Source organism: Cyrtonyx montezumae, unplaced genomic scaffold, assembly GCF_038088225.1.
Source record: "Cyrtonyx montezumae isolate F1298 unplaced genomic scaffold, pur_monq_1.0 scaffold_36, whole genome shotgun sequence".
In the NCBI taxonomy this organism is placed as follows: Eukaryota; Metazoa; Chordata; class Aves; order Galliformes; family Odontophoridae; genus Cyrtonyx; species Cyrtonyx montezumae.
In genome coordinates, this window is record NW_027072041.1 from 7,163,981 (window position 1) to 7,236,069 (window position 72,089).

Consider the following 72,089-nt stretch of genomic DNA (forward strand, 5'->3'; position numbering starts at 1 on the left):
CTATCAAATGTCACTGATGAAGATGCTGAAGAATGCAAGACCCAAGACAGAACTATGAGGGACACCACTTGTCACTGGCCTCCACCTGAACATAGTGCCATTCAACACAACCTTCTATCTATGACCTTCCAACCAACTCTTTATTCACACACTAGTGTGGATAAAATCTATCTCTCTCCAATTTAGAGATAAGGATGTTGTGGTGTGCCATGTCCAAGGCCTTGCACAAGTCCAAGTAGATGACACCTTCCCTTTTTCCACCAGTGTCATCACACCATTATAAAAGTCCATCAGATTGATCAAGCATGAACTCTCCTTGGCAAACCTTGGATCACCTGCTCATCTTGCATGTATGTTAACCTATATTCTAGGAGAATCTGTTCCATGATCTTCCCAGGCATGAAGGTGAGGCTTACTGGCCTGTAGTTCCCCAGGTCCTCCTTTCTCCCTTCCTTGTAAATGGGAGTGACATTTATTTTTTCCGGTCCCCAAGGACTTTGCTTGACAGCCACAATTTTTCAAATACAATAGAATGTGTCTCAGAAATCACATGAGCCAGCTTCTTTAGGACCCAGGGATGCATGCCATTCAACTCCATAGACTTGTACACATTTGGTCTCATGAGGTGGTCTTGGACTTGCTCTGCCCTTACTGCAGGAAAGGCTTAACTCCCTCAGTTCCAGCCTAGGAGGTCAGGGATGTGATCTTCAGGAAAGTGAGAAATATGAGAATGCTGGCTCCTGGTGATGGCTGAGGTAAAAATCTCGTTTATACTTCAGCCTTCTCCATATCTACTGTAGCCATTTCTCTTTTCTCATTTACCAGAGATATGGTCTCTTTGGCCTGCCTCTTCTGGTCAATATACGTAATATATATATAAATATATATATAAATATCGTAAGAAACTGTTTCTGCATCTTTGTCTTAAAGCTTTTTGCTGGACAGCTTCAACAGTTGGACAAATCCAGGCATGTCTTGGGCAACTTCATGACAGTCTTGAACACATCCAAGAAAATTTTTGTGTGAAGACTTGCAGGCCAGTGGCAATGAAAGATAAGCAAACACCAGAGACTAGCAGTAGTGATATGGCCAATATGGCTGTTGAGCAGCCTTTTGTGGGCACATCTCATGACAGATAACTACCCGGAGGACCTGCATGCCCACAGGTGCTGCACATTATTCTAAACAAAGAGACCAGGAATGCTGTGCTGAGAGGACAGAAGAGGGCAATTACAACTAAGGAATGGTGTATCTGATACTGGACATCACGTAGTACAATATTTGCCTGCTGCCTGATTCTCCTAAGCCTTCTACCTGAGACCTCTTGGTTTCTCCTGGGCCTGTTGTTGGTTGCTTACTGTTTACCAGCTTGCTGCCTAAGGCCAGGCATTCTGCCATTGCCTCTCCTTGCACCCTCACTCTTGCATTGGCCCTGGACTGTTGGAACACTGGACAATGAGAAACTGCTGCATCTTTTGTGGTGACTATCCCTTCTTTACATAATTCTTGCTCTTTTCCTATCTTTCCTATTGCCCACCTTCCCTTCCCCATTGCCATAATTCATAATAATGGACAGTCTTTCCCTTTCCCATCACTGTAATTGATAATGAAGTGGTTGGAAGACATCTGACCTCGCATGTGTATCAACCTCAGTACAGGTATATGAAAAAATCTCCCCTCTCAGATAATTGGAGACAGGCACCTATATAATCCCTTCTTGTTGTTCTTAACACCTTTGACACTTTCAGTTCCGTCTGCACCTTGGTTTTCCTAATCCCTTTCTGCAAGTCTGGACAGCATCCCTGAATTCTCCCCAGGTGACAAGCCCTTGTTTACACATCTGACACAATCTTTTCTTTTCCCCCAGTCTGTCCAGCAGGTTTTTGGCAAGCTGTGCTGGTTTCCTGCTTCCCCTGCCCAATGTATATTCTAAGGGATTGAGAGATCTTGTACTCTCAGAAAAGCATTCTTAAAGAGTACCCTGCTTAATTCCATTCCTTTGTCTCAGAGGTCAGCTTCCCAGGAGATCTCATCCAACAATTCTTTAAAGAGTCTGAAGTTTGATCTCTCAAAGTACAGGGTCCTGACCCCACTCTTTACCATGCCCATGTTCCTCAAGATCACAAACTCAACCAGGTCAGCCTAGGCTTCCTTCAAGCTTAACACCTTTAATTATCTTTACTGAATAGGTGAGCATCATATCCAGCAGCACTTCACCTACGATTGGTCTATCCAATTTTTGAACCAGAAAGTTATCCTCCCGGCACTGGATGCCTGGATCTCTTGCAGCAAACTGTGTGTTTTATCCAGCAGATATATGGGTGGTTGAAATCCCTTATCAGGACAGGTGACTATGAGTGCAATGTCTCCTACAATTGAAGGAAGCTGACTCCCTTTGATCAGGTGGTCTTTAGTAGACCCCTATCACTGGGTGTCCTTTGTTAGTCCTGTTATTAATTCTAACCTACAGGCTCTCACACTGTTCTCCACCATTTATCAGAGGGTACTTGTCACAGTCTATATACTCTTTAACATAGAGGTCAACTCACCTCAAATTCCTACCTATCCTATCCCTTCTAAAAATGTGGTAGAGTGGCATGCTTCTTTATTCCAAAATTAGACTCGTTCCTTCACTCAAGCTCACATTGCTCTCTTTGGTGCAAAGACACTTAGATTTTTTCCAATAAGTTTTATTTGTTTTATTTCTACTACCGATTACGTTTGCTCAGGACCTTGGTCAGCTCTCTGAAAGCATGAGACTTGTTAGGGATGAAAGGTGGACAAATAGATGTGTACCATATATCATGTTATTATAATTAGGCTCAAAGGTAGGAAAGGGTGTCCTGATTTCATTTGAGACTTTTTTTTTTTTTCCGGAGTGTCTAGTAAGATGCTATGTTTGGGCATTAGAAGAAAAACAATGTTGATAATGTACCAATATTCTAGGTTTGGCTGAGAAAAAACTGCACAGAGCCAAGGACATTTCAGTTCTTCAGCTTCTCGTACCATCCAACAGCATGGGACCTGGGAGAGCACAAGAAGCTGTCAGGGTAAAGAACCAGGACAGGTGACCTAAACTAGTGTAAAGAATGTTTCATAGCAGATCATAAAATGTGGAAAACAAACAAACAAACAAGCAACTATTTAATTGAAAGTTGTTGGCTGGGAAAACAGCCACTGATTGAGGACTGGCTGGTCACTGAACAGTGGGTGGTGAGAATTTGCTTTGTAGATCACTTATTCTGCAAATATATGTATTTTATCATTGCTGTTATTACTGTCTTATGTCTTAGTTTTTGTCTCAACTCATGGGTTTTACAATTTATTTATTTGTTTATTTTTGTTTTTTTTGTTTGTTTTATCTGATTCTCTCCCCCATGTCATTGGGAAGCAGTGGACTGAGTAGAAGACTGCTGGTGCATAGCTGCCTCCCAGGTTAAATGACAACAGAAGACCAGTAGCTTATTGTCTGGTTCAGGCATCTCTTCTTATTTGAAAATCTTTTACAAGGGTCAAATTGCTAATTACTTGGAGATCTAGTGGATGCTAAGTATAGACAAACCAGCTGGGAGACTCTACCTGCCAGAATATATGAAGATTCCTGCTTTTACAGTCCAAGTTGCTTGGACAATAATGACTCGTTTTGTCACATGCAGATAAAAGGCATGAAGAATTGCCAGCAAGGTTAAAATGCAAGTAATGAAGAGATTGATGGCTCCAGCCAAAATGGTCAGAAATTATGCTACTTATGAAATTTGAAATTCAGAAAGATCTAATTAGATATTTTTTGTTTCAGAAACAGATATTCATGCAGGAGTAAGATTTATAGTTATTTATGTTATATTTTAATCATGAATTAATTTATTTAGCATAATTAGTATTTATTCTTCAGCATTTTAATGAACTGCTGAGTGAATTGTTAATTTTTTAAATCATCATAATGTTCACAACATACTTGACAATTCGTACATTTTTGCCTACAGAAGACATCTTTTTGTTCTTTTTAAAATTTAGATTATTTGTATTAGTTGTATTTAATGTTTAATACAGCTTTAAAATTCAAAGACTAATGGAAATATTTTTTATTAAGAAGATACTCTCCCCCTTTTTTTTAATAAATTTTCTCTTATGTAATTTAAATATATTTTTTTTTCAGGAGAGATGAAAAGCAAAAAAAAGAAATTTAAGGTTGCCCAGAGAAGTTATGGATGTCCCGTCCCTTAACAGTTTAAAATGAGGTTGGATGGAGCCCTGGGCACTATTATCTACCACATAATCTGTGGCAGGGGTGTTGGAACTTTGTCATCCTTAAGGTTTCCTTGAACCCAAGACATTCTATGATTCTACACTATGATTCTATGATTATACAATGATAATCTTTTAGAAGTAGTCAGACTAGAGGACGTAACATCACAACTTATGTACACATGAGTTCCAGATTTTTCTTTAAAAATGTTTTCTTTAATTGTTCTATTGAAGTGAGCCAGAGTTTCTTGCAAGACCTAAGCACTTGCTTCTTCTAAATCAGCTGCAAAATCAGTGTCTAGGACTACAATTGTTCATTTACTCCACATTCAAATAGAAGTGTATTTATAAATATGCATGTATAGAGAGAGAAGATTTGAAGAACAAAATGTCTAAAATTTCCAATCTTTTTCACTTACATTTAGAGAAGGTAGTCACTGAACTATTTCTCAACTTCTATGTGCATATAAAACCCATAAGTATGTAAAAGAAAATCTCATTTATGTTCTTACAAGTAAACAAATCTTGACTCATCAGTTAAAAAAACCTCATTGTATCTTATAAGAAAAACTGCATTGTATTAGAATATATAATTTCAAAGAATGAATGCATAGTTCTGTTTTTATTTTACCTTTTCTAAAGTTCTAAAAAATTGATGGTATCTACAGAGATTATTATTTGTGATATATAGCATTTTATCTTATAAACCAAACTGAAACTAACAAACTAACTTCGTATACCTGAAATAGGTATTACCTGAAATTAGCTCTTTGCATAAGAAGATCAGTATAAGATGTGAACTAGACACTAAGAATGCTGTTTCCTAACTAATAGGGAATTTATTCTGGGAAGCATACTCCTTAGAAATGAATATTTCTTTTTATCCCATCTTCCAGAGGACATAGACTCTTCTTTTCTCTCGGAGTTTCAACAAAAGTTCCCGGTTCATCCATACTGGTCTTTTTCCCCTTCGACTCGACTTATGGGACTCCGGGACAGCCTGCTCCTGTGCCTTTAAGATTTCCATCTTGAGGAGCATCCAGGCTTCCTGGACCCCTTTACTCCTCAGGAGAGAGTACCAAGGGACCCTTGCAACAAGTGTCCTGAACAGGTCAAAGTCTGCCCCCCAGAAGTGTGTTCAGAGAAGGGCAACAAAAGTGGTGAGGGGTCTGAGCACAAGTCTTATGAGGAGCGGCTGAGGGAGCTGGGATTGTTTAGTCTGGAGAAGAGGAGGCTCAGAGGAGACCTTATTGCACTCTACCACTTCCTGAAGGGGGGTTGTGGTGAGGAGGGGCTGGGCCTCTTTTCCCTGATAAATAATGACAGGACGAGAGGAAATGGCCACAAGTTGCGGAAGATTTAGATTAGACCTGAGGAAACATTTTTTTTCTGAAAGAGTGGTCAGGCACGGGAATGGCCTGCCTAGGGAGGTGGTTGAGGCACCATCCCTAGTGCTGTTAAAAAGCATTTAGATGAGGTGCTAAGGGATTTGATTTAGTAGTTGGGTAGGGAAAGTGATAGGAGGATGATCTTGTAGATCCTTTCCAACCTAATGTACCTATGAACCTATGATACTGTCAACAGTTTACGGGCAGGTTCAGTGACAATTGGTACGGGTGACCCATGGACCCACGCCCCAGGGAAGGGAAAGGGGGAAAGAGAAAAGGGGAAAAGGGAGATGGGCCTAAAAGCAAAACAACGGCAACAATCTGAGGAGGAAAGCTAATTTACTCTTAAGATATCAGAAAAGAAAAATAACGCAATATGATACAATATAATTGGAATTGAATGAATCAAATAAAATGAACAAGAGAGTGTGTCCAATAAACTGAAGGCCTTACACTAACGCTGAAGGCGGACAGCTGCAACAAACACCCACTGCTGAGCTCCATCCCGAAGGTTAGAGAGTGCCCCGTGACCACAGACAGTTTTTGTCCCTCTGAGCGTAAATACGTAAAATTGCAAAGCATCGCACAGTCCTCTGGGGAATATAGTAACTTTAACTCCCAATACACCACATGATATTATGATGTGGAATATCAATAATACAACAAAAAGCATAAAACCAAAACAGATATTGACATGTATTTTGTATCCATCAAGAGGAAGAACAAAGCATAGTTCATCCATTTAAATGGTTGACTTTAGATGAAAAAACAAACAACAACAACAAAATGGTTCTTCAGAGAAGGGAAAGAACAGGCAGTCACTCAAAAGAAGAAAAGCTGCAGATAGATCAGAGGGGTCATTTAAACAGATTCTACAACCCCGTTACAGGAGATCTGATTGCTTCATTTGCCACAGGACCTCAGTCATCATGTTGATTTTCTTGTATGTTTAAAGAAAGAATAGCTACTAACAACTTCCCCATGCTTTGATGTATTTGTTTCCAAAGTATTTATTTTAAAATGAGTAAGAATTAAACATAATACACAGTTCCATAACAAAATTCCTTTTAATAAGAGCCATCTTTTAATAGGAAGTACTGGCCTAGTAAATTAAAAATGTATGAAGTATAAACCACATATATCAGCATGTTAAAAAAAACAGAAACTTCTTCATTTATTTGTTTCACTAAACAATGTAATGAAGAATGCTAAAATGAAATACGCACACATACAAAAGTTATATTCCCACTAGCATAAAGATATCTTTCTGGAAAAGGAGAAACACTGAACAACCTGTTCCTAGTTAAACATGGCAAACAAAATCAAGGAACAATATTCATCTAGTGCTAATCAGGATCTCTAATGAAAATCATCATAATTTTGTATGCATTTAAATTCCTCTGCAGGGCTGCATAGCATTATTATTTTACTATTATTACTATTGAAATTACTACTATTACTATTAACAGCATCATTCACATTATCATTACTAGACTGTTATTATTTTTCACTATTTAAGTCTCAAACAATTGCAGAGTTTATGCAAAAATAGGGTTAAATATTTTTGTTTCAATTTTTATCAAATATTTAAAAGATTTTTATCAAAGCAAATAATATTTATTTTGAAATTCTAAAAGGATAATATCCTTCCACATTTCTGTTCTAGCAGAGAAATTTGCACAGTAAGAGCAGAAAAAGAAGCTATTCCCATAAGTCAGCTTGGAAATTTACATTTCTTTTAAAATGTTGCAGTTCTAACCAGGACCCATAGAATCATTGAATGGCCTCGTTTGAAAAGGACCTCAAAAATCATCTAGTTTCACCACCCCTCCCATGGACAGGGTCACCAACTGCTAGACCAAGCTGCCCAGAGCCACATCCAGCTTTGCCTTGGATGCCTCCAGGGTTGGGACATTCACAACCTGCCTGGGCAACCTCTTCCAGTGCATCACCACGCTCTGAGTGAAAAACTTCCTCCTAATGTCTAACTTAAATCTCCCCCATCTCAGTTTAAAACTATTCCCCCTTGTCCTATCACTATCCGCCCATGTAAACAGCAATTCCCCCTCATGTTTATATGCTCCCTTCAAGTACTGCAAGGCCATAATAAGGTCTCCCTGGAGCCTTCTCTTCTCCAAGCTAAACAAGCCCAGTTCCCTCAACTTTTTTCATAGGAGAGATGCTCCAGCTCTCTGATCATTGTAGAGGTCCTCCTCTGGACCTGTTCCAAATGCTCTGCATCTTTCTTGTGATGAGGGCACCGGACCTGGATGCAGTACTCCAGATAGGGCCACACATGAGCTGAGTAGAAGGGGAGAATCACCCCCCTCTCCCTGCTGGCTACCCCTTTTTTAATGCAGCCCAAAACACAGTTGGCCTTCTGGGCTGCAAGTGCACTCTTCTGGCTCATGTCCAGCTTCTCATCCACCAGGATCCCCAAGTCCACACGGTTGCTCTCCAGGAGTTCTTCCCCCAGTCTGTATAAATACCTAGAATTGCCCCGTCCCAAGTGCAATACCTTGTACTTGGCCTTGTTGAATCTCATGAGGTTCACACAGGCCAACCTCTCCAGGTCCCACTGGATGAATTTCCTTCCCTCCAGTGTATCAACTGCACCACTCAGCTTGGTGTCCTTAGCAAACTTGCTGAGGGTGCATTAGATTCCATCACCTATGTAATTGATAAAGATGTTGAAGAGCACTGGTACCAAGACTGACCGCTGGGGGATATGACTGACCTCCACCCAGGCAGAACTGTTGATCACAAACATTTGGCTGTGACCAGCCTACCAGTTCTTAATCCATCAAACAGTCCATCTTTCAATTTCATACCTCTTCAATTTAGAGAGAAGGCTTTGCAGAAGTCCAGGTAGATCATTCTTCCCCTGTCCACCTGTGTTCCCCTGTCCACCAGTGCCATCACTCCATCATAGGAGGCCCCCAGATTGGTCAGGCAAGATTCGACATTGATGAAGCCACGTTGGCTGTCTTGAATCACCTCTTCATTTCATATGTGCCTTAACATGGTAACCAGGAAGATCTGCTCCATGATCTTCCCACGCACAGAGGTGAGGCTCACCGGCCAGTAGTTCCCTGGGTCCTTTATCCTTTTCTTAAAAATTGGTAGTGTTCTCCATCTTCATTTATCAGAGGGGGAATACTTTCTTGGGTATGTCTCCTCCTGCCTATGTACCTGTAGAATCCCTTCTTGTTATTTTTCACATCCCTTGCCAAGTTCAGCTCCATCTGTGTCTTGGCCTTCCTGATCTTATCTCTGCACTATCGGAGAACATCCCCGTATACTTCCCAGGCTACACAACCCTGCTTACACTTCTTGTACTTCCCTCTCTTTTCCCTCAATTTAAGCTGAAGGTCCTTTGGGCTAGGATCCATTTCCCTCTTAGAGATAAGTGACACCCATCTGCAGTCATCAGTCAAGATGCTGAGTAAATTGCCCCATGGTAAAAAAAAATCGAAGATCTCTGGTGGTTCCAGCCTCACAGACACTTATATTCATTACCTGGCTTACTCCACCAGCTGTAATCATAAGGAAACAAGATAAGGAAATTCAACATTTCCAATGTAGTATTATGGAAATCAAAGTACCTATGCTCATATAATTTGTTTTATCTGCTTTAACATCTAGTACATTGAAATTTCTAAATATCCCTTGTGCACATACTAGGCAGATAGTTTGTATTACTATATACGTAAGCATCTGGAAGTTGTTGCTACTATCTGGTAGCAAAACATCTTATATACTCAGGTAAGCATATTTAATATTATATATTATTATATAATATTATATATTATTATATAATACTATATATTATTATACATTGCAGTGTTTTAATAACTGTCAGTAATTCAGAGAAATGACTACATACGTTAACAGCTAAACAAAAGAACAAAGAAATAAATTTAGCTCTTACTAAAATACACATTGAACCAATCTGCTTTTAAAGTCACTTAGTCAGTGAATGTCACATAGTTATCGATGACTAGAGCAATATTAGATCCTAAAGACTTCTGCATCTGAAATCACTTTGGAGGTAAGAGACAATCTTTCACTTTTCTTTGTGAGATGAGTGTGTGGCCTAGCAAGCTTTGTAGCAACAATAAAACACAAAATCTGTAAAATTTTTGAAAAAGAAAAATAAATTGTACGACTTCGATAAAATGATCTGACAAAAACTAACACACACACACACACACACACACACATATACACATTGTTTAAAGCAGCAAGCTAGATAAAATTTGGAAATATATTTTAGTAGTATTAAAAGTCTAGATTGATCTAAAGCTTTTGTTTTTACTGCAGACACCTAGATGATTGAATTTAAGTTCTTGTCTAGATTCTGATTTCACAAGAGATTTACACAGCTATTCAGATTAACAAATTTATCTTTCTAGATTATTGTATTTTAAAAGTCATGTTTTGTTTTGTTTTGTTTTGTTTTGTTTCAAAAAAAGACTACAGCAGCATTTAAATATGCAACAAAAAACCTTTTTTATAAATACTGTGTCCTGAATTGCAATGAGAAATGTTCCTCAAGAGTCTATAACGAGGCAATTAAAACTTAATATCTTCCTAACTGATACAGATAATGAGATTAAAATAATATTTAATATCTTCATAAGTGATATAGATAATGGGATTGAGTACAGCTTCAGCGAGTTTGCAGACAACACCAAGATGAATGATGCAGTGAACAAGTTAGAGGAAAGGTATGCCATCTATCTCAGTACCTTGACAAATTTGAAAGATTAGATGATGCAAACCTCATGGCATTCAACAAGGCCAAGTACAAGGTCCTACATCAGGGTCAAGATAATTCCCAGTAATAATACACAGTGATGAATGTATAGCTACAAAGAAGCAATTGGAAATACTGGTGGATGTTCCATAATCTTCCATGGAAAGGAGGATCCTCCTTCCAGATCTTCAGGAAGATGCATATACTTTTTAGCGATCTTTGGATTGAAATCACAGGAGATAGGTGCGCTAATGATGATGTGTTAGAAACCTGTTACAGGATCTTCCAAAAGAAAGGAAATTTTAGAATCATAGAATTATTGAATATCCTGTTAGAAGGAACTTAAAGGTTCAAGAAGTTCAACTCATGACTCAACACAGAACCAACCAAATTAAACCATGTTTATGAGAATATTGTCCAAAGCTTCCTGAATTCCTGAGGGCCTGAAGCTATGACTATTGCCCTGGGAAGCCTGTTCCAGTGCCTGACCACCCTTTTAGTGAGGAGCCTTTTCATAATATTCAAAACCAGCTGTCCCTAATGACAGAATTAGGCTTTCTGAAAACAAATAGTTTCTTTGTAAAATTAGACTAGACAGAAAGTCTTTCTTTATGTTTCCAGGACATCATCTTCTGGGAAGACAGCAGGAACTCCAGCATCCTAAGATTCTATGCTGTGTTTGGAGACTGTTTCCTAAGGCAAACATAGAACTGCCAGCACAGAGAATATTCTATTTGACGTCTAGGAGGGGAACCAGTTTGGTAAAATGTCATGAAAGACAACAGTTGTTTTCACTCATGTCTCAAAACTTGCCTTCTGAGGCATTTTCTTTTTTTTTTTTTTTGTGATAAGACTGACTTATCTGAGAAGTGAGTGGTTGGTGTTGCCATGTGGTGCCAGGCATCACTTTGTGGACAGCTTTAATTTGAAAGTGTTTGCTTGGAGGTATTTGCCTTCAAAAGGGGATGATACCATTGTATCCTGTGAAGGTAAGACACAGTTTGGTATCTTGCTGTTGCTTCTTATCTGCTGGCAAGGCCCAGAAGATGGGAACAAAGAAATTCCTGCTGAGATCCAAAAGTCAGGAACTGTCACTCCAAAAAGAGCTGACTCGACCACTTAGGACTTATAAATAAGTTTGTACCCTCTTTAAATAAATTGAAATAAGTCGTCAACTGAACAACACAACCTCCAAGGACCCATGGCTACTGGAGATCAGCATCTGACAAGCTACACTGGAATCCCAGTGGTGATAATCTCTCCCTTACTTTCTACAAAGACTTTTGGCTTTTATTTCCTGCCTCTTCCCTATCAACTGTCTTCCTTCCTCCATCTCCCTGGGCAAACTAGAATTTATAGCAAACTGGTTGGGATAACATTTGATGTGTTGTGTCTTAATCTTGCTGGTGGTTACACATATATATCAAAATAATTTCTTCTCTCTCCTATTAATCAGAGCATTACAAAGGTTCAGTGGAATAACAGTAACCATAGTAAAAGTTCAGTCTACTAGAGCAAGTCCTAATTCTTTCTGTTGTTTGCAGTAAGGTTTAGGTTGCTACGTGTAGCTAATGAGAGAAGTGAAATCATCTAAGTTTACAGCAATTGCCTTATTTCCATCTTTGTCTTTTCATTTTCTAGCCTACTTTTCTTGCTGCTACTGGGTTCTCATGCATCATACGTATGCCTTTTTCTTTCTTTTCTTACCTCTCTCCTATTCAGATATCTCTTCAATTTTTTTCAGTTATTTAAACAATTTCTTAGCAACAACATTGTGGTGGCTATTAGCCTACTTGACTCTTGCTTTACTTAATCTGCTGAAAGAGTGCTCCATAGAGGACTTCCTTGGGACTCCAGGTGCATCTCATTGGGTTCCATTGACTTGTGTATATTCAGGCTCTTTAGATGGCCTTAAACATGATCTCCTACACTGGGCATTACTTCATTCTCCTAATCTCTGTTTCTGATTCTTTGCACTGGTGTTGTTGCTAGAATGCTTGCCACTGAAGAATGAACAAAGAATTCATTAACTACCTCTGCTTTTTCCATGTTAGTAATAGTCAAGACTACTGTTTCACTGATCACAGAGGACATAGTTTATTTATCTTCTTTTGTTATTGTACGTACTAGAATAATTTTTTCTTGGTACATTTCTAGTCAAGTTCAAATCCAGTTTTTCCACTTTCCTGTTCCCTTCCCTGCACTCCAGGAATGTGTATCCCTGTCTTCACTGCCTGTGAATTTTGCCTTCTATTTTGGTTTAGTTAAAAAGTCTGGATCTAGCCAAGTTAGTCTCCTCCATTACTTTCCTGACTTCTTGCATGTCAACACTGAGGGCTCTTGTGCGCTAGTAAAAATGTATTCAAATAATTTTTTTCATCTGATCCTTTATATCTGAGCATTTGTTTACCAGCTGGTTCAGCCCGGTTCCATGTTGATTGGTGAGGGGGACCTATGGACCCATGCTCTGGGAAAGGGGAAGGGGGAAAGGGAAAAGGGAGATGGGCCTTAAAACAAAACAGCAGTAATGATCTGAGGAGAAAAGCTAATTTAATAAATATAATATCAGAATGGAAAATAACACAATATAATATAATATAATTGGAATTGAAGCTAATAAATCAAATAAAATGAGCAAAAGAGTGTCCAGTAAACCAAAAGACTTAACGCTAAATGCTGAAGGAAAGACAACAGTGAGCACCTACTGCTGGGTCGATCCTCGAAGGAAAGAGAATGTCTCATGACATGTGAACAGTTTTTATCTTTCCCTCTGTGTGGAAAAAATGTAAAAATACAAAGCAACATGGAGTCCCGTGGGGTACGTAGTTCTTCTCTTCTGAGACAGGTATACCTGGAACTATCAATAATCCACAGAACTGGAGCATTAACTCCCACTGCACTACATGATGTTATGATGTGGAATACCAATGACAAAAATCATAAAACCATGACAGCACTTTTCCAAAGGATTCTACACAGTAGTGCCCTAAGCTCCCAAAGTTTTTTTTTTTTTTTTCTAATTTTTAGTTCTTGACTATGTTTTGACTAATCTGAATTCTTTAGGGTATCACTACAGCCCAGAATACTTGTGAACTTGTTGTATCCAATAAATACTTACACACTGACTATAACTAAGCCCATCAGCAGCATAGTTGTAGTTTATTTTCTGCTAGACCACAATCAAAAATCTTATCTTTGAAAACAAACTACTAAGCCAATACAGTTTTATCCAACATGAAAATAAAATTTAATATTTATGTGTGATAAAATATTCTGTAGATGATTATCCAAGGTATTATTATAATGATAAAATTTCCATTGCATTAAGAATTTTGCCCCGCTGAGATGACAAATATTGGATTGTCTGCCATGATTTACTACAAGGATGCTGCTAATTGAATATGGTTATAACAAACATCAACTTTGTTTGAAATCAGGCATCACTATACTTGCTAGAGCAGGCATTATCTGACTATAGACAAAATCTTTATTCAGAAAGAAATCAAAGTATAAGTAGAAAGATATCCAGCAGAACAATGACAAGAACCTTGATGATAGGCTTGTGTTGTCTTTTTGATAACTCTTCAAAATCTGCTGCTTTCAGTTCACTCTATGTTTCACTATTTCATTTTTTCTTCTAAAACCTCTGATTTCTGAATTGAATTTAAATGAATTAAATGAATTCATTAAAATGAATTAAAAAATAAATAAATATAAATAGAGGATATTTTTTGGCAGATATTAGGAAAAAAAATCTGTTCAAATCTCAGAGAAATTGGATACATAACCAAGAGAAGAGAAAGTTAATATATTAAGGTAGTATTTATTAACTTCTGCTGACATCATTTTCTACAGGGCTATTAAAATTAGTAGGTTCATCAGTAGGCTCATAAAAACAGTATGCAGAGTAAAGGCAGAACTTACAATGCTGTGGAATAAGAACCAGCATGTAAAACAGGCAAAATAAGAACTCTAGGACATTTATGAATACCCTGCTCTTTCTCATCCGCAACAAGGATTTAGTCCTAATTCAGCACTAGATTTATTTTGTAGAGTGTGAGGTCCTGAAGTCTTCTTATGTTCCTTGATTTCTGCTAGATGGATACTGTATACTTCAGATTTTGTAAATTAGGAATTACGAAAGTAGACGTTGGTAACTGTGCAAGAACAGATGACAGTAACTTCGGGGACTCGTCAGTATATTTATTTTTAGTCAATTTTATTTTAAGTTATTTGATCTGTAATTTTTCAACCATGATAAAATTCATATACTTCATTCTAGAGGGCTAAAGATACTTTGAAACAATACTATGAATAAATGTTTATCACTTTAATGTGCTTCAAATATTATCACAATAGTTTAAAATTATTCGTACATATGGAAAACTGATCTAAATGTTTTATTCTTGCATGGGATACTGAATATTCTCTCCATTCTATTTTCATAGCTTCCAGATAAGATTCTCAAAGTGGGACTCTTGGATGTTGCATATATGAATAACCCTTGGCAAGCAGCCTTGAAAAAAATATGTAAGATATGTGTACACAATGTTTTTGGTGTACGTTCTACCCAAAAAATGTGCAAAGAAAGAAAAAAAGACTGTCATTTGGACTAAACAATAATCAGGGAATATGAAATCAACTTCTGAATCCAGAGGGGAGTAGTCAAACCTAAAGAAAGAGGTGTGAAAGAAAACTGGAATACTGTCATGGTGAGAGACACTTTTGGAAGTGATCTCACAGAACCATGACTTTGGTTTATCTGGGACGGAGCAGCAGCTCCATGGGACCTGGGCAATAGATTGCATGCAGCTGGTGCCTGATTGTGTGGGGAGTGCATTTGTGTCAAGTTTCTCTCTCCCTGGTACAGACGTCATATACTATCAGAACACTCACATCTTCCCTGGGAAAACTGTGCAAGCATCATGTATCATAGAGACAGAAATATTAGCTTCAATTTTACTAATCTTCATTCAACAAGTCAATATTTCTTGACAGAATTTACCAAGCTTCCAAAGAATATTTACTGCTGAACAATGTTAATATCATCCCCTCAGGAAATACTTACTCTTCCCCATGACTGAAGACCAAGGAATCAGAACTGTTGAAGATTGTAGTACGTGTTATTATAACCATGCAAAGAGTAAAACAAATTGAGTCAAACTCCTGTCCCGTGAAAAGACTATTTATCATTCTAAAACTGTTGAACATGGAGAAATCTGACAGCTATTGGGTCAGACCACTAAGTCATAACTAATCCAGCCTGGTTTTGATTATTTTTAGAAAGAAACAATTGGTTTTGCTCTATGTTTACAAGGAAGATTTTATATAGTTTAGACATCTCTCATGAAGAAATAACTGAAAGTTCAGGGCTACACAATTAATTGATTTGAAATAGAAGTTTATATTTCTAAAATACAAATATTCTACCATCTGTGTGTAGAAAAGATCTGAGAAATAAAATAAAAAATCATTGGAACCCACAACATCACTAAGTGATATTTTGCTACCGGATTATAATAGAAGAAAAACCCAAAAGAAAAAAAAAAAAAAAAAAGGAAGGAAAAAGTTAAATACACAAATTAATAGAAAATACTAACTTGACTAGTCTCAAAGCATAACAACAGTTGAACTACTCCTCTCAAAACTTGATATACAAATTTATAATTTCACTCAGCTGTATTTCTTTCTCCATTAAAATTTTTGTCCATATAAAAGTCTGTACATTTGCAAGATCAAATTGTGAGAAACATATTATGTTGCAGAATTAAGTCATTTAACGATTAAGAAAATACTCAGAAAATGCTTCAGTTTGTACCATCAAATGATGTGGTTTTTTTGTTATTATTTTTTAGATAAAAAGATGTCTCCATCACCTTGTTTTTAAAATTTGCAGTTTACTGTAAGAGAAAATTTTAACTCCTTCTATTGTTTTTTTATTATTATTTGTTTGTTTTTGTGTTTTCTCCTCTTGGGTCATCTGGCTAATCTGTAATTCACATTGTGTTCTTTGTTTTAGCAATATCCTTAGCAGCTCTTGAACACAGTTTTGTCATGCAAGCTTTCTAGAGGTACTTCTGTTTCTATCACACAGTATAATTTAATGATGAGACACTTCAGTAGTCCACCCACTGTAAATTTTTGTTAAAAATGTCTGGAGCAAGATGTTTAAATAGTAGGCACTTTCTTGGTACATTAGTTTTCACAGATTTAGAAACAGAAAATATAATACTAGCTGTCACTTTATGTAAAGCTCTGTTTTCTTTTAAATGCTATTTACTGTTTAAATGTCTTGTTCAAACTGATTAGCTATACTGGTATTTAAAACTTTTATAAAACCTATTTATTACAGTTAATGTGTTTTTCCCCAGACTTTGGTTTAGTAAATCTATCCAATTAGCATTAAAACAAGCTTGTGGATTTTTTTTTCTTTATGCCAGACCTGATAAATTCATGTCAGCTGGATTTTGAAAACAACTGAAATAAAAACTTAAAACTGGAAGTAAAACTGTCTGTGATATTTGAATTTAATCCATTTTCTTCATACATATATATTCATCAAGAGAGACAAAACACCTTTCTAATACCTGAACCACAACAAACCCATTTCCTTGTCCATAACTCATCTTGGATGAGGTTACTGTCCAGCACTGTATCCAGCAAAAACCTTATGATATGGAACTTCTAATTACAAAATATATAAAATAGTTATCCTACAAGTGAAGGCTTATTTCATAAACACTCCAAAAATATAGGGACATACATAAACAAAAAGTGCCAGCTTTATATGCCATTGAATGACGTTTGTACTACTACGGAATCAGATTATTTCATCATTAAAATATTTCTTAAAACAAAACTACAAAAAATATTTATACAAAAATATTACACTAAAGGCATTATTTTATGTCATTTCCCACTTATGTATAGGTGGGAAACTTTTCTCCTTTTCTTCTCATTGTGTACTTTTTCTTTGTGGATTCCAACCACATCTGTCTGCATCAAATAAACTTTAAAACTGTGATGAATAAATGGAGGAAGGCAGAAAAAAAGAAAGTTGCTTATATACTTTCTTCTGTTTTTAAATGTTTACTGGATTTCATACACATAGTTTCTACACTTGTGTGGAGTTTGAGCTGGACTGATTTCAAGTTGAGTTAGGAAATGATATGTTTCAATAAAGGCTTTTTAGTGGAAGATGATGAAATGCAGAAGTAGGTTATCATTTTTCATTACATCTTGTTCCCAAGAGTGCTCTTACTGCAGAAAAGAATTATTTCCCTTTATATATGCAGAGTTCTACTCTTCTGTGTGGTACTCCCTCCTGTATCTCTGTGCTGGGAAAAAAGAAACTGCTCTACTAGAAAGAAGATGAATAAAAATATGTCTTATGGTCTACTTTGTATCTGCCTGTCAAAGACAGTATTGTACAGTCCCTATGCAGCCCGAAGAGTGTAATGCAATCATTTCCACCATGAGCCAGGGGCTCTGTGGGCCTCTTATCCCTTCCAGCAGACAGCAAAGGAAGGTTGTCAGTACTTTCACACACTGAACTCTCCAGCTGGTACAGGAATTGACCTTCGGAAATTTTATTGCACCTGAAGTCTGATTACAACCTCTGTCATAAGCATTCAGAAACCAACAAAGTTCCCCTATATGTAGCATTGCACATTTTCTTTACATCCTTGTTTATAAGCTCTCAGAAGTTGTTTTATGGTTCACAAGTATGAAGATCTGTTTGACCAAGTCTTATGTTTTATTTCTGAATTATTTTAGAAATTATATTTATTACTAAAATAAGGAATAAAGCAAAACACAAGGCAAACAACACAATCAAAATTATTGACTATTTGTTTTCTTTCTTTTAATACTTCTGATACTGAGTAAAATTTTTTAGGAACATGCTCCAGATTCAACATACTTTCCTTCTGTGCAGACTTCATGCTATTATTAGTATAATATAACTCAAATTTCTGGGATAAAAAATTTTAACAATTAGAAATAAAAAAAAATCTGTCCTTAAGAAAATCAGAAAAATTGCAAAGCTAAACATAGTTTATTGTTTCACTGCCAATATGACACTCATTTATGGATGCTTAATGATTTACAAAAGTGAGAGCATGCTCAGATATAGTTTGTTAAAAATTTTTGCCAAGCTTTCAATGGATATGGAGAGATTCATTGCTTGTGTAGGAAACAATGCTAATTAAATTATCTTTTTATTTGAAATGAGGCGAGCAAGAAATTCTGATGAATTATGTTTTCCATTCTTTGAGTCAGCACATCTTTAATGAGCAGACAGGCAACAAGGCAACTAGGACCATATACAGATAGAATAATATGAATAGAAATATGTATTATTTCTACTTTGAACTGGGACCCATATCAAATCTGAACAATAGTGTTGGAACAAAATCTACTTCACAGATAAATGGTAAAGATGAGAGTTAGAGGTAGATAATCTGCAGCCTAATAGGCTTCTCCTATTGGGATTATCCTATCTCCGATATTCTTCCATGAAGACATTTTTCTTATATCCAACATAAGTAATCGGAGTCTCTGTAATCTTGAAGCCATTTCCCCTTGTTTTACCACCACTGGCTCTGCTCAGGAGTCTTTCCTCTTCTTTCCTGTAGCTCCTTTTTTGATACTGAAACGATGTTATCAGATCACCTCACAGCCTTCCCATCTCTAGGCTGAAGAACCCCAACTCATAGGTTCATAGGTTCTTAGGTTCATTAGGTTGGAAAGGACCTACAAGATCGTCTAGTCCAACCATCCTCCTATCACTATCCCTACCCACTGAACTATTAAATCAAATCCCTTAGCACCTCATCTAAACGCTTCTTGAACAGCGCTAGGGATGGTACCTCAACCACCTCCCTAGGCAGGCCATTCCAGTGCCTGACCACTCTTTCAGAAAAAAAATGTTTTCTCAGGTCTAATCTAAATCTTCCCGGCGCAACTTGTGGCCATTCCCTCAGGTCCTGTCATTATTTATCAGGGAAAAGAGGTCCACCCCCTCCTCACCACAACCCCCCTTCAGGAAGTGGTAGAGTGCAATAAGGTCTCCTCTGAGCCTCCTCTTCTCCAGACTAAACAATCCCAGCTCCCTCAGCCGCTCCTCATAAGACTTGTGCTCCAGACCCCTCACCACTTTTGTTGCCCTTCTCTGAACACGCTCCAGGGCCTCAATGTCCTTCTTGTAGTGAGGGGCCCAAAACTGAACACAGTACTCGATGTGCGGCCGCACCAGAGCTGAGTACAGGGGGATGATCACCTCCCTGCTCCTGCTGGCTACACTATTTCTAATACAGGCCAGGATGCTGTTGGCCTTCTTGGCCACTTGGGCACACTGCCAGCTCATATTAAGCCGAGCATCAACCAACACCCCCAGGTCCTTTTCCTCTATACATTCTTCAAGCCATTCTGCTCCAAGCCTATAGCATTGCATGGGGTTATTGTGGCCAAAGTGCAGAACCCAGCACTTGGTCTTATTGAACCTCATCCCATTGAGCTCAGCCCAGCTGTTCAGCCTATCCAAATCCCTCTGAAGGGCCTCCCTACCCTCTGGCAGTTTGACACATCCTCCCAACTTGATGTCATCTGCAAACTTACTGAGGGTACACTCAATCCCCTTGTCTAAGTCATCAATAAAGATGTTAAACAAGATGGGCCCCAATACTGACCCTAGAGGGACACCACTCGTAACAGGATGCCAGCTGGACTTAACTCCATTAACCACTACCCTCTGGGCACGGCCCTCCAGCCAGTTCTCCACCCAGAGAAGAGTGAACCTGTCCACACCATGGGCTGCCAGTTTCCTCAGGAGAATTCTGTGGGAGACCGTGTCAAAGGCCTTGCTGAAGTCCAGGTAGACTACATCAACAGTCTTTCCCTCATCTACCAGTCTGGTCACTCAGTCATAGAAGGAGATGAGGTTGGACAAGCACGACCTGTCCTTTGTGAACCCGTGCTGGCTGGGTCTGATCCCCTTGTTGCCATGCACGTGCCGTGTGATCTCCCTCAAGATCATCTGCTCCATAACTTTCCCTGATACCAAGGTCAGGCTGACAGGCCTGTAGTTCCCCAGGTCTTCCTTATGGCCTTTCTTGTAGATGGGAGTCACATCGGCAAGCCTCCAATCTTGTGGGACCTCTCCTGATAACCAGGAATGCTGATAGATGGCAGAAAGCATCTTGGCAATCACCTCTGCCAGCTCCCTCAGCACCCTTGGGTGGATCCCATCTGGTCCCATGGACTTGTGGCCGTTCAGATGGAGGAGCAGGTCTCTGATCATCTTTGCTTGGATCACAGGGGGTGTATTATGCGCTCCGTCCCAGACTTCCAGGTCAGGGCAAGTACCCTGTGGACAACTGTTCTGTCTATTAAAGACAGATGTGAAGAAGGCATTGAGAACCTCAGCCTTTTCCTTATCATCTGTGGTTACATTCCCTGCCTCATTAAGTAAAGGAGAGAAATTCTCCTTAGCTCTTCTCTTGCTGTTAATATATTTGTAAAAGGGTTTCCTGTTTTCCTTTACAGCAGTAGCCAGTCTAAATTTAAGCTGGGCTTTTGCATTTCTAACTTTTTGCCTGCAAATCTTGGCCAGTTCTCTGTAGTCTCCCCAGGTAGCCTGTCCCATCTTCCAGAGGACATAGACTCTTCTTTACTCTCAGAGTCTCAACAGAAGTTCATACACACTGGTTATTTTCTCCTCTGGCTCAACCTACGGGACTCCGGGACAGCCTGCTGCTGTGCCTTTAAGATTTCCATCTTGAGGAGCATCCAGGATTCCTGGACCCTTTTACCCCTCAGGAAACAAGTCCCAAGGGACCCTTGCAACAAGCGTCCTGAACAGGTCAAAGTCTTCTCTCCGGAAGTCCAAGGTAGCAGTTTTGCTAGTCACCCTCTTGACGTCACCAAGAATAGCAAACTCCACCATTTCATGGTCACTCTGGCCAAGACAATCTCCAACCTTCACATCTCCTACTAGTCCTTCCCTGTTAGTGAAGAGCAGGTCTAGAAAGGCATCTCACCTGGTAGGTTCTTGCACCAGCTGTGTCAGGAAGCAATCTTCCACACATTCTAGAAATCTCATGGACTGCTTCCTCTGCGCAGTATTATATTTCCAGCATATGTCAGGGAAGTTGAAGTCCCCCATCAGAACGAGTGCTGGCCATCGTGCAACATCTACTAGTTTTTTATAGAATACCTCGTCTATTTCTTCATCCTGACTAGGTGGTCTATAACAGACCCCCACCACTATGTCAATTCTAAAGACCATCCCCCTGATCCTTATCCATAGAGACTATACTTTATCATTTCCAACCTCAAGCTCCTCAACATCAAAACACTCTTTGATATAGAGAGCTATGCCACCACCCTTTCTTCCCTGTCTATCCCTTCTGAAGAGCTTGTAGCCATCAATCCCAGTATTCCAGTCATGGGAGAGGTCCCACCATGTTTCTGTAATAGCCACAAGGTCATAGTTAGCCTGCCTCACAATGGCTTCAAGCTCTTCTTGTTTATTGCCTATGCTCCGTGCATTGGTATAGATGCACTTCAGCTGAGATATCTGCCTCACCCCTTTCTCCAGCACAGCCTCCTTAGGCTCATTACTGGTGATCCCCGTTTTATCCCCTTCCCCCGTCACAGCTAGTTTAAAGCTCTCTCAAATGAGTCCAGCTAGCTCCTGTGCTAGGATTCGTTTCCCCTTTTGAGACAGGTGCATTCCATCAACAGGTAACAGGCCAGGAGCCGAGTAAACTGTCCCATGGTCAAAAAACCCAAAATTTCTGTCTCTACACCAACCTCTCAGCCAATTATTCATCACCTGTGTTTTCCTAGCCCATTCTGTGTCCTTCACTGCCCCAGGAGGTATGGAAGCAAACACCACTTGTGCTCCCACCCCTTGAACTAATCGCCCTAAACCCCTGAAATCTCTTTTCATAGTTCGCAGACTTCTCTGAGATATTTCATTGCAGTCTGCCTGAACTATGAGTAATGGATAGTAGTCGGTGGTGTGTATCAAATCCGGGAGTCTTCTAGCAATGTCCCTGATCTGGGCCTGATCTGTGATCCCACAGTATTCTCCTGAGGAAACTGGCAGCCCGTGGTGTGGACAGGTTCACTCTTCTCTGGGTGGAGAACTGGCTGGAGGGCCATGCCCAGAGGGTAGTGGTTAATGAAGTTAAGTCCAGCTGGCATCCTGTTACGAGTGGTGTCCCTCTAGGGTCAGTATTGGGGCCCATCTTGTTTAATATCTTTATTGATGACCTAGACGAGGGGTTTGAGTGTACCCTCAGTAAGTTTGCAGATGATACCAAGTTGGGAGGATGTGTCAAACTGCCAGAGGGTAGGGAGGCCCTTCAGAGGGATTTGGATAGGCTGAACAGCTGGGCTGAGCTCAATGGGATGAGGTTCAATAAGACCAAGTGCCGGGTTCTTCACTTTGGCCACAATAACCCCATGCAATGCTATAGGCTTGGGGCAGAATAGCTTGAAGAATGTAGAGAGGAAAAGGACCTGGGGGTGTTGATTGATACTTGGCTTAATATGAGCCGGCAGTGTGCCCAGGTGGCCAAGAAGGCCAACAGCATCCTGGCCTGTATTAGAAATAGTGTAGCCAGCAGGAGCAGGGAGGTGATCATCCCCCTGTACTCAGCTCTGGTACAGCCGCACCTTGAGTACTGTGTTCAGTTTTGGGCCCCTCACTACAAGAAGGACATTGAGGCCCTGGAGCGTGTTCAGAGAAGGGCAACAAAAGTGGTGAGGGGTCTGGAGCACAAGTCTTATGAGGAGCGGCTGAGGGAGCTGGGATTGTTTAGTCTGGAGAAGAGGAGGCTCAGAGGAGACCTTATTGCACTCTACCACTTCCTGAAGGGGGGTTGTGGTGAGGAGGGGTGGACCTCTTTTCCCTGATAAATAATGACAGGACCTGAGGGAATGGCCACAAGTTGCGCTGGGAAAGATTTAGATGAGATTTCAGGAAACATTTTTTTTCTGAAAGAGCAGTCAGGCACTGGAAAGGCCTGCCTAGGGAGGTGGTTGAGGCACCATCCCTAGCGCTGTTCAAGAAGCGTTTAGATGAGGTGCTAAGGGATTTGATTTAATAGTTCAGTGGGTAGGGATAGTGATAGGAGGATGGTTGGACTAGATGATCTTGTAGGTCCTTTCCAACCTAGTCAACCTATGATCCTATGGGCTACAGGGAGACAGCACACTTCCCTTTTGTTTGGGTCTGGTCTGCAAATAAGGCCCTCAGTTCCCTTTAGAAGGGAGCCACCCACTATGATCACCTTTCTTTCTCTCATGGTAGCAGCAGCCTCAATGCGTGGAGTTGAATGCCTTGCCATTGGTGACCTCCTGGGGGAATCTTCCTGCAATTCCCCCCTTATTTCCTCTTCAACATCCAATGCTGCAAACCTATTACTTAGGGGGATCTGGGGACGCAGGGGATGCAGAGGTGGAGATTGCCCACGGTACAGAGCAGGGTACCGAGCAGGGCTCTCTGCCAGCCCTCCCCATCCCTCAGATATCCCCCTTCTGCCCAACAGGGACAGGTCAGTCCACCACCAAGTGCAGGAGATCTCCCCAGCGCCTTTCTCTCTGGCGCACGAGGGAGCTACTCCACCAGTCAATCTCCTGCTCACAGTCCCTGATGGCCCTCAGTTTCTCAACTTCCTCTTTCAGTTCTTCCACCATGCTAAGCAGATCTTCCACCTGCTCACACCTTGCACAGGAGAACTACTTGCCACCCCCAAACAGCAGTAGCAGGCTCTGGCACTCCTTGCAACCAGAGATCTGTGTAGCCACGTTTCTAGACAGACCTTCTGTCTGGGTCGCCACAGCCTTTTTAAGGCAAGCCCTCTGTCTAGTAGAGACCATGGCAAAAAAAGAATAAAAACAAATAAATGAAAATTGAAAGTAAATAAATAAATAAATAATAGTTTATAATAATAATATATACAGAAAAGAATTGTAATAATTTAAAAATAAAAATAATAAGAATTAAAATAAATATATATAAAATGAACACAAAAAAGCAAAGAGAGGGTAGTGACACTACACTGCACTCCCTGAGCCATATTCAGCTGAGGGGTGTGGGCAAGGGGGCCATTACCGTGACAAAGTCTACGCCACGTTAGCCTCTCGCGAGAACAGTGGAAGGGACTGGCTGCTCTCACTCGGTTCCCGTGAGACAGGAACCACAAGAAACCCCCTCCTGTACCTCAAATCAGCCAGTGCAGTTACGGCTGTGCCAATTTCAAAGCAGTTGATCACGAGGACTGAGTGTTAGTTCCGGGTTCTGATCGTTTAAAATCACCTGCCGTTGCCCATTCAATGCCTACGCCACATAAGCCTCTCGCAAGAGAGAGCTGCCAGGATCTCTCGGGACTAGCCGCTCTCACTAGGTTCCCGTGAGATAGGAACCTCCCAACCCCCCCCCCCCCCTACACCTCAAATCATCCACTGCAGCTCCGACTGTGCTGATTTCAAAGCAGTTGATCACCAGGACTGAGTGTTAGTTCCAGATACTGACCATTTTAAATCACCAGTCATTGCCCTGGCAATGCCTATACCACGTCAGCATTTTGCGCGAGAGAGCTGCCGGGATCTGTCGGGACTAGCCGCTCTCAATTGGCTCTCCTGAGACCGGAACCTCACGAAAACCCACCCCGTACCTGAAATCATCCACTGCAGCTCTGACTGTGCCGATTTCAAAGCACTTGATCACCAGGACTGAGTGTAAGTTCCGGGTTCTGACAGTTTTAAATAATCCGCCGTTGCTCTGGCAACGCCTATGCCTCGTCAGCCTCTCACGAGAGAGAGCTGCAGGAACCAGTCGGGACTAGCCGCTCTCACTCGGTTCCCGTGAGACAGGAACCTCCCGAAACCTTCCCCTGTACCACAAATCAGCCACTGCAGCTCCAGCTGTTCCGATTTCAAAGCAGTTGACCATGAGGACTTAGTGTTAGTTCCGGGTTCTGACCATTTTAAATCACCCACTGTTGCCCTGGAAAAGCCTATGCAACATCAGCCTGTCGCGAGAGAAAGCTGCTGGGATGTGTTGGGACAAGCCGCTCTCACTCGGTTCCCATTAGACAGGAACCTCCTGAAAACCCCATCTGTACCTCAAATTGGCCAGTGCAGCTCCGGCTGTGCGGATTTCAAAGAAGCTGATCACGAGAACTGAGTGTTATTTCCGGGTTCTGACCATTTTATATCTCCCACCGTTGCCCTTGCAACTCCTACCCCACGTCAGCCACTCGCGAGAGAGTGCTGCCGAAATCTGTCGGGACTAGCTGCTCTCACTCTGTTCCCGTGAGACAGGAACCTCCCGAAACCCAACCCTGTAACTCAAATCAGCCACTGCAGCTCCGACTGTGCCGATTTCAAAGCAGTTGATAACAAGGACTGAGTGTTAGTTCCGCGTTCTGACCATTTTATATCTACCCGACTTTGACCTGTCAACACCTACGTCATGTCAGCCTTTCGCGAGAGAGAGCTGACTGTATCTGTCGGGACTAGCCGCTATCACTTGGTTCCCGTGAGACAGGAACCTCCCTAAAACTCCCCTTGTACCTCAAATCAGCCACTTCAGCTCCGGCTGTGCCGATTTCAAAGCAGTTGATCACCAGGACTGAGTGTTTGTTCCGGGTTCTGACCATTTTAAATCACCTGCCGTTGACCTGGCAATGCCTACGCCACGTCAGCCTCTCACGAGAGAGAGATGCCGGCTTCTGTCAGGACTAGCCGCACTCACTTGGTTCCCGTGAGACAGGAACCTCCCGAAAACCTCGCCTGTACCTCAAATCAGCCACTGCAGCTTCGGCTGCTCCGATTTCGGAGCAGTTGATCACGAGGACTGAGTGTAAGTTCCAGGTTCTGACCGTTTAAATCACCCACCGTTTCACTGGCAATGCCTACGCCAGGTCAGCCTCTTGTGAGAGAGAGAGCTTACCGGATCTGTCTAGACTAGCCACTCTCACTAGTTTTCAGTGAGACAGGAACCACCTGAAACCCCCCCAACCTGTACCTCAAATCAGCCACTGCAGCTACAACTTTGCCGATTTCAAAGCAGTTGATCACTAGGTCTGAGTGTTAGTTCCAGATTCTGACTGTTTTAAATCAAACGCCGTTGCCATGGCAACGCCTATGCCATGTCAGCCTCTCGCGAGAGAGAGATGCCAGGATCTGTCGAGACTAGCCGCTCTCACTCGGTTCCAGTGAGACAGGAACCACCTGAAACCCCCCCATTAGCACAAACTAGGCCACTGCAACTCCGGCTGTGCCGATTTCAAAGCAGTTGATCATGAGGATTGAGTTTTATTACCAGATTCTGTCCATTTTAAATCACACGCTGTTACCCAGGCAACACCGATGCCACGTCATCCTCTCGTGAGACGGAGCTGTTTGGATCTGTTGGGACTAGACGCTCTCACTTGGTTCCCGTGAGACAGGAACCTCCCAAAAGCCTCCCATGTTCCTCAAATCAGACACTGCAGCTCCGGCTGTGCTGATTTCAAAGCAGTTGATCATGAGGACTGTTAGTTTCGGGTTCTTACCGTTTTAAATCACCTGCTGTTGTCCTGTCAATGCCTATGCCACATCAGCCTCTCACGAGAGAGAGCTGATGGGATCTGTCAGGATGAGCTGATCTCGCTCGGTTCCCGTGAGACAAGAACCTTCCGAACACCCCCCCTGTACCTCAAATCAGGCACTGCAGTTCCGACTGTGACAAATTCAAAGCAGTTGATCACGAGGACTGAGTGTTAGTTCCGAGCTCTGATCATTTTAACTCACCCGCCATTGCACTGGCAAAGCCTATGCCACGTCTGCCTTTTGCGAGAGAGAGTTGCCGGGATGTGTCAGGACTAGCCGCTCTCACTCTGTTCCCGTGAAACAGGAAACTCCTGAAAGACGCCCCTGTACCTCAAATCAGCCACTGCAGCTCTGGCTGTGCCAATTTAAAAGCAGTTGATCACAAGGACTGTTAGTTCCAGGTTCAGACTGCTTTAAATCACCCACAATTGCCCTGGCAAAGCCTACACCATGTCAGCCTTTCGCGAGAGAGATGGCAGCATCTGTCAGGATTAGCCTCTCTCACTCGGTTCCCGTGAGACTGGAACCTCCTGAAACCTCCCCCTGTACCTCTAATCACCCACTGCAGCTCTGGCTTTGCCGATTTCAAAGCAGTTGATCACGAGGACTGAGTGTAAGTTCCGGGTTCTTACCGTTTTATATCACTTGCCATCACCCTGGTAACACCTTGCCACGTCAGCCTCTCGCGAGAGAGACGCCGGGATCTGTCAGGACTAGCCGCTCTCACTCGGTTCCCGTAAGACAGGAACCTTCCAAACCCCCACCCTTTACCTCAAATCAGCCACTGAAGCTCCGGCTGTGCCGATTTCAAAGCATTTGATCACCAGGACGGACTGTTAGTTCCGGGTTCTGACCGTTTTAAAACACCCACCATCGCCCAGGCAAAGCCTACGCCACGTCAGCCTCTCGCGAGAGAGAGCTGCCAGGATCTGTCAGTACTAGCCGCTCTCACTCGGTTCTCGTGAGACAGGAACCTCCTGAAACCCATCCTGTATCTCAAATCAGCCACTGCAGCTCCGGCTGTGCCGTTTTCAAAGCAGTTGATCACGAAGACTGAGTGTTATTTCTGGGTTCTGACTGTTTTAAATCACCCATCGTTGCCCTGGCAACACCTATGCCCCGTTGGCCACTCGCGAGAGAGTGCTGCCGGCATCTGTCGGGACTAGCCGCTCTCACTTGGTTCCCGTGAGACAGGAACCTCACGAAACCATCCTCTGTACCTCAAATCAGCCACGTCAGCTCCGACTGTATATCATCAGCAAACTTGCTGAGGGTGGACTTTATCACCTCTTCAAGACCTTTGATGAGTCTTTTGAACAGGACCGGACCCAGTACCAACCCCTGAGGAATACTGCTAAGTACAAACCACCAACTGGACTCCATGTCACCAATCACAACACCCCGAGCTCTTCCAGCCTGCCAGTTCCGAACCCACATTATTATTCACTCATCTATTCCACACTTCGGCAGCATTGTTATATGGATTCTTTGGTAGACAGTGTCAAATGCTTTGCTGAAATCTAGGTGGACTACATTCACTACTCTCCCCCCATCCACACAGCCAGTAATGACATCAAAGAAAGCTACTAGGCTGATCAAGCTTGACTTCCCCCTGGTGAATCCATGCTAACTACTCTTGATATCTCTCTGCTCTTTCAACTGCCCTGAGATGGCATCCAGAACAATCTCTTCCATTACAGACAGAGGCGAGGCTGACTGGCCTGTAGTTCCCCAGATACTTCTTCTTGATCTTTTTGAAGACCTAAGTGACATTCGCTATCCTCCATCTTCAGGTACCTCTCCCATTCTCCATGACCTCTCAAAGATGATAGAGAGCAGTTCAGCAATCACCTCTGCCAATTCCCTTACCACATATGGATGCATCCCTTCTGGGCCCATGGATTTATGTGCACTGATGTTACCTAGATGCTCTCAGACCATCTCCCTCTTGAGAGGGGTGTCTTCTATTCCCCAAACCCTCTCACTTACTCCCACAGTCCAGGAGTCCCAAGGGGGAGTTCCCACAGTGAAGACAGAAGAAAAGAAGGCATTCAGTATCTCCACCTTCTCTGCAAACCTCATTACCAGAACACCCGCCCCCTGCCCCCCTGTTTAGTAGGGTACCCACATTTTCCCTAGTCTCCCTTTTACTGCTGACATACTTAAAAAGAAAAACCTTTTTTCTTATCCTTCATCTCCTTTGCCAGATCCAATTCCAGCATGGCTTTGTTCCTCCTCGTTGCATCTCTGCAGGTCCTGACAATATTCTTATACTCCTCCGAAGTGGTCAGACAGTTTTCCACCTTTCTTGGACCATTCTCTTCCCTTTGAGTTTATTCATGAGCTCCTTGCTCATCCACACAGGTCTCCTGCCACCCTTGCCCAATTTCTTACTCACAGGGATGCACTGACCCTGAGCTTAAATGCTGACCAGGTCTAACAGGCCCCCTTACTTTCTAACACTCTAGACCACAGTATAACTTCAGGAAGGTCCCAGAAGTGATCAAAGATGTTACTTCCAGCTGCTTGCAGTAGCTCTCATCAACTTCCTTCTCCTGGTCAGGGGGCCTATAATACAGCCCCACCACAGTGTCACCTACACTATCCTGCTCCTTAATTCTCACCCACAAACTCTACACTGGTACATCACTCTCCTTCAGATGAAGTTCACTATATTCTAGCTGCTCTCTCACATATAGAGCAACTCCAACACCCCACCTCCCCATCCTATCTTTCCTAAAATGCACATAGCCATCCATGACAGCGCTCCAGTCATGTGAGCCATCCCACCACATCTCCATGATCTCTATGAGATCATGGCCTTGCGACCGCATGCAGACCTATAGCTCTTCCTGTTTATTTCCCATTAGTATGCAGACACTTTGGGGAATCAGAACATGTAGGTATCCCCAAAGGGACGCAAGAAGATTTCAGGTGGGGAATTTACAATGTTAACTCCTCTGGGGAGTCCTCACATGATCTTACAGGACAATCCAGATGTATTTCCCTGTAATCTCCTACAAAATAAAATAAAATAAAATAAAACAAAACAATAAAATAAAAAAATATCCAAGCCCTTCTCTGTCCTGTTGACCTCCACTCTCTTCCCCCATCAGAACTTGGTCTGAACTACTCGCTCCACCCTAGTGAATGTCTTTTTCTCTACTCTCATCTTCATACCTAGTGTATGTATAAGATACTGATAATTTGAGTAAACATTAAGATATTGTAAGGCACCAGGAAAAAATGAAAACTTAATGTTAGTCTTGATTGACCCAACTCAGTTCATGTCCATAAGTTTAATTATATTTTTTTTTCCAATGTCACGAGTGTCAGCTCTGATCCAGGCTTCTTTTATATGTTCTTGTTTCTCTGAGACAAAATCTTATTTCAAAATAAACTTTGGAATCTGTTTGAGTTTCAAAAAGTGCCAGCCCAGTTCTGTTTATTTGTCACTAAATATGAGTGGAAATATTGTGAAGAAAGTTTTAAACATATAAAAAAATCCAGACACTATTTTTTAGATTTTACTTGACATTTTTTATCTAAACAGAAGTTATTCAGGTGAACTTGGATTTAATTTGAACCAGTGAGCTCAACTTTCATTTCTGAGTGCCCAGTTGGTGGTCTTTGATCTAAGAAATTGGTTAAATTATAAATATTTTACTCGTTAACGTAATTGAGGGGATGTTAAAATCCTCTCTTTAGTCTTGTATTCATTCAGATGCCTAAAAAGGCTATTCATGTACAAAGAAATCACCATGTGAAAAGTGCTTCCAAGATATTTCTGAATGTGCCCTCCTGCACTTCTTATCAAAATTTTGAATACAAGCTAGAGTGAGAAAAAAGGTGTTATTTTCTATCTCTTTCCCAGCAGTAGACAAAGTAAGACACTGCCAACAGATTTAAATTAGGTAGATAGATAGATTGATCCATACTTCATGATGGGGCAGAATTTTGAAACAAGAAGAAATAGAATACAAAACTCATGATTATTCATGCTATTGAGAGTAGGCTAAGAGTAAGAAACTATGAGGGTTTCTCTGAAAGTACTATCTCCTATTTCAATATGTTGGCCTACAACATCAGAGGCAAATGCTGGTATGGCAGCTGAGGCTGATCTTCCCACACGTATTCCATTAAATTCTGTTGCTGCACAGCAAACGGCAGTGAGGGCAGTCTGAAAAAATGGCATCTGAAATTCACATATGTATAAAATAAAGGTGAGCCAATGAATTTCTTCTTGTAGAAGGAATGGCATCCATTGATATTCATCAGTGCTTGATAAACAGTTATGGAGACCCAACAGCTGATGTGAGCACAGACAGTGAGACAGTGGTTTGTGTGTTTCGGCAGTGGTGACAGGACATGAAAGACAAGCCGCTTTCTGCACAGCTATGTAGATGTTTATGAGTGTGGCATGAAAACTCTAATCAGTGCTGGCAAAAGTACATAACTAATTGTGGTAAGAATATTTTAAAATAGGTTTTCTTTTTGTTGTTGTTTTGTTTTGTTTTGTTTGTTTGTTTTTTGTTGGTGAGAATTTTCTCTACCAAATAATGCTATTGTCATTGTATCCGTTGCAGTTTCCATGGAAATAAATAGGAGGCATTACTTTTGCAGCAATATACAGACAGTGTAAAATCTAGAAGGATTCTAAACTTCCATGCTACTTTCATACTGAGGCAGTTGCTCCTCATAAAGAGTTTATGTAGAATACTGAGTAGAAATGAAGTTTGAGTTAGATCTATCTTTCAGTAACATCCATTTTTGATTGTTAACCCTGTTTCAAGAATTCTCTTTCTCTACCATAAAAATAAAAACAACAACAACAACAACAACAAAAACAATACCTTGCCCATTTTAATTAACAGCAAGATAGAAACCATTTAGATAACTGATAATAATTAGTACTGTAATTATAACAGAGATTTGCACGGAAAAATGGTAAAAATAATCCTCCTTTTCAGCTGTGGGTTAATTCATGAAGCATTAAGTTACATGATCAAGCAGTACTGGACAAAACATATCATTTATAGTAGATATATGCCTGAATATTTACAGATCATTTGGATGATAAAGCATAAAAAGAAAGAGGAGAATGTAAGGAAGCAAAGAAATGAAAGCATGGAAATGCATTTTTTTAACAAACTATCAACATTTGGAAATTATTTATCAAGTAACGAGGCTCAAATGAGGAATGGCAAACAAAAATAACAGAAGATGAGAAAACTCCAACAGTTAAAAGTTAAAAAAATATATGCTAACAAATGTTTACTTATATGTATGAATCTAAAATGAAAGCAAGCAAGAAGTGAAAAAGACAAAACAAACATGTTCAGTGGCACACATAAGATTGAAAGAAATTACAGTAAGACTTTCTGAGTCCTACCAATAGGACCAATAGGTTATTGTGTAACCATCACTGTGGATCTGTAGGAAAGATGTAAAATTCAGCTTATTAATGGACAGCAATGAAGCCTTGATAGCTCTACTCAGTTTAGCTTTGTTTTACTCATATCTGACTTGCAAGCGATGTCAAATCATCAATGAAAACTGCATTTTTCAGAATTATTATTCTCTAGAAAACATAAAACTTCAATAAGGAAGTAATGATGTTTGTGCTACCAAAGTGCCCTGGAAGTTTCTTAATTTTTTTCTTTATATACTGAAACTCAAAGATAACCAAAAGTAGATTTTTTAGCACTTTACAGTCACATCCAATGGTGGCATCAAAGCATTGTGTCAGATAAAGTCCTTACAAAGCTTTTTAGCTCCCCTATCATCTTCAGAATTGAAATTGATCAGATAAGAGAAAAAATAAATAAATAGGGAAAAAAAAGAAAAAAGAAAAAGCCTCAATAAAGAGACCACAAACCAAGAAAAACCAAATCAAAAGAAAAAAAAAACATGGCAAATCACAATTCCAGATTATAAAAATAGTGTATATATATATATTATAATATATGATATATGAAAATTGTGTTTATAGTATAATCAGTGTTTCCATGTATCATGCTATCAATGAGCCTACAATACCTTTGAGATGTATAAAAAGCAAAGGGTTCTCAGTGTAATGGTAATTTTCTCATAATTTGTTAAAAAATTGAAGAAGTGTTATAATGAGCATACAGCAAAGTTCTGTATTCAGTCATATAAGGTGTGTGAGGGCAACTTATGCCTTAAAAATTGTACTTAACTCACTGTTTGCAGGTAAATCCTCCCTATTTGAATTAGCTGTTTGAATAATCTAGGTATTGTAAATAGCAAATGTATATTGTCAATACATATTGCTCCATCAAACTGACATCCTCCACAGTTAACTAAGATTAAGAAAATTAATCAGCCACAAGACACTAGAAGAAGACATAGTATTTCATCAGAGTAGAAAAATAACTTTGCTAAATGAAGATCTTGAGTAAAAGGATATTAAGGAGATAAATATATTTCCACTACATATTTAGAATTACATAGCATGAGACAAAACTCAGAATTTTTGTTTCAAATAAAGTAGTAACTAGTTTCAGCTAAGACAGAGTTGAATTATCTTCACAATAGTGTTGATAGCACAGAAATGTTTTGGTTGTTTTTGAGCAGTGCTGCCCAGAGCTGGAAATGTTCTGGTTTCTTGTAGTGTCCTGATGGCATGGAGAATTGAGCAGGAAGCAGAACCAGGATGGCTGGCCTGGACTGTCTACTTTTCTTTCTTCTTTTTTTCTTTTCTTTTCTTCTTTTTTTATTTTCTTCTTTTCTTTTCTTTTCTTTTCTTTTCTTTTCTTTTCTTTTCTTTTCTTTTCTTTTCTTTTCTTTTCTTTTCTTTTCTTTTCTTTTCTTTTCTTTTCATTTCTTTTCTTTTCTTTTCTTTTCTTTTCTTTTCTTTTCTTTTCTTTTCTTTTCTTTTCTTTTCTTTTCTTTTCTTTTCTTTTCTTTTCTTTTCTTTTCTTTTCTTTTCTTTTCTTTTCTTTTCTTTTCTTTTCTTTTCTTTTCTTTTCTTTTCTTTTCTTTTCTTTTCTTTTTTTTTCTTTCGGAAATGATAAAGTAGAGTCTCTATGGATAAGGATCAGGGGGATGGTCTTTAGAATTGACATAGTGGTGGGGGTCTGTTATAGACCGCCTAGTCAGGATGAAGAAATAGACGAGGTATTCTATAAAAAACTAGTAGATGTTGCACGATGGCCAGCACTCGTTCTCATGGGGGACTTCAACTTCCCTGACATATGCTGGAAATATAATACTGCGCAGAGGAAGCAGTCCATGAGATTTCTAGAATGTGTGGAAGATTGCTTCCTGACACAGCTGGTGCAAGAGCCTACCGGGGGAGATGCCCTGCTAGACCTGCTCTTCACTAACAGAGGAGGAGGAAATAACCAGTGTGGATGAACTAGGAACTTTTGTTGAGACTCCGAGAGAAAAGAAGTGTGCATGTCCTCTGGAAGATGGGACAGGCTACTTGGGGAGACTACAGAGAACTTGCCAAGATTTGCAGGCAGAAAGTTAGAAATGCAAAAGCCCAGCTTAAATTTAGACTGGCTACTGCTGTAAAGGAGAACAGGAAATCCTTCTACATACATATATTAACAGCAAGAGAAGAGCTAAGGAGAATTTCTCTCCTTTACTTAATGAGGCAGGGAATGTAACCACAGAGGATAAGGAAAAGGCTGAGGTTCTCAATGCCTTCTTCACATCTGTCTTTAATAGACAGAACAGTTGTCCACAGGGTACTTGCCCTGACCTGGAAGTCTGGGACAGAGCGCATAATACACCCCCTGTGATCCAAGTAGAGATGATCAGAGACCTGCTCCTCCATCTGAACTGCCACAAGTCTATGGGACCAGATGGGATCCACCCAAGGGTGCTGAGGGAGCTAGCAGAGGTGATTGCCAAGATGCTTTCTACCATTCATCAGCATTCCTGGTTATCTGGAGAGGTCCCACAAGATTGGAGGCTTGCCGATTTGACTCCCATCTACAAGAAAGGCCATAAGGAAGACCTGGGGAACTACAGGCCTGTCAGCCTGACCTCGGTATCAGGAAAAGTTATGGAGCAGATAATCTTGAGGGAGATCACACGACACGTCCATGGCAACAAGGGGATCAGACCCAGCCAGCACGGGTTCACAAAGGGCAGGTCATGCTTGTCCAACCTCATCTCCTTCTATGACTGGGTGACCAGACAGGTAGATGAGGGAAAGACTGTTACTGTAGTCTACCTGGACTTCAGCAAGGCCTTCGACACGGTCTCCCACTGGCTAGAGGGCCGTGCCCAGCAGGTAGTGGTTAATGGAGTTAAGTCCAGCTGGCGTCCTGTTACAAGTGGTGTCCCCCCAAGGGTCAATTTTGGGGCCCATCTTGTTTAATATCTTTATTGATGACCTAGACTAGGGGATTGAGTGTACCCTCTGTAGGTTTGCAGATGACACCAAGTTGGGAGGATGTATCAAACTGCTTGAGGGTAGGGAGGCCCTTCAGAGGGATTTGGATAGGCTGAACAGCTGGGCTGAGCTCAATGGGATGAGGTTCAATAAAGCCAAGTGCCGGGTCCTGCACTTTGGCCACAATAACCCCATGCAATGCTATAGGCTTGGAGCAGAATGGCTTGAAGACTGTATAGAGGAAAAGGACCTGGAGGTGTTGGTTGGTGCTCGGCTTAACATGAGCCAGCAGTGTGCCCAAGTGGCCAAGAAAGGCAAGGGCATCCTGGCCTGTATTAGAAATAGCATAGCCAGCAGGAGCAAAAAAAAAACCAAAACATTTTAAACATTGAAACTTTGAAGAAATAAATAACAGAAGTCTGCACAAGGCAAGAAAATGCAATAAAAATACTTCTGATTACAGTTAGTATAAAAAAGTCAAAGAACACATTACTGAGGCTTATGTTTGTTACAGCTATTCAAAATTAATTATTGTCTTGTGATAAGAAAGATAATTAATGAAACACTGGCAAGATGCAGGGAGTGAGAAATATAATAAATTAATAATTAAATGCTACACCTTCTCATTTATTTCAAAAATTTACACCCAAGATCTTCAGATTAAACTTAAGGTTTTTGTATTAATTAATGATAAGGTTGTGCACTAAGCATGTCCACTCTTGTTACTTCACTGTATGAAAATAACCACCTGGTTTAACTGATCTTTAATTTCTATCTTGTTACACATGACCAAGTTTTAAACTGTTAACTACATTTTTATTAATCCTACTGACTTAAAATTTCAAGGCAATAAATTCTAAACTCAGCTTTGTTTTCTGTCATGGTACTTAAAAAGGCAAACACAGTCCAGAAGATAATTTTGGCACAACAAAATCTCTTGACAGACCCTGCAAGGCATGGAAATGTTCCAGGGAACTGTTAAAATACAAATGCAAAAGCCTACATGCATTGCATGGGATGTGGTAGGAAAACCAAGTCCAGAAGCAGATTATGAATTTCAGATTTATTTTAAGTAATAGAAAATACTGAGAAAATGTTGCAGGACTCCTAAACATAAAAATTCTACACAGTTTCAGAGTAAACATTACTGTTTCAATGACAATTAAAAATTCAACTGTTCCATTAGGAACATTTGCAATTTAGGGGAAACTGCTGTTTCTATTAACATATTAACATAATTAATGTCAAGTTTTTCAATCACAAATTAAAAAAATAGGAAAAAAGAAAAAAGAATCACAGAAAGAATATAGTACTTTGGTTATCTACATGCAATTTTTATATGGGTTGGAAGAGACCTCTGGAGATCATCCTAGTTCAATCCCCTACTAAAACATCTCCCCTACAATAGGCTGCTTGGTTTAAAGCATAATAGCTCTAACTAGGAAAATGCTAAAATTAAAAAACAAACAACAAAAACAGCACATACAAAAACACACACATGTGAATATCTTATTAAGAATGCTATGTCTGATATCTTCAAATAACAAAGCATCTGAACAAGATGTACAAGTTTGTTTTTTTTTTCATCTTAAACTTGGAATACTATATCAATTTGGAAAATGTTCAGAATTAAAATCATTTTCTGAATCATAAGCAGCATGAAAATTACATAAATGTCAACATTTTAAAAAATCATGTTCAGTAACATGCTAAAAAGAAATTATGATTTGCTTTGGTTTGTTTTTAAAATGAAATTCTCAGTAGAGGATTCCTAGAAGGCCTGACTTACTGGAAGAATGATTTAAATGTAGCTTTGTATGAAAGAACACTGAGTAAAATAATGTAGGCCTTATCCTCCAACAGAAAAAAGCTTAATATTGATGACAGAAATTAGTCCCTATATCAGGCAAAGCAACACAGTGCTGGATACCCCAAGCCTTCAGTGAATGAGATGACATATCTAATATGCATATTCCTCTCACTAATCTGTCATCCTTGAAGAATAAATTTCTTATCCAAAAATGGCAAAATTCATATTTTCAGCATCTGGTAAATGTCTTCCTCTTGTTTGTCTGTGAACACAATTCAGTGAAATTAGAATCCTGGAAGGTTTTACTTTTGGCTTTACCAGAAAAGAAAGCTTTTTAAATTATTCTTTCTTTGACCCACAGTAATTTTAACATTGTCTTAGGGAGCAAGGCATTTCAAATATGCTACTCCAAATTAAGAAAACCTTGCTGGTGATTAGCTTTAATGTTACAAGGAAATGTTAACATGAAACATTTAGAAAATGTTAGAAATTATTATCATAAATCATACTAATAGATATTTCTTACTGTAAACATTTGTTCATTAAATGTGAGACTGTCCTTAGTCGTAACAATGAAAATCTCAGGAAAGTCCATTCAGGTAAAAATTACTTCATTGCAGTTATCTTCATATGACTTCATACAAACAGTTAGGTAGTTCACTGAAATCTTTATTTTTTCTCTCATTCCTACACCACTTATTCACTTGCACATGTCCCTTTGTTCCTCATGCTTGAAGATTTCTTCTACAAATTCCCTGAGTACCTAATTCATTTCCAAAAATTGCCTAATAAACATTTCTACAGGCAAACCATATTCTCAAAATCTAATGTAAGATGCTATAGTTGTATGAATCTGTGACCATTATCTCCATGTTTTCATTAATAGCATATGTGAAGAGTTATGGGAAAATATTTAAAAAAAAATAATGATCACAACTCAGAGCTGCACCCACTTTTATAAAATAAAAGCAATATTTTTTTCTTTCAATTAACATTTTTTCAATTTTCTTATCTACTTGCCAAAATGAATTCAGGAAATTGAGACATATTGAAGGTAAATTATATCATACTGCTTGCATTCCATTCTCTTTTTTGTTTGTTTGTTTGTTTATTTGATAAGTTTGGTTTTGTCTTTGTGAAACTAAGAATCCTTTAAGGTTTTATTTTGCTTATTCAAACCACACAAACATGCAGGTTGCCTGAAAATATTGTCTACTACTTACTTCCATGGAAATCATAATGGATACAAAGAGAACAATAACACTACTTGATAGAGCAAGACCTCAACTACTAAATATTATTTCTCAACAGTCACCATAATTACACATTTTCACCAACAATAAACAAGAGTCTGCATGTCGTACATACAAAACTCTGCACCAGTGGAGCTGACCCACAGCTGCTATGAAGGTGTTGCTAGGAAAATGTTCCTCAGCAGCCCATCTTGTATAGGCCTGAAGAAATGGATTTAAGAAGGTGCTAAATCTGGACTATGCAGTGGGTGCAATTTGACAGAGCAGCCAAGAATGATAAAATGCTCCAGAATGATACAGTGCTCCAAGATATTCAAATTGGTGTGGGCCCTGGCATTATTGTCTCTTAAGAGAAAGGCTATCTTGTTCTCTGGCCTGGCTCTGGAAGTTTGAGCCTTTAGCTTAGTCAGCAACACGTCATAGTGGTCAGCTGATAGTTTGGGTTCCAGAAAATCCAGAAGGACGACTCCTTTCCTATCCCAAAGGATAGCATGCATCACTTAAGATGTACCCACTGAAGACTTTTTCTTCAATGAGGAATTCATATGTTGTCACTCCATGGACTACTGTTTTAACTCCAGCTTGTAGCGATGACATCATATCTTGCCATCAGTAATGATGCAGTCCAGGAAACTGTCACCTTTAGCCATGTATTGCCTCAATAGGTCCTGACAAAATTTCATGCAATGTTCTTTGGGACAGACCTTGCACAAACTTTGTGATAGTTCAACGCTCCAAAGCACTGAAGCTAAGATTCAGCTCCACAAACAGTTCCCTGATTATAACCCACAAATCCATGCTGATCTCTGTTCAAAGAGAAGATCTGGTGGCTGTTCACAAACAGAAATTTCGGTGGGAGATGTGGACATTGGGGGCTGTCTTGGACAGAGTGACCAATAGTAGTAGAGTTCACAATTCTTGGTTGAGCCAAGAAGGAGAACAGCATAACTGCTACCTTGCACTTCCAGAGAGCACACTTTGAATTGTTTAAAAGACTAGTGGGGGGCGGGGGGGGTGTTCCCCGGGATTCAGTCTTGGAAAGTAGAGGGGTGGTTGATTGCTCTTCAAGAAGGAAATTTTAAAGGTAGCTATCCCCCTGAGCTGCAAAATGAGCCAGCAGGGAAGAAGACTAGCATGGATGAACAAGGAGATTTTTCTGAGGCTCCAGGAGAAAAAGAGAATCTACCTCCTGCGCAGGTCTTGCTTGACCAACCTGGTCTCCTTCTATGATCTAGTGACACATCTGGTGGATGAGGGAAAGGCTGTTGATGTAGCCTACCTAGACTTCAGCAAAACCATTGACACTGTCTTCCACAGTATTCTCCTGCATAAGCTGGCAGCTCATGGCTTGGACAGGTACACTCTTGTCTGGGTAAAGAACTGGCTAGAGGACTGGGCCCAGAGAGTAGTGGCAAATGGAGTTAAATCCAGCTGACAACTAGTCATGAGTGATATTCCCTGGGGGTTGGTACTGAGGACTGTCCTCTTCAATATCTATATTGATGACCTGGATGAGGGCATGGAGTGCACCCACAATATGTTTTCCGATGACACAAACATGAGAGCAAGTGCTGATGTGCCTGGGGGTAGCAAGGCCCAACAAAGGGATCTAGACAGACTATCTTCCAGTCTTCAGTCAACTCTCCCATTCTCCATGTCCTCTCAAAGATGATAGAGAGCAGTTCAGCAATCACCTCTGCCAACTCCCTTAGCACGCATGAATGCATCCATTCTGTGCCCATGGATTTAAATGCACTGATGTTACCTAGATACTCTCAGACCATCTCTTCCTTCGCCAAAGGGGAGCCTTCCATTCCCCCAGAACCACACTTACTCCCATGGTCCAGAAGTCCTGAGGGGGAGTTCCCACAGTGAAGACAGAAGAAAAGAAGTCATTCAGTATCTCCACCTTCTCTGTATCCCCCATTAGCAGAACACAGCTTTCATTTATTAGGGTACCCACATTTTCCTTAGTCTCCCTTTTACTGCTGACATACTTAAAAAAAAAAAAAACACTTTTTTCTTATCCTTCATCTCCTTTGCCAGATCGAATTCCAGCATGGCTTTGGTCCTCACTCATTGCATCCCTGCAGGCTCTGACAACATTCCTATAGGCTCCCGTAGGCCAGTCAGCCTCACCTCTTTCCCTGGAAAGGTGATGGAACAGATTTTTCTGGATGCCATCTCCAGACAATTGGAAGAAAAGGAGGTTATCAGGAGTAGCCAGTAGGGGTTCACCAAGTGGAGGTCATGCTTGACCAACCTGATGACCTTTTACAATGTTGTCACTGGCTGTGTGGATGGGGGAAGAGTGGTGCATGTAGTCTACCTTGATTTCAGCAAGGCATTTGATACTGTCTCCCATTACATCCTCATAACAAAGCTAAGGAAGTGTGGGTTAGATGAGCGGGCAGTGATGTGGGTTGAGAACTGGCTGACTGGCAGAGCACAGAGGGTTGTCGTTGGCAGGGCAGAGTCCTGTCAGAGGCCTGTAACCAGCAGCATCCCCCAGGGGTTCATGCTGGGTCCAGTCTTGTTCAACATCTTCATCAATGACCTTGATGAGAGGATAGTGGCCTCTCTAAGCAAGTTTGCTGATTATACAAAGTCGGGAGGATTGGCTGACATGCCTGAAGGCTGTGCTGCCATTCAGCAAGACCTGGACAGGCTGGAGAGTTAGGCAGACAGGAACTAGATGAGGTTTAACAAGAGCAAATGTAGAGTCTTGCACCTAGGGAGGAATAATTGCATGCAACAGTACAAGCTGGGGGATGAGCTGCTGGAGAGGAGCTGTGTAGAGAGGGACCTGGGTGTCCTGGTGGATTACAGGTTGGCCATGAGCCAGCAGTGTGCTCTGGTGGCCAAGAAGGCCAATGGTATTCTGGAATGCATTAAAAGGCCAGCAGGTCGAGGGAAGTGATCCTCCCCCTCTACTCTGCCCTCGTGAGGCCTCACCTGGAGTACTGTGTCCAGTTCTGAGCTCCCCAGTATATAAAAGACAGGGATCTCTTGGAAAGAGTCCAGTGGAGGGCCACAAAGATGGTGAATGTGCCTGGAGGATCTCCCCTATGAAGAAAGGCTAAGTGAACTGGGTCTCTTTAGCCTTGAGAAAAGAAGACTGAGAGGGGACCTGATCCAGGTTTATAAATATCTGAGTTGTGGAGGACAAAGTGTTGAGGTCAGACTCTTTTCAGCAGAGACAAGACAAGGGGAAACAGACAGAAACTGCAGCACAGGAGGTTCTGCACAAATGTGCGCAAAAACTTCTTTATGGTGAGTGTGCACTGGCACAGACTACTCAGGGTGATTGTGGAATCTTCTTCTCAAGAGATATTCAAGACCCACCTGGACGCCTACCTGTGTGACCTGGTGTAGGGAACCTGCTTTGGCAGGGGGGTTGGACTCGTTGATCTCCAGAGGTCCCTTCCAACCCCTATGATTCTATGAGAGTATCTTTTCCATCAAGTGTTTTGCATATATGCTGGCATAAAATGCAGCTGCACATTTATCATGTTTATTACTAGAAAATCAGTAGAGTGTTTGAAATTTACTTAGATTTTTAGATTTACATTTTCTTATCTGAATCAGTGTTGTCAGTCCGTGCAGCTTGGAAAGGTCATAACAACATTGAATAAATTATTTTCATCAGAGAGTGGGCCCACTGAAAATACTTTCACATGAAAGCAGGACTATTTTGTCTTTTACTGTAACCTAAACTTTATTTATTACTGTAAACTATTTGTAATTTTTCCATTGGTCTTTATGGAACAGTTTGGTTTTCTTCAATTACTTATGGGATGGATGTCTGACCTATATAGTCAACGTTGCAACTAATATCGTCTTGTACTTCCATAACATAGTACCCATAACACTTGAGCTGTACACACTCAGAAAAAGGCAGATAACAAGTAATGTTTGTGTTGTTTTAAGTAAGAATTCAGATTTTGTGAAGTTCCAGGAAGTTGTGAGATGGGGAGCATAGGTAAGAACAGGTAGAATGTCTTAAATTTCAAGATGAATTTCAGTGAATGGTCTAGAAAAACAGAACAAACGCAACAGCTATGACTACACACTTCTTCTTTCCTTTCACTGACTTACAACTATTCTTTTTGGATCATTTACTAAGATGTAGAGCAACATGGGCTTTCTTAGAGAAAATCTATGAACTGACTGTACCTAATGCAAATATTCCCTAAACAGAAAATGTAAGACTACCCAGACAAAATATAATAGACTGTTTCCTAAGATGAAACTATTAAAGTTTTGTTAACAATATACTTTGGCTGAGATGCTCCTCAAATTTTGTGTTCTACGTATTAAAATATTCATAAATGTTTATTCCTGTAACTCATATTCTTAAACTAATCAACACTTTAGAGAGTTTAATAGAATCGTGGAATCCCTAGAGTTGGAAGGGAACTTTGAAGGTCATCTAGTTCAACTTGCCTAAAATGAACAAGGACATCCACAGCTTGACCAGGAGCCACATCCTTCTTGAATTCTCCAAGGATGGGGAATCCACCACCTCTCTGGGCAGCCTGTTTCCGTACCTCACCACCCTCATTGTAAAAGACATTTTTCTTATATCCAGCATAAGTAATCGAAGTCTCTGTAATCTTGAAGCCATCTCCCCTTGTTCTACCACCACAGGCTCTGCTCAGGAGTCTTTCCTCTTCTTTCCTGTAGCTCCCTTTTTGATACTGAAAGGATGTTATCAGATCACCTCACAGCCTTCCCATCTCTAGGCTGAAGAACCCCAACTCATAGGTTCATAGGTTCATAGGTTCACTAGGTTGGAAAGGACCTACAAGATCATCTAGTCCAACCATCCTCCTATCATCATCCCTACCCACTGAACTACTAAATCAAACCCCTTAGCACCTCATCTAAATGCTTCTTGAACAGCGCTAGGGATGGTGCCTCAACCACCTCCCTAGGCAGGCCATTCCAGTGCCTGACCGCTCTTTCAGAGAAAAAATGTTTCCTGAAATCTCATCTAAATCTTCCCCGGAGCAACTTGTGGCCATTCCCTCTCATCCTGTCATTATTTATCAGGGAGAAGAGGTCCACCCCTCATCACCACAACCCCCCTTCAGGAAGTGGTAGAGTGCAATAAGGTCTCCTCTGAGTCTCCTCTTCTCCAGACTAAACAATCCCAGCTCCCTCAGCCGCTCCTCATAAGACTTGTGCTCCAGACCCCTCACCACTTTTGTTGCCCTTCTCTGAACACGCTCCAGGGCCTCAATGTCCTTCTTGTAGTGAGGGGCCCAAAACTGAACACAGTACTCAAGGTGCGGCTGTACCAGAGCTGAGTACAGGGGGATGATCACCTCCCTGCTCCTGCTGGCTACACTATTTCTAATACAGGCCAGGATGCTGTTGGCCTTCTTGGCCACCTGGGCACACTGCCGGCTCATGTTAAGCCGAGCATCAACCAACACCCCCAGGTCCTTTTCCTCTATACAATCTTCAAGCCATTCTGCCCCAAGCCTATAGCATTGCATGGGGTTATTGTGGCCAAAGTGCAGGACCCGGCACTTGGTCTTATTGAACAGCCCAGCTGTTCAGCCTATCCAAATCTCTCTGAAGGGCCTTCCTACCCTCAGGCAGTTTGATACATCCTCCCAACTTGGTGTCATCTGCAAACTTACTGAGGGTAACTCTGAGTTTCATCCCTTTAATCATTTTTGTGGCCCTTCTCTGCAAGTGCTCCAACAGGTTCATGTCTCTTCTGTACTGAGTACTCCATATCTGGATGCACTTCAGTTGTGGCCTCACCAACACAGAGGCACAGGATCACATTCCTCACCCTGCTGACCATGCTTCTTTTGATGCAGCCCATGATTCAGTTGGATTTCTAGCCTGTGCGGGCACCCATTGCTGGCTCAGATCCAGCTTACCATCTGAATATGTGTAAGCAGTGCCACTGTAGTGTTTGATGGTAATTAGTAGTGTAATAGAATCACACACATCGCTTTGAGGATCATTACAGTTTACCAGACTACATATTAAATTTGATGACCAGAAGTAATTTAGCTCAAACCCATGTGGGGTTTTTTTGTTTGTTTGTTTATTTTTTGTTTGTTTGTTTGTTTGTATTCCAAAACAACTCACTGTGTATGATGAGTAATAAAACACAAAATAGAAATAGAGTCAAATTAGTTCAGTGTTAATTTATTATTTCACAGCATGGTCTCTAATCATATTTCACAATTAGAATTACATCAAGAGACTGTGGTTTGTTTTTCACTGTGTACTCACAGTCTCATTCTGATTTTGATTTGAATCAGAGTTGAAAGAACTGTATTTAGTGATACTGTATGTGAAAATCTTAAAGACATTTGTGCTATACAGCATGAGCCTCTACAGGTGTTGTCCAGTAGTCCTGTGTTTAACAGTATATGTTTGCCAGCATCCTCCTGCCTTTTCCTTCTTCATTCCTTGTACCATGAGAAGGATACGTCTGCACATAGAAATTTAAAGATTAAAAATATTTAGTTATTCTGCTGTGCTGTATTATGCTTTTCTAATCAAATACTCCAGTTTCCATTTCTCAGTTTCTAATGATAGCGAATTCTTGTTGACCAGGCCGGTGTTCCCTAGCAGGCATGTCATCACATTCACGTTAATGTTTATCAACTGAACATAGATGACATGTCATGTTTTATATTATTAAAAAAAAAGAAGAAGTTAAATAAAATCAGGTTGACAGAAAAAGTATTTGGAGATAAGAAAATATCTAGATTAAGATTGTTTATGCCAACTGAATCAGTGCTTTTACACTGTCCTACATCCTTAATATTATGATTTCTTAAATAATTCTTCTCTGATAAGAGTTTTCTTTTTTTTTCCCTAAATATAACTACCTTTGGAAAAAAAAATTATTAAGAATGTAAATAGAATTCTTACCTCATTCACTGTAAAATTTGGAATAAGCATTTTAGAGTTGACAAAGAACTAGCAGAAGAGAAAAGGCATAATTACCATATGCATCAAATAATATCTTTGCCTTTCCCAAAAAGCTCCTGTGTGGTCATGTGTAAGCTCTGAATTTCATGGCTGGTTACTACTTGACAGTATGTATGTAATATAACCATAATACATGTTAATACTATGAGCGTATTTACAGGAGACTGGATTAATATACAGTGTGGAACTGTGTCTGATGTTCCTAAATTTTTAATAAACATTTGCCTTGAGTTACATAGACAGAAAATACAATGGAAGTAAATAGAGAGATGATCTTCTGTGTAGTTTTCCTTGGTAGGGAAGGTAGGGAAGGGAGAACTGCTAGTATCCATTGAACAACAATGGCTAGGATGTGGCTGGAAGAACTGCTAAAGGATGTGTGTTGGTGGGCAACACACAGGCCAGCAATTTTTTTAAATTATCTCTCAGTTGCTTTTACTAACTTGTGTGTTTCACTCCATGCTTCCTTCACTCACCTACAGAATAAACACCCCATTAGGTATATTTCCAATGTACACAGAAGCCTCTCTCTACTTTCCAAAAAACTCCATTCCTATTTGGTAACTTTTATTTATTTATTTATTACAAAAAGTCTAGCTGTCTTTGAAGAAAACAATCCTACACAGCGTTATTCTTTCTAGGTTTAACAAATAAATGATAGCTGTAAATATTTCTTTCAGCTTTGTTCAAGGTTAAAGAGGAAAGCTAGCTGTCCTTGGATGGGTGAAGTGAGAGACAATAAAAAGCAATGGATATATTCCTATCCTGCTGTGTAATCGATCTGAACAATTTGTGCAACAATAATTTATGCTGATTTGATTTATGACCCCAAATACAAAAGCAACAAGATAAAGCCATATATTAATATGTATACACTTCCCTTTCTTTTTCCTTCATCATTATTTTTTTTGTATATAAATATTAAATCCGCTGATAATCAACACTGGTTAAAGATTTTTTTTCCCTTTCTATAGAATGTATCTCATTTCTTCCTTGTCCTATTCTTAATAGTTAGTTCCTGTGTTTTGCAGATGAAACAACTCAAATAATAGCCTGAGCATAAAAGGTGTAATAATTAATTACAGCATGAATCACCAGCAAATTCTACTTTAATACCCTCTGTATGAACAATAAAGGAGAAACGAAATACTTTTTGCTGTGTGTCAACATTCTCTCTCCTTTTACTTCATTAAATCAAGATGATATAACTCTCAGAAGACTGGAGTGCAAATTTTAAAGCTGTATTGATTTAACCTTCCCTTTGTAAATATTTCATAGTTATATAATGTGCAAATGCAATCATGCACAGAACAAAGGATTGCATTTCTCTGTTAGTACACAGAAGGGGCATATGACAGCATTTATTATGCCATTAAAGCAGTATTACATAGGAAAACACATGATATTTTGTCATTGCTCTAAATGTCAAGAAGGATTAATACAAAATTTTTCAAGTAAAATTTTCATTGACTGTTTCAAATTTTCACTTTCTTGAAGGAGTATAAACTCATTTAGCAGTAGTTCAATGCATTTTCATTTCATAGTAGTTCAATGCATTTTTTAGATATTTCCCTTCCTCATGCTCTCATGTACATACATTTGGTGAAAGGGTACTCCTCTCTTTGCTGCAGTGTTGATTTCTGACACTAGATTCACTTCTGAAATTTAAACATCCCATCATTTTTCATCACAGATAAGTGTGAGAAACTTGTGGGACTGGACAACAAAAAATACCACCATATCTCAAATAATTTTTTAGATTTTTTTCTGAACCAGAAATGCTGTTTCTTATTATAGGAATCTCATGGTGACAGTTCTTGTTCCAGAAGCATTGTATTTTAAAGCAAAATGAAGCACAGTTAGTAGCACGTAAAACTAGTAGTAGGAAATTTATACTTCACAATTTCTTTCTGAGCTAATTAAAAGTGCAATTTTTATTTGGAAATTTACAGTATCGTTTATATTTTCAGTTCTTCAGGTTTTAAGAAATATGCATCGAAATAAAAATAATTTACAGCCATCCATATCCATAAAGATGTTAAAAAGTCAGACCCCTTCAGTTGTCAGAAAGATTTAAAATTATTTTTATTGGATTGATTCCAGCTGATGTGAAACAAACACTGGTCTTTACCCTTGTATCAATGATTTATTATATCTAATGTTTTGGAATGGTCAGTGTAGCATTTATTTCCACAAAGTTTCATTATGATACAGTACAGTGAGCATTATTATTACATATTAGGATCACATACTGTTTGTGTGATATCATCCAGTCCTAATAAAATTACTGTTTGCTTTAATGACATATGATATCTTCTATTACATCAGGACAAATCTTTTCAAAAATATATACATTTTATTTATAACTTCAAGCTTGACTCAGACTTTTCCAGAAGTCAAGAAAATAATATTTTTCCAAGAAAATAAAAGTGACACTATCTGTTCTTTATTTTAAAAATGTGTGGTTTATGCCTTTAGTTATCCATGTATTGCACATAGACAACCATGAGTTATATATACACAGTCAATGAACGCACACTAAATATATTGAATTTATGCTCTGAATAGTGTCTTAAACGGACGTGGTGGGGTTTTTTTTCTATATCTTCAGATTTGCACACATAAAAATATGTTTCAATTTAGGTAAAGGTATACTTGAAGCGTGATGAAAGTTCATTACCTTCACTGACTGCCAAAAAAATAGTTTTATAATAAACAGTATGGTAAAATATAGTTAGGGAAATGAGCAATAACAAAAAAGGCTGTTTGCTTCTATATGAATCGAGGTGATTGAATTCACTGGGCTTACTATTTGATGTATATATGAATGTCTGAGAGTTAGTGAGGTTTTTTTCTTAAATATTCATACTTTGTGGATATTCCGCATAATATCTCAGTTTTAGAGAAAATGAAGTAAAGATTAGGAAGACCTTATCAAATGTTCATTTTCTAATGCTATTTCATGAATATGAGGATTCCTTACTGTGAATGTTGTCTTGTTTCATAATTCGTCTTGTCTATCCTCAGTGATTTCTTGCACTATTTTCATGCTGAATATAGAAAAAAAAGAATAAAAGATATCTCAGTCTCCTTTATTTCTTCTGCTTTTAGTGATTGCATAAGATGTTCATCTGTCTAGTCAGAGAGCAAACAAAGTAGACAACATACTACATTTGAAAGAGTATAATTCTAGATAGCTATTTTTTTGTTAAGAAAACTCAGCAAACCATTAGATACTTTCCTTAATTTTGTTAAATCTTCTGGAAATCAATGATTTGATGCTACTTCCTCTGACATCTCATTCTTTGCTGGCAAGTCTCTGTTGTAGAAGAAAGTTCTACACGTAAATAGAAGCTCATATTTCTGTTCAGAGTGAATTTCTGTATGTTGAATGTAGTTGAGTGTACAATGTTCGCTTTACTGAGTTAGACTTTCTTGCTGCTGAATTAAGACTTTTTAGCAGGGTTTTTTTTTAAAAAAAAAATTGTATTTTAAGGACAATAGTTTTGGTCTAGAAAAGTTAGTCAGCTAGAACTTATCCTAAATGCTCTCTTGATTCCGTATGTCTTCACTCCTTCTTGATTTGCTACTGTTTTGTGGCTATATTCAATATCTGCAGTTGCACTCACCTTATCCCTTGTGTTATTCATCTACTTGCATGCATATTATTTAAAGTACTTCATTATTTCTTTTTCTTATCAGTTGTTCCCTTAGCAAATCTCAGCCTTTCAGTTTCACACCATTTATACAGGAAACTTTTGTGTTGTTTTTGAAAAGTTAACTCTTCTTTTTAATCAAAATGTTTTCTGCTTTATCACTGGAGATATAACAGACTGAGTACTGTAGGAGACCTTCCTTTCCAGCTTCTAACTAGAATTAAAGAAGCACTACAAACAGGCTGTAGCAGATCCAAAAGTTCAGGTTAAAAATTTACAGTGCAAATAAGCCCATTCAAAGAGGCATCACTCTGCTTGTACCAATCTCCAGCAACTAAAATACACAGGAACACCTAATGTTATTGACCTCCTGCCATATCAGATATACCTTTCTTAACTTAATTCCCACTGGCAACAGCCTTTCAGAAAACTTCAGGGATAAATGGAAACTTAGAACTTCATCATTTTTCCCAAGGTAACAATTTTTCGCAGGTCTTCCGAGTTAAACTTTTTCGTTTTGTTATTTTATTAAAAAAAAAAAAAAAAAAAAGCTGTGAAGAATATTTTCCTGTAAATAAGGCTAAGCTAACTAGCTAAGTGCAAGATCATGATAAAGAAATTAAAGATTTCTTTTGTTGTATTATTTTAGCATGCAGTTAATATGCTAATATTCAACATTCGGGAATGGGAAACAATAAAAATGATTCTAAGCAAAATTATATTTCTGAAAAGGAAAATATTTGGAATGTTTTGTAAGATTTGTCATACTGTGGATGTAGGTGGGAAAATAATGCCAATAAAGCTACTAAATATATACTTAAATTTCAGTACCATGGATCAGTTGATTTTGTCAGGTAGTATTTATTGTTAACAGCAATAATTTTAATATTTAAAAATTGGGAAAATATCAAAACACTGAAACATAAAGAAGAGTGAATCTACAGGAGTTTGATCTGACACTGATAAATATCTAAAACTGTTAAAATGTTTTGAAAGTTAGGACTAAGAAGGAAAATAAGAATAATGTATGTACACTGAGTTCAGTTTGATGAAAGGTACAGTCTGAGAAAAAAAAATCAGTTACACTTAACATGAAAATTATAGAACTAAAATGTTGTAATTAGAGATATAGAAAGTATTCATGACCATATTCAGTTGTTATGGTTTTGTGATTTTTGTTGTATTGTTGATATTCCACATCATAACATCACGTGGAGTATTGGGAGTTAAGGAGTTAATGTTCCAGCTCCGTGGATCATCGATAGTTCCAGGTATGCCTGTCTCAGAAGAGAAGAAGAACTCCATTCCCCAGAGGACTTTGCGATGCTTTGCGTTCTTACGTGTTTACGCCCAGAGGGAAAGATAAAAACTGTCTGCAGTCACGGGACTCTCTCTTCCCTTCGGGACCGAGCTCGGTAGTGGGTGTTTGTTGCAGCCGTCCGCCTTCAGCGTTAGCGTAAGGCCTTCGGTTTATCGGACACTCTCTCTCTCGCTCATTTTATTTGATTCATTTGCCTCAATTCCTATTATATTATATTGTGTTATTTTTCCTTTCTGATATCTATTTAGTAAATTAGCTTTCCTCCTCAGATCGTTGCCACTGTTTTGTTCCTAGGCCCATCTCCCTTCTCCTTTTTCCCTTTTCCCCCTTCCCCTTCCCCGGGGTGTGGGCCCATGGGTCCCCTGCCTCAATTGTCACGGTACCGGGTCAAACTGTCCCGCAAACCGTGACATCAGTGCTTACATAGTGAATTAGTATTGCTTTTTTGATAGTAACTGAATTTAACCTCTAATATTCATAACTTTTAAATGTAATTAAGTAACAAAATAGGCTGATGGATATTAGTCCTCTTGTGGAATTTCACAAGTTACTTTCCATTGTTTTTGTCCCATTGTCTGTTTCTTTCAACTCAATAAAACCAAACATAACAAATTCTGACATATCATTTCTTAGCAAGGAATGCAATATAACTGTCCTTTTAATCAAGAGACAATGTGCATAGCACTGAGCTTAATGGAAAGGTGGAATAAATAAAATGATAGTGATCTGCAGATAACTTCAGCTTGTTGTGAACTCGGAGTGTAAATAAACTGGAAAAATAACAGGCTCTACACAGCATTACTCACTGAGCTAGTGGAACTACTTGTGGGCAAAGTGTCTGTGTAAAGAATAATGAAGAACTAGGTACATTGGCTGAGGAAAAAAAAAGAGTAAAATAAATTTTAAATTGAAAGAAATAGAACAATTTCAGAAAAAAAAAATATCCCTGGGGCATGGCAAAATGGTGGGATTATATTCAATCTTGTTCCAGTGTTCAGCTTTCTGATCAAGATCCTCTCTGTAGTCATGCATCCCTGATCTTGGAGCCATTTATGCTCCATAATTATTTTATGATAATGAAGGAGCAGACCACCATTCACTCTGGTTTTCCCAGAAACTTTTATTGAAAGATTATTAAAAAAAAAAAGGAAGAAAAAGTCCAAAAGGGCTCAGAGTAAAGGTGATATTTAATAAACTATGTTGTAAGTCATTTCTGCAGAAGATAAAAGAAACTGAAGATAAGCTAGCTACATTAGACAATTCTGAAATATTTTAATGTTTAGGTTAAGTTACCTTAGCATTAATGTTATTAAAGATTGCCATTTTTTTGTTATATGATAAACTGTGTAGTTCAAATGCAAATCTCAAATGACATGCTGAAGTTTTTCCATGTACTAGACTCAGAATGAAAGTTCAAGATTTTCTTTATAGGAAAGCTCGTAATGGTAGTTGCCAAAAGATAATTGCATAACATGACCCATCCTAACACTACTTTAGAGTTCTTATACTTCATTAGCCTTCAAATAGACTCTGAAATATTGAGCAACATTAAGAAATAGCTAATAGGTCAAAACAAACAATAAGGTTGAATTATTTATTACATATGCTGTATACTAGTGGTGCAGTTGAATTGTGCACTAAGTATAAACAAGGGAAGACTGAACAGTGATGATAAACTTGAAAATGTCTTGAGTTCATCATTTCTATCTCTAAATTCCCTTCAATCTTGGGTAAGTTGCTTATTGTTCCTGTATTTCCTAAAATGTTAGAACAAGTAATATCCATATAGAAAAGCAATATTGTGAATATCATTGAAAATGATTATGTAAATTTGTGTAAGAATTTATAGTAAAAAGTTGTTAAATTCTGAACAAATTCTCAAACACCAATTCATGGCATAGAAGCACAGGTAAGGAACTGAGAGTTTTACCTTCTCTATGGGAATCCACCATGGGAAACTGTGCACTTCTTTTCCCCATGATTCTACGCAACATTCTCTGTCAAATTAATGTTGAAAATACATATACTGATCACTTCCATTGGGAAAATGTTGATTTATAGCAGATATGATGCCCAAGCCATTTGTACTACAACCAAAATTTTTTAGAGTAATTGTTTTCAAACATATTTTTCCAGAGATAACATGCCTTTATAGTATTTTTGTATATGTCATGGTTTTATGATTTTTGGTATTGGTATTCCACATCATAAAATCATGTAGTACATTAATTAAAGAGTTAAAGCTCCAGTAGATCATTGATAGTTATGGGTATACCTGTCTCTGAAGAGAAGAAGAACTATGTTCCCCAGAGGACTTCGCTTTGCTTTGTATTTTTACATGTTTCCGCTCAGAGTGAAAGATAAAAACTGCGTGTCATGGGACACTCTTCCTTTCAGATTAAGTCAGCAGCGGGTACTCACTGCAGTCTCACCTTCAGCATTTAGTGTAAGGCCTTCGGTTTATCAGACACTTACTCTTGCTCATTGTATTTGATTTGTTAGCTTCCATTCCAATTATATTTTATTATATTGTGTTATTTTTCTTTCTGATATCTTACTTAGTAAATTAGCTTTCCTCCTCAGATCGTTCCCGCTGTTTTGTTTCTAGGCCCGTCTCCATTTTCCCTTTTTTCCCTTTCCCCCTTCCCCTTTCCTGGGGTGTGAGTCCGTGTGTCCCCCACACCAGTCATCATGGAACCAGGCCAAAACAGCTCATAAACCATTGATAGTATATAATCTCTGATATACATGTGAGGAAAAGAATGATTCTTCTCATTTCCATGATCACAGTATTTGTTTTTAATAAGAATGATAAAATGGTGTTATTCATTACTACTCTGAACTTTGTACCCATGTGCTGTCAATGTAGCAGCCCTCTGAAAAATGAGGATGTAAATTATCTTTGTATCTATATCCATTATTAAAAGAAATACAATGAAAACATAAGGCTGTTTTTTTGTTGTTGGTGGACATTTTTTGTTTGTTTGTATGCTTGTTTTGATAGAAAGTTGCTATTGGATAGTCAGATGTCATCAGATATGCAACAAAATTCAAATTTCAGTAATTTGGAAATGGGTTGTTATGAGTCTGGGCAACAGGGTAAAGCATTTGGTGCAAATGATTACCTCAAGACTGGTGGCAACAGCCAAAATCTCAAAACACATTTCATTCAAAGTTTCAAAGTTGAGACAATAGTTTTGTAGCAATACCTGTTTAAAACGGTTAGTACTGCCAAAAGTTGTGCACTAGGGTAATGTAACCCCAAGGACTGAGCTGGTGAATAAGCAGCCTGAAGTCATTAGAATTATATTATTTCATGTTTTTAGAACAAAATTGTCTCTCTCCTTGTTGATTGCATTATATTTGAACAGTGGAACAAACATTTTGGATTTCAAGTACATGTATTCTAAGTAATATTTTCCTATGAATTTAGAACTTGAAATACATGCCGCAGAGAAGGTTACAGCATGAAAATTATTAAGGCCGAAGCCCCTTATTCAGCTGTATGCATGCATTCAGCTAGGCTTAAGCAGAAAGGTTATGATCTTGTCTGTTATTTTTAGGCTTAATATATGAAATTAGTACATGTTCATTTTCTCATATGTCTGTTGAGCATTCAATAACTTGATTTTGGTTTACTTAGTGAATTAAATTATTATAAAGAAACAAATCAAATTTAAGGCAAAGAAACATTACAGAGATTTAGGGATTTGTGAAGATCTGAAAATAAATATTTACCTTGGAAATTTAGCTTTCCAATTTACCAATAGACAATTTATATCAGTCTTATGTTTCAATTTATGCTCAGTGATATCAAAATAACTGATAAACAGTTAGGTTTCCAAACAAATATTCATTTACAGAAATGTGTCAGTTTGCATTTTAACTTAACTTCAAGATTAGTAGTATGAAAAATGAAAAGTAAATCATAAAAACCAAATTGTCTGTGATAAATGTCTGTCTTTTTAAAACACATAAGAAATCTAGAAAATCATGGCAAAAATAAATTTAAAAAAAAGTATAAACTGAATTCTGAAATATTTCTGAAGAGATATTGAATATGGTTTCCTAGGTCAGACTTCAAGCTGCAGCACATTAGATTTAGAGACTTTTTTGAACCACAGCTGGTGAGCAAATCTGGCAGCAAGGTTATTATTCTGGAAAAGTAGTAATATTATTAATTTCCACCTGCTTCATATAAAGCAGGTGTTTTAATGTTACCTTTGACATTTTGCAAGAGTAAACATTACAGCAGACAAAGAGAAATAGGGAACATCACAACATCATTCGGAGAGACCACCCAAGAGTAGAGCGAACTGGCAGAAAAAAAATTGTTTGTCCGGCAACGAGATTTATGTGCATACACATAAGACAAATAATTCAGTTCCTCTGTGGATCAGACTCTCAACTCTTGATATTCAGTACAGATCCATTGTCTAAAACATTTGACAAAGATTTTCATTTCTAATAAATATTTTTTTAGAATGAATGTGGAAATTGGGTAACTTCTGAAATTATTGAGTCAATTTAGATTGCCAATACACATTAGTATTCTGAAAGAACGCAGCTAATCAAAGTGATCTCTATCCTACTTTCAGCATTTTTCTTCATATATTGTGCCTGTGGAAGATTTTGTGGGTCATGCTTTAATTTGGAGTTTTAATTAAAAATATACATATGCAGATGGAAAACAAAAACAAAAACTAAAAGAAAGTAATGAAGTAACTGAAAAGAGAAAAAAAGGAAAAACATTAGGAAAAAGAAGAAGAAGAAGAAGGGGAAAAAAGAGAAAGAAAAAAAAAGTTACAATAGAGATTAGAGATAAAAAGACATAAAGATGAAAGAATGGAGGGAAAAGGGACTGTTCCCTTCAGAAGTGCTTCTTGCTTAGACAACTTGCCTAAGACAACTGTGGATCAGCAACTGAGATATATGTTTTGTCCAAATGTCTGCTTAGGTAGTAAATGTACTAAACTCAACTGAAGTAAATATAGTTAGATTTTTTTTTGTATACGTTTTGTGTGCTAATAAAAGGCTCAAGTTATAGAGGTGTAACTTCTCTATAGTACATGGACTCCCTTTCTCAAAATTGTGAGTCTCTCTGGAAGAAACTGTGCATAAGAATTCATCAGTTCAGCCTCTAATTTGCTATGGTATGGGATTTGGTGGCAATTGAAAAATGTTATCTGTGTCTATAATCTGCTTTTGTTGGAAAACTCTTATACAGATATTAGATTGCAATTAATTTTTTCATGTTTTTAAACCAAAAGAATGTGTGAATCTGTGTATACATGTTAACAGAAATAGAAGAGATAAAATTAATTTCTTAATAACAACAACAAAGTAGAATATAGAGATAAAGGAAAAACAAAACAAACCAACTAACCAGCCAAACAACAAACATTCCAGAAGAATGCTTATTCTTAGGAGAGGGATGCACCATATATCAAACCAGTGAAAAATAGCTTGATAAATATTTGCATCCTATAAAATTGTATTTAAAATATTCTACTGTGATCTGTACCCAAGCTAAAAGACTAGTTGGACAATGCAGTTGAAATCTCACTTTCTGGCATTGTGTGGTAAATTTAAAAATGTTCGTAGTTCATAAACTACAATGGCATGTATTATCCTTTGTTTTACATTATCAAATCTTTTTTTTTATCAAACATTTCAGCTTTTTTTGTAACTTTCACAAGAAGGTAATACACCAAGTTATATCAGTAACTTGTAATACAGTACATAGTTACGATAATCATTTTTTATTCCAAAAGATGTGTCAAAACAAATGCATTACAGATAAGTAAGAACAGAGAAAGAAAGAAGGCTGTCAATTACCAACTATTTTAGAGAAGCACCTAGATGTATATTCTGTTTTTTCTGTCTGTCTCATAAAGACACTTTAGCACAAAGTTTACAGTGCAGAGCTTGTCCAAACTAGAACTTTGTTCTAGATTTGGTAATATTTCCAATTCGTTAATGATTTTATTCACTTCTTTATTCTGAGCTATAGATGAATGGAGAGGTGAAAAAAGATGGATATGAGTTAAAATAAAGGTTCAACATTTTGAAAACTATCTAGATCTTAGTTTTGTATAAAACAAGTATGTAATAATAAGTCTGTATAGGTGTCAAAAAAAAATAAAGAAAAGAAAGAAAGAAAAGGAGAACAGTGTATGTAGAGCTATATAAAATGTAATGGGTATGTTGGAGATAAGTTTATGGAATTCACGATTGCAAATCAAAATGGTAAAAAAGAGAAAATAAGATTTAGAAGTTAGGGAAATTTAATAATTCATACATTGTGGGAAAAAATAAAATACGTCTGCCAGGCATCCATATTGCCCTAATAATACTGGGCTACGTACTGCCCTCTCTGCTGTTTCTAAGCAGTAACAGTAGCTAATAGATAAACACACTGAACTTCGTTGGAAGCATAAACTTTGAACTCTAAGTACTCTGTAAAGTAATAATTAAAAAGCTAACTACAAAGCACTCAGATTGAGTCACACTTAAGCAGCTCTTAAAAGAATGGCATTTCAAAGCTCAAGCTTCATCTGAAAGCAAGCAGTTTTACAAAGTACATAAAACCTGGATTAAAGCACAGTAACCACAGAGCCCATTACCACAGCAACTGTCTGACTGACTTTTATTGTATTTGCTTAAAATGACAGTGGGAGTCTAAATGGTAACATTTTCTTCTTTTGACTACATCAATGAAAATAAATTAAAGATGCACATGACCCACCTTAGCTGTATCACTAGGTAAATTCAAAGGAAAATTTCAGTTTATTTAAATAATTGAAGGACCAATAAATTGGTAATTTCAAAACATCATTCTTTGATTTGCAAGCAGAAAAAAAAGAGACAAAAACCTCATTGAATAGTAAAGTATCAGATGAGTAGATTCAAAAAATTAAATTTCAAGAGTTTTTCTGTTTTGGTTTGTTTGTTTGTTTTGTAGTTTAGCATTTGATTTGGACATGTTCATAGCAGCAACTAAAACAGAAACTTTTCATTCAGAAGGCTTTCCTTGGCATTTTCCTTCTCTTGGTAGACAAAACCTAGGTGGGTATCTAGAAGATGAAGTAAACCCAGGCTCTTGGTGTCCTGCCCTTTGTTTTACCACAAGCCTGGCTAAATGTCTTTGGTCATATGCCATCAACAGTGAATTCTTTTCCTTCATGTGAAGATGTCAGTAAAGTACTTTCTGACTAGTTAATGATAGTAGCAGGTTTCTAAGACCTCTAGGTAACAGGAAATAGAAAAACTTAAACTGAATAATAAGTAATTATTATCTTTTCACTATTAATAAAAATAATTACATAATAACTATATGCATTGAAGTAAATTGTTCCTCAGGAGTAAACTCATAGAGTGACTACATTAACTTCTCTTTTCCTTCTTTACTCATGTTCACTGTTTTTCCACATGACATTTTGTTGCATGCAGATATCCTACATATTAGCAAGAGAAGCTGGACCAGAGTCTACTGCATGAGAATGGTTAGCAGGTACTCCATGATTCTCCAGAAATACCTAGTAGTCTGTTGAGAACTTATGCTGCAGAAGAGGAAAGATGTGACATAAATAGAAACAGCTGTGCACTGAGCATGACAGCTCTGCTCCCAATGCTCACTGTCCTGCTGAAAGTGTAACCTTTGACAAAACATGTAAGGAGTAAGGTAGAACAGAGAAGTCTGAAGTGAATTGAGAGGGAAGGGAGTAAAATAATTTCCTGAATTATTTTAATACTTGTCTCTATGCTTTGCTTTTGCTTCCCAAACCAAACATCACTATTTGCATTTGTGCGTATGTATACCACTCAGAATCACACAGAATCACACAGAATGATCAGTGGAATGATCAGTGTTGGAAGGGACCTCAAGGATCATGAATCTCCAACCCCCCTTCCACGGTCAGGCCACCAACCTCCTCCTTTAATACTAGACCAGGTTGCCCAGGGTCCCATCCATCTGGCCTTGAACCCCTCCAGAGATGGGGCATCCACAGCCTCTCTGGGCAACCTGTTCCTGCACCTCACCACTCCCATGGTAAAAACTTCCCCCTGATATTCAACCTTAATCTTGCCTCCCTCAGCTTAAAACCATTTCCTATTGTTCTGCTGTTATCTACCCTTTCAAAGAGTTGACTCCTCTCCTGTTTATAGGCTCCCTTTATGTACTGAAAGGCTGCCATTAGGTCATCCTGCAGCCTTCCTTTCTCCATGCTGAACAAACCTATTTCACTCAGCCTGTCTTCATAGGAGAGGTGCTCCAGTCCTCTGATCATCTTCGTGGCTCTCTTCTGGATCCTCTCCAACAGCTTCCTGTCTTTCTTGTACTGGGGGCTCCAGATCTGGATGCAGTACTCCAGAGGGGGCCTCACAAGAGCAGAGTAGAGAGGGACAATCCTGTTCCTATTGGCTACTCCTCTTATGTTGGAGCCCAAGACACCACTTGCTTTCGGAACTGTAAGAGCACACTGGCTCATGTTAAGTTTTTCACTCATCAGGACAATACAATAGCAATAAGTGGCTTTGGTAGTCTGACAAAACCCCTGTGGCATTTTTCTGGCTCACGGGAGCAGTTTCAAGTTTCATAGGTTTGGATAGGTCTCATCACTACAGTTTAGATCTTAACGAATACTGATAAAATATTCACTGGCTTTGAAATTTTATTTTTTTAAGGTATTAGAAATGTTGTTCCAGTGTGGATAACTAAAGGTATCTTGCAATAAAAGTTCATAAAAATCACTTGAAAGTATAAAGGTATTAATAAAATTCTCCTTATGGTTATCTTCCAAACACTTTTTCTGCTGACCTAGCTTTTATTTCTTGTTTAAATATTAACTGTTGCCTTGATAGTTTGAATACTCTGTCCCTTAGCCACACAGCTGCAAAATTTTTCCTCTACTTTTCTTAATTTCTCCTCAGCATCCTCTCATTTACATCCATTTTTCTGTTTAGGGTCTCCATCCACAACGAGTATACTGAATGAATCACATTTGTACTGTGCATCACTGAAATCAACAGCTGATAAAGTGAAGTTACTGGAAGCCATGTCTTGTTCATACTGTGATACCTTATTGCAAAAGCTAGTGGGGGACATGCTTAACAAATATCATAAGACTCAAGAGGTAAGGAAGAGCAAGAAATACTCATAACAGTGCCATTCATCATGCTTTCCTTCTCAAATGAAAAAAAAAGTATGTGTGTAAAAATGACAAACTACAGAAATAAACAAAAAAATCCTCAGTTTCTCTAAACTCCTGTATTGATATTGAACTGTACCAATAGACTCTCCTCTCTGCAAAACCTCCTTTTGCATGTCATATTGCCATTACAACTGATAAATCATGGCTGCAGTTTTTTGGTGCTTTCCTTTAGCAGAAATAAGAGATCAAGAGCCAGACAAATAACAGGAAAAAATAGTTAGAATTCCTCAGTTGAAAAAATAATAACATTTTCAATCTGCAAACTTCATATTAATTACCCTGTTTTTATGTAGATCCTAATGATTTTACATGGGCGAGGAGGGCAAAATAATCTTTTCAAATAGAGACTGAAAATGCCTTTTCATACTGCTTGCAAAATCTGTTCATCTTGGAGGTCCTCAAAATCCAGCTACAATGCCTTTGATTTATGATACATTTACATGAAAAAGTTAAAAAATTCAGACAGTTTTATTTTTCATCATTCTGAGGATGATCTTCAAAAACGTTCTAAGATTTTCAAGATAGAATGTAGAGTTCAGCTTCTTCCTTTAGAAAGAAAAAAATCTCTTCTCTGATACAGGGTTCATACTCCTTCCTCTGACATTTATTGTGTCTATCCTTTGAAAGTCAAGCAGGTTTCTCCAATTAGCAGAGTTCTCCATATGGTGTTTGGACTTGGTGTGACTGTGTATTTTATGCTGTCATAGCTGGGAGCTAAATTGGTATTCTTGCAATCCAAAGGCAACAGCTCTGCTTGGTGAAGCTTATCCTTAGCCAGTGTGAACTATGTAAATATTGCTGCAGCTGAAGCTGCTTTTCTTTAAGTCTTTGAGCCCTACACCACCTTAAGCTACATAAACCAAAGCAAAACTTCCAAGGAGTCCCAACAACAGTTGCAATTCTACAGTAATGGCATTATGGAGTTTGCCATTGCCTAACACTGCAGTTTATCATTTATAAACCAAAAAGCCTTGTATGCCTCCTAAATGACAATTACTTTTGAAGAAGAAGCTGCATATTCTGGCCATTAAAAGAATAGTCTTACTGCATTACTTTCCCATGCTTCTTCTTGCAACCTGGTTATCTTTAAAAGGTAAACCTTTGTATTTGAGGCCATAACTTTGCCTTTTCATAGTTGATGAGTGAAAGAAGGAAAGGGAACATATATTAATTTTTATTGTTCTCAAGAGTATTACAATGGCAATTATACTTTCAAGTGTTTTAACTCTCAGAGGAAGTCAGCATTCAAAAACCTCTTCTTGAAGAAACCATTACTATTTAAATATTATGTATACAGATATTACTAACAGCATTTAAATTCTTCCATGGCTGATGTCACTCCTATTCTGAAACTAGCTTCACTAAAAGCAATCTATTCTATTTTGTCTCTTCTGTGTGCTTTAGATGATTTTCTGACATGTTCAGTTCCATGTAGTTCAGTTAATGATTTTGGCATTAGTCTTGTAACTGGAGTTTATTTGTCACACGTTTTTCAGCAGAAGTGTGGCTCTTTGTCTACAAAGAAATGATGTGGATGCTAGCAGACAGAGAGCTCTTCATTGAGCACTAGTTCCTCTTTTTTTGCAGACTCTATGACATATTTCAAAAGATACAAATCATTGCATGTTAAGGAGAAAATATTAGAAATTGGTATTTTTTTTCTCATAATAATTTATCATGAGTTTCTGTGATATTTAGGACTAGACTATGTATAAAACACGCACTTATTTCTGTAACCTTTCCAATGAGTGTTCATGGAATTTTATCAGAATCATGACCATAGAGTCAAAAAGAGCCTGAAAATATAGTAGGAGTGGAAATATTGTAATGAATATCTCAGAACCACAAAGAATACTAGTGAACACAGAATAGGATGACCAGCACTCAGTGGAGAAGTTCCAATGGAAATTGTATTTCTAAGCATGTGACTTCTAGGAATTACAAAGAAGACTACAACTGAATATTTTATATATTGAAAGGGAAAAAAACTGCAATAGGTCCTATCTCTCCAGATAAATATCTGTGAATTACTTGGCAATGTACTGTGGAATACATACAAGAGAGAACAGCTGTCCATGTCTATTCCTGCATGTGAATGAAATCATTGTAGTGATAGTATCTCTGCCCTTCTGCACCTTCATGCATTTACACTTGAATAGAGAATACTGATCATTGCCATTGATTAAAGAAAGTGACTATTGTACTGTTGTTATTTCTGATGTGGAGGACAAGAAGATTTCAACCATTTATCCTCCAGAATACTGAAGATTTCTCTTGCACTGTTGTTGCATTCATGGGTGAGCAGGTAGAAGGCATTCACAATTTCTTTATCTGGGGAAATTCTTAGGATGTTGTTGTCAGATTTAACTTGTCCAAGGATAACAAAAGAGAGTGTGAAGGAAGAGGAAAACATGATGCTGCTTATGTAATATTAGTAAATAGCTAGAAAAGTAGAAAGAATCTAATCTGGGGTAAATTATATAGCAAATAGACTCTGCATACATCTGAATATAATGAAAATTACTGTTCTTAAGGCAACCACAGATTCCTGCGGATCTCCTACAGAACCTGCTTAAGCATTTATGAGAAAATGGTGGCAACTCAAGGTACAGCTCTGAGTGTTATTTACAACAAGAGTTTCAAGGAATGTATATTGCAATCTGATTTATTTTCTAGTGAGAAATGATTCAAGGAAACCTATGAGTAACTTTGGATAATGTAATTACAAGAAGTTATTTGATTACTGGTACTGGTAAAAGTAGTTGCATGTTTCTATTAATTGTAAAAGGAGTTACAGATAAGAATATTTTTCTTTGTATTATTTTGTACATTGATTGCTCCAAAAATATTGTCTCTTATTTATTACCATAGAAACTACAATATGAAAACTATTTAATAAAGCAAATTCTCAGCCATCAACTACTATTTTTCTTCTTAAACACTACCACTAGCTTTGCATTTTTCGCCAGCAATGAACAAGAGCCTGCAAGCTGCACTTGTAACAGTCTGCATCATCAGAGGTGTCATCACACACTGTCTCTATCATCACTGCAGAATCACAGAATCACAAAATTTTAGGGGTTGGAAGGAACCTCTAGAAATCATCAAGTCCAACTCCCTGCCAAAGCAGGCTGCCTACAGCAGGCTGCACAGGTAGGTGTCCAGGCAGGTCTTGAATATCTCCAAAGAAGGAGAATTCACAACCTCTCTGGGCAGCCTGTGCCAATGCTCTGTCACCCTCACTGTTAAGAAGTTCCTCTGTATACTGGTGTGGAACTTCCTGTGTTCAAGTTTATATCCATTTCTCCTTGTCATGTTCCCACAGACTGCTGAAAAGAGGTTGGGCATATCCCTTTGACTCCCATACTTAAGATATTTATAGATGTGGATCAGATCACCTCTGACTGTTCTATTCTGAAGTCTGAACAGACCAAGGTCATTCAGCCTGGGTAGATGCTCCAGACCCTTTATTCTCTTGAAACTCTCCTCTCACTGCCTCACTGTGCTCACATCCTCTGCATGGTTTCCATAAACATTCAACAAACATCAGTGAACATCTGTATGTGCAATCTTTTCCACACAGAGAGATCTGTGGAAACAACTTTGTTTTGTATACACTTCCATGTCAGATCCTATTCTGTCAGACTATCTCTCTTCTGCCATCTATCACACTGCAACAAAATGTAAGGGAGTATTGTTGGGAAGGTGCAGCCTTCACTGCCATATCACCAATATGCATCTCTGACATCATGGCATAATAAAATAGGAGGTCTTGCTTTAAGAACAGCCATTTTATATAAAAACATATCTTATTAACACATTGCTATTTTTTTTTTATGCTGTGTTCAGTATCTTAACTAGTAAAAATTTTGGGATGAATGTTTTGTGGGATTCCAGATAAAAAAAGATAATTCCTGTGCATAAGTAAAACAGTAAATGTCAGTTTAACTTTCTAAAATGCTTTCTACAGACACCCTCAGAGCATATAACGTGAAGGGTACATGCTGCATGGTACTTTGAGGATGAATTACTCAAAGTGCTAGTGATTCATTTAGATGAGGAAGTTAATTGATTCACACATAGAATCCTCAGAGCTCAAAGTGACCTATGAAGGTCATCTAGTCCAAATCTCCTGCAATGAACAGGGATATCCACAACTAGATCAGGTTGCCCAGAGTCCCATCCAGCCTCATCTTGAAAATCTCCAGGGATAGTGCATCAGCCTCATCTCTGGGCAACTTTTTCCAGGGCCTCACCACTCTCACTGTAAAGGACTTTTTTCCTTATATCCAACCTAAACCTACCCTCTTTAAGCTTGAAAACATTTCCCCATTTTCTGTCACCACAGACCCTGCTGAAGAGTTTGTCCTCTTTCCTGTAGCTCCCATTTAGATATTGAAAGGCCACTATCAGGTCATTTCAGAACCTTCTCCAGCCATCTCAGCCTGTTCTTTTATGAGAGGTATTCCATTTCTGTGGATCATTTCTGTGGCCCTCCAACTTCATAGAGCTGGTGACAGCTCAGTCCTATAATTTGTCAAGGTCTCTGCACAAGGTCTTTCCAAACTTGAGGCAGGTTTCAGGTTCTCCTGGTTTAGTGTGAACAGGCACCAAGATGGATTCCTGTTGACTCCCACTAATGTCATGTTGCCATCTTGATGTAACCCTGTTTACAAAGATCCTTTGAGTCTGACATGCCTGACTCGTTTACATATTGCACTCTACTCTGTATTATCTTTGTATCAAAAACTTTAATGAAATCTGAAAACATGATATTGATTGGCATTTCCCTTGATCACCTAGGCTGATAATTTTGCCGTACAAGGATTTTAAGTTAGTTAAACAGGACTTTTTGTTTTTGAAACTGTTTTGGCTATGACTAATGACAGTGCTGACTTGCAAGTGCTTTTCAGTTATTTCCATCTTTCTTAGGAAAAATATTTTAATTGTAATATATAAGAAAGCAAACTGGTAATCCCTTTTTCCAAAGATCTTTTTACTGTACACCAGACCCTAAATAAATCAATAAATGAATAAGTGTAGTGGAAATAGTAGGAGATATTTCAGCTCCATCAGGAAGGCCTACTGAGCACAGTTTATAAATATTTCAACAAATGTTCATCTGCATGTACAGAGAAGTACCATAATGTCAGCAAGATTAGTTTTATTTTGGGTTACTGCATGTGGTAGTTTTTTATGTAATTTAAAGCTACCCATACAGCTGACTTTCCCATATGTATATATATATATGTATGTATATATATTATTTTTCAGAGGGGAAAATGATAGTTGTAGTGTTCATTTTTAACTAGTTCTTTTTCTCTCGCATTCATTATGTAACAGAGGAAACACTGCTTTTATGTATGTATGTATGTATGTATCTATCTATCTATCTATTTATTTATTTAGGTCTTAAGTTCATGAAGCGTATTTTCTTGAAATGAAATGTATTTTCATTTCAACCAGAGGAGGCTCAGAGGAGACCTTATTGCACTCTACCACTTCCTGAAGGGGGGTTGTGGTGAGGAGGGGGTGGGCCTCTTCTCCCTGATAACTAATACAGGATGAGAGGGAATGGCCACAAGTTGCGCCGGGGAAGATTTAGGTTAGATTTGAGGAAACATTTCTTTTCTGAAAGAGTGGTCAGGCACTGGAATGGCCTGCCTAGGGAGGTGGTTGAGGCACCATCCCTAGCGCTGTTCAAGAAGCGTTTAGATGAGGTGCTAAGGGATTTGATTTATTAGTTCAGTGGGTAGGGATAGTGATAGGAGGGTGGTTGGACTAGATGATCTTGTAGGTCCTTTCCAACCTAATGAACTTATGAACCTATGAACCTACTTAGACTTTTTTCAGGTTTTAGAAGTGACAAGTAATTTCAAAGCTTGTAATTTTTTTTCCTTACTGTCTTTCTGTATTCTACTGACTCTTTAGTGACTCACCCCACAATTTAGCATTAATTACGTTGATCTTGGTAATACATCTGACGAAAATTCAATAGTGTGTCAAAAACAGCTTTAGAAAGAGAGAAACATTTTTTTACTACTGTTGGTGCAATTTCCAGTTTCCACCATGTTCTATTCTAGGAATCATTCATGGGAAATATTCATAGGTTGGTGGGCATCAGAACAGATTTAGTATGTGTGGAGAGAGTGTCAGAATAAATATATTTTATTCTAGGAGCAAAACTCCTATAATGAACCTCTGAGTTCATTAATGTGCGTTTCAGGAATTACTCGAAGATACTCTTATTCACAATGATATGCTTAGTGGATTTGCTTTAACTGCTTTAACCAAGCATCTTGATAATGAACTCAATTAGATTATCAGTTTGGGTTTTGTGATAGTGTAAGGTTGTCTGAAGAGGACCAGTTTTGTTATGCAAAGATACTTCTACAATGCTTTCTCAAAATGAGTTGCCCTAATATCTATCACCTGACTTGTTTAGCTGATGCAAACATCCTGATTCCATTTAAGCTCTTAAATTTTTCAATGGCATGTAAATTCAGAGCCATAGTTATGTATATGCTATATATTACATATTATGTAATATACATAGTCTATATATTATATACTATTATGACATCATTTATATAACATAAATTATATGAATATTTGCAGAGAGGGAAATAGAAAGACAAAAGCCCAGAAATAACTTAATCTGTCTACCAAAAATATTTTTGCAAATCTATTAAGAACAAAAGGTGGGCTAAGGAGAATCTGCTGCCTTTATTAGATGTGGAAGAGAAGATTGTGGAAGAGATGAATAAAAGTTCTTCCTTGCTTTTGTATTCAACAATTGGAATATTCTCAGGATACTCAGCCCCCTGAGCTGGAAGACAAGCATGGGGAGCAGAATAACTCCTCATAATCCAGGAGGAAGCAGTTGTCAACTTGCTGCTTCACTTGGACCGTCACAAGTCCATGGGGCCAGATGAGATCCACCTGAGGACATTGGGGAATTTGGGAGAAATGTTTATCAAGACAGTTTCCATCATTTATCAGCAGTCCTTATAAACTGGGAAGGTCACAGATAACTGGAGACTTGGCAGTGTGACTCCTACCTACAAGAAGGGTCAGAAGGAGGATCCAGGAAACTACAGGTCTATCAGCATGACTTCAGTATCAAGGGAGGTTTATGGAGTAGATTATCTTGAGTACAGTCACACAGCATCTGCGGAACAAGCAAGGGATCATGCTTACCCAGGATGGCTCATGGAAACCAGGTCTTGCTTGAGAAACTTGGTCTCCTTTTATGGCCAGGTGACTCTTCTGATAGATGAGGGAAAGGATATGGATGTAGCCTACCCAGACTTTGTAAAACCTTTGAAATTGTTTCTGACAGTATTCTCCTGGAGAACCTGACAGCTGGTAACTTGGACAGGTGCACTCTTTGCTAAATGAAAATCTGTCTGGAGGAGTGGGCTTGGAGAGTGTGATGAATGGGATTAAATTCAGCTGCAGATTTGTCATGAGCAGTGTTACCCAGGAGACAGTACTGAGAGTGGTTCTGTTTGATAACTTTTGATAACAATTATATTGTATTATATTGTGTTATTTTGCTTTCCGATATCTATTTAGTAAATTAGCTTTCCTAGGCCCATCTGCCTTTTCCCTTTTCCCTTTCCCTCTTCCCCTTTCCTGGGGCGTGGGTCCATGGCTCCCCTGCACCAATTGTCGTGGAACCGGGCTGAACCTGCCCGTAAACTGTTGACGGTGTTAAGCATTGGACCCTCACTATAGCAAGGACACTCAGGTTCTAGAGAAAGTTGAAAGAAGGGCAACAAAGCTGGTAACCATTTTGGAGCACAAGTCTCACAAGGAGTGGCTGAGGGAAATGGAATTGTTTATTCTTGAGAAGAGGAGGCTCAGGAGAGACCTTAAAACTCTCTACAGCCACCTGAAAGGAGGTTGTCACAAAGTGAGGGGTCAGTCTCTCTGCACATGTAACTAACAGTAGCACAAGAGGTAAAGTAGTACCGGGGGATGTTCAGGTTAGGTGTCAAGAGCATTTTCTTCTATGGAACAGTGGTCATGTATTGGTACAGTCTGCCCAGGGAACTGGTGAAGTCACTGTCCCTGGAGCTGTTCAAGAAACCTAGAGAACCTAATGAGGTTTAACAAGGCCAAGTGTGTAGGGTGTTGCACTTGGGTCAGGTTGGTCTCATGTATGATAGACTGGGAGAAGAACTCACTGACAGCAGAACTGTGGAGAAGGACTTGTGGTTCCTGATGGAGGAAAAGCTGGACATGACCTAGCAGTATGCTCTTGCAACCCTGGAGGCCAACAGTATCTGTATACAGTCTCTGTATGTGTATACATTTTGCCCTGTTTTCAAACAAAAAGAGATGATTTAAAATGAAAACCCTGTTCTGTTCCTAAAACAAATCTGAAAACATTCTCACAAAAATAGTAGAAATGTGAAGTCATGTAGAATTTGACAACTGTATGTTAACTAAATAAAATGTATAAAATGCAATGGAATAAAATAACTTTAACAAAAAATCTTTTTTGATTGGCTACCATTTAAAAATAATTTGGAAACTTAGAAATCATTATGACTAGAATTATAGGCTATTTGTTGTTAAGTATTAAAGAAAAGAGAAGAAGCTCTCTTCTGAATATTTCCACAGAAGACTAATTTCATAGCTCAAGGAAGTAATGCAAATACAACAATACACATGATCTATTTTTTGTAGGCATATTCTGATATCATTAATGCATCAGTTTGTTCAGTGTAACTGATTTTTTTTTTCTTCAGTATTTGAGAGCATAAATTGTATGCCTTTTCCTCCCATATGTTCTTTATGTCCTGTAGAATCTTGGGACAGATAATCTCTTCCTCTTCAGATAAATGTTTTACATGATTGCCAAATCAGAAGGTGTTCAATCATAAGAGAGTTAGAAAGACCTTTTTCATCTCCAATAAAACCAGTACCAGCAGGATGCTAACAGGAGAAATAAGACAAAGAAAAGAAATAGGAATAAAATGGGAAGAAACCCCATTGATTTGCTGACAGAGGCCTAGCAGCTGTCACAGTAAAACACAGTTCTCTTGCACTTAATCAATGTCAGCCTCCAACCAAATCGCTCTGCAGTCCAGATGAAAAGCAATCAAGGGGAACACCTTCATAAGCATGAAACTTGCTAGATAGTGTTCAGTGAAGTGTGTCGTTATGCTTAGGCACTCCAAGTGTATGATACATGACCCAAAAACTAATTAGAAAATCTTAACCCTTTAAATGGAAGCAACTATTATTAGTCCCTTTTAAAGAGAGATGTTATGGTAATACGTACACTTAGGATTTTTGAGAGATATTGCTTATTTCTTGAATATTCAGTTTTTGCTCCTTGCAATAGCCTTATTAGCAATTACTCCTTAAATCTCTCGCATTGATAAACTATTTTAAGAGTATTTAATTTTCATGGAAGGTAGCAAAAGGTTTGTAATTCTGTTAACCCTTCACATTATTTTCTGAGAATTCCTAAAGGACTAGAATATGCTTTTCTGTTGTTATTATTGTAGCTGAAAAAACAAAGTGTGTTGGAGATGTAAAATATTATTACTGTATTTATTTGTAAAGATAAGTCAAAAAAATGTTTTTGAAAAAAAAATGTTTTTGAATTGTAACACATTGCTTGACACCCCTTCATGAAAGTAACTTGAATTTCTTTCTTTTTTTTTTTTAATTAATTTTTTAATTGACCAAACATTTAGACGTCTAAAATAGATTCTGGAATTATGCTGTCAAGTTCATTCAGATGAGAAAGTAAATCAGATGGAGTGTTTTATTTTACAGTTCACTGAAGGGAATGGAATTCATCAACAGTTTTCATTGCATGCCACCAGCAGTGTGCACTGTCACACTCTCAGTACTTACAGCAGTTAGATTTTTGGTAGTGCTGTTGTTATTTTTTGTGCATATTATATTTTAAATATAGTAGGAACTTTTTCAATTAGTAAAGAATCTTAGCAATAAAACGTTTCATTAATTAATAACCTTAGAATACAGATTTCTTAGAAGAATATCATATTTCTGGTGGATTACAATAAAGATTTCTTTTATTACTAATATTCTCTCATATTAAGTATATCTACTAATACAAATTTTACAGCCCCTTCGTACTTTCCTATGGGCTTACATTTTCATAGTTATTCACACACTTACAGGCAGTAAATATGTCACTGTTTATGTGTACTTGGATATCTTAAAAAATATACACTTGCCTTATTTATTTATTTGTTTGTTTTATTTACTCTATTTAATAACTAGCTTATCCTTCATATAGCCATTATACTATGTGGAATTCTGACATTTCAGTATTTCACAGGTTAACCTAATGTTAATTAAAGCATGAGTGTGCACCCTTATCCAGTACATTTTCATGGATTTTATGCTATTATAAAATCAAAGTATTTTGGAATACAAATGCATACTTAAATCCAAATGTCAGAATACTGAATATGAATACAAATAGTAGAACACAGACATGATTTTTTTACTGTGATTGAAGAGAGCCATAAAACAGTTTTACTAAATTTAGTACTTACCTAATAAGTATATTTAGAACATATCATTTAGAAAATCTATTGTATATTAAGAAGCAATTGAGTAACTCTATGATTCTGTCTCTCTAAACTTATTCCTTCAAATAGTAAGACACTATCTGAATGAAAGATTCAGCATTGTCACCTCACAGGAATTTTATGAAGTCCATTATTTTTCTATGTAGTAATTATATTTATTCTTAGAATTTTCTGGGAACACATTTATCTCCATGTAGGAACACATGAAATGCCTCTTCTATAAAAATGTTCAACTTCAGATAGAATTTTGGACAGAGTTAGCGTAATGCTATAGTGGGATAGAAAGTACCCTGATAATAGCAGGGTGGCAGAGTCTATAGCTACAGCAAATGAGAATGAGTCCAAATGCAGCAGAAATGAAGGAAAAGAGCTGCTTACTTTTGAAAGGCCTCAGCTAGACAGGGATCTCCAGTGTGAGATCCCCCCACCTCCATTGACAACCCTTAAATGAGGTCTGTAAAGAGGTAGATCCTGCCTCCACCTCTTCCAGTTATGTGCTCACCTGGGTTTGCCCTGCCTTCCTACCTGGTACTCGATCACTGTTTCAGGCCATAACTTAGCACGTTTGCTATCAGTTGGTATACTGTACTCTTCATCTGTCCTGGCCTTAGCTGTCCTCTAAGTACCCAATTTTGGTCACAGAGAGACCACACTACTGTGAGCAGTCCTTTTTACTGAGCAGGGGCTAGATATTACAGCAAAAAATAGTCCCATGTCACACTTCCTACTCCAAAGAGTTAACAATTTTAGTATAATAGTAGATCAGATAAATATTATAGTGTGAAATATATGGAAACCATTAAACATTAATATCTGTTGTATATATCATAAAAGAAATACTTATTAACTACCTTAGACAGAGCTATGTTGAATTATCATTCTTGTCAAAGGCATAAACAATTTAAAAATAATAATAATAATAAAATAAAAGAGATGTAAGAAATACCATGCTGTAACATCCCCACCAGCTGACCGGAGTTATTTCTCAGGATGATGTTCATTTTGGGAAATTTTGTTCAGGTCGCAACTGTTTTCTAAAACTATTGTAGGTTTTAGAAAATATCAGGTCAGTAATTAGTATGCCAGCAAGCAGTTCCAATGCAGAAAGTGACAGATTTCCCATTTCAGTTCAAGTATTTTTTACAACTTATTCCGGATAGATACAAATTCAGCTCTGATGAGTTGCAGTCAATTTGTAAAAGATTTGTTACCAACATAGAAGAAAGTTGAGAAGTTGAAAATTCTGTTAAACCTAGGTGTAGGAAAAAAACACTGGAAGATAAGCACAGTGAAAACACAAAATATTGTTTTGCTTTGGGTGCAGAATGCCTTGTGCAGTTGTCAGACTGAAATGAATGCCAGTAACAAAACATCCCTAAGAGTACTGTCATTGATAAATAGGAAACGTTAATGGTGAGAAACCTCCCCATGTGCTCTGCTCCATACTGCACCCATGATTTTTCCTCTTTCTCCTGTGATTCTGTTTCCTGGTGGGACAATAACAAAGAAGCTGTTTATCTGAAATAAGAGGGCTTTGGCAATTAGAGCATCTTAAGCGATGAGTTATGGGTTAAGTGGTGTAAGTGTTGATTTTCATTGCTTTTTGTTTTTTTGGGGGGTGATGGGGTGGGGGGAGGGTGTCAGCTCTATGTAGAATAATTTTACAGCAGATGTTTGATGTGAGATTATCTATTTTGCTCTACAGTGTTCAAGTACTACTTACCTTTATTACTTGGTAGTGTCAGAGCTTCTGAAATGTCGCTAGGGAAAATGTAAGGTTGGAACACTATCTAAAAAACAAAAAACAAACAACAAAAAAAAAGTTATTGAATAATTTTAACCATTCATTTGGTTTTATTACAAAGAATGGTGGTATATGTTGTACAGCCTTGAATGAATCATTTTGCT